This window comes from Diabrotica undecimpunctata, chromosome 5, assembly GCF_040954645.1.
Source record: "Diabrotica undecimpunctata isolate CICGRU chromosome 5, icDiaUnde3, whole genome shotgun sequence".
Lineage (NCBI taxonomy): Eukaryota > Metazoa > Arthropoda > Insecta > Coleoptera > Chrysomelidae > Diabrotica > Diabrotica undecimpunctata.
This window is the reverse complement of record NC_092807.1, coordinates 82,978,338-83,050,426: the sequence shown is the minus strand read 5'-3', so window position 1 is coordinate 83,050,426 and position 72,089 is coordinate 82,978,338. Positions and strand designations below refer to the sequence as shown.

At 33.4% G+C, this 72,089-nt stretch overlaps 1 protein-coding gene across 4 annotated transcripts; it reads left to right on the top strand.

Annotated features, from left to right (window-relative positions):
• The first annotated feature begins 27,202 nt into the window (after positions 1–27,202).
• On the top strand, positions 27,203–67,909 carry LOC140440673 (uncharacterized). 4 transcript variants are annotated; one of them, XR_011950909.1, is made up of 2 exons: positions 27,203–27,396; positions 67,689–67,909. XR_011950909.1 is itself a non-coding variant. In XM_072531031.1 (2 exons), the coding sequence occupies exons 1-2, from the start codon at positions 27,264–27,266 to the stop codon at positions 45,108–45,110; spliced, it is 366 nt and encodes a 121-aa protein (XP_072387132.1). In that variant the 5' UTR covers positions 27,203–27,263; the 3' UTR covers positions 45,111–47,112. The 4 variants fall into 4 exon arrangements, 2 of the variants coding, with proteins under 2 accessions (XP_072387132.1, XP_072387131.1); XM_072531031.1 differs by lacking the exon at positions 67,689–67,909 and adding an exon at positions 44,878–47,112; XM_072531030.1 differs by lacking the exon at positions 67,689–67,909 and adding an exon at positions 41,964–42,766.
• The last annotated feature ends 4,180 nt before the right edge of the window (positions 67,910–72,089 follow it).

The following is a 72,089-nucleotide window of genomic DNA, read 5'->3' as shown; positions in this document are numbered from 1 at the left end:
TTGAAATATTACATTACTTGTACGTTACTCCTTGTTAAATTAATTAATTTCTTAGGTAAGCCTAGTTATGCCATAGTATTCCATAGTTTTATTCTTATTATTATATCATGTGTTTGTTCAAAATCTATAAATAACTAGTTTAATGTTTTTTTTGTATTCTCAACATTTCTCATTAACTGCTTAATTGTCAATAATTGATCAATTCCACACTAATAGTCTCCTATTTGATAGTTCACCTATTCACTCAATCGTTATAGGTTTATTAGAAAAAAATCTGTATATCCTAATAATTAATATATAGCTTATACCGCTATAGTTTGTGCAGTACATTTTATCATCCCTTTTGTGTATGGGTATGCTTTTCAGCAAGTTGGTACTTGCTCATACTTTTAAATTGACAGGTTAGCTGTTTAACTGCCTATACTGAACTTTCTTCTTCATGTTGCAAATATAAATAAAAATTAATAAAAACAACTCTGACATACCGTTGACTGAAATATTGGAGACCCTATATTATTCAATCAATGGAAATACTAAGATCACACGGGGGGAATATTATGGGTTATTTCTGGTTTCGTCATAATTTACACTAGTAAGTAAGTTCGTGTAACCTTCTGGCCTAGTGTTAGGGTTTTCAGGTCGCGCAAGCGCCCCTAACATGACTTAACGACTACTTTCGTAGCCGGGACCGACGGCTTTACGTACCCTCCGAAGCACGGTGGCAGCGCAGTTAAATTAGAAATTGAAAATTTTGTCGGTGCCAGGATTCGAACCCGGGCCCTCCAGCTTGTTAAGCCAGTAACGCAGCCACTGAGCTACGGCTGCCACATAATTTACACTGAAAATACTAACAAGAGAGTGCTCTCACTTCCACATGTTAAAATTGATATATAGTACCAACAGATGCTAGTTATATACCATCAGTACTAATAAAATGGAAACTATTAAATTAATGTCAATTTCATTTAACCAAACGTACTAACCTTAAACATGGTCATTTAAGGAAACACCTCAAAAATATTGACAAAAAAATAAAAATAGCTTAAGCGTTATACAAGTAACAGAGCAGCAAAGCTCACAGCATGAGAATATTGCCTCGTACTTTTATATAGCAATTTGTTCTCACAATTTTATAGTTTTTCGAAAAATTAACTCCGATTAGAAGATTAAAACGTCAAACAAAATGTAAAAACCTATTCATATTTTGTGATACAAAATCTTCAATTTCGATATTGAATATTCTTAATAAATGTATAATCTAATATTTAAGCCTGTTTATGTTTAGTATATGTACAGACTTGGAAAACACTAAACAGACAAATATTTATTCCTTTATGTACTATGTTCTAAAAAAAGTGTACTCAAAACAAATAAATATTATCTACCAAGTGTTTTATTCCAGTTTCATATGAAAGCACCAGATATTAGATATGTATTATAAATTTCGTCATAGGTGCAAATTTGAGATAAAAACCAAATGATAGAGCATATAGTGAAATATAGATATCTTAGAATAGCTGTATCGAGCGAGGATAAGATAAGGTTATTGATGAGGAAAAAAAGACCTATCGCTGAGGAAGTGAAAAAGTAATTGGCAAACGCAAATGAAATATGCATTACAATCTATCATGATACACATATATTCGTACTGCAGAAACAAGACAATTAATAAACACGTTAAGGGAATCTTAATAATAAGCAAAATTTAACTTTTAATACACAGAAGAAATAATGATATGCAGAAGAAACACAAATTAAAAAACGTTATTCACTTATTGTACGCAAAAGAGATAACTCTAGGAAAAATCAAAACGACCGAAAATATATACCAAAATAACACAATAAAAGTAAAAGTAGAAGAAGAACCAACCGACCCTAATAAAGCTGACAATGGGATAAGGCAGGGATATTTCCTGAGTCCTCTATTGTTCAACCTGATTATGGATGAAATAATAAAAAAGTAAGAATTAAAAAAAGATACCAAATGGAAGAAAAACAAATTAAAATTGCTCTGCAAACGACGCAATACTACTCTTTCAAAATGAAGATGATTTACAACGTGTGCTGCACCAATTTCATATAACTGCCAGAAAATTTAACATGTTAATTTCCCCAAAAGAGACAAAATTCATGGTTACAACAGCAAATTTACTAAGATGTTAATTGGAGCTGAAAGGTCAGATAATAGAACAAGTGATGGAGTTTAAATATCTAGCCATCACATTATCTAGCTACGGAAAGCTCGAACCTGAAGTGGAAGATCCAGTGAATAGAGCAAACAGAGCCGCAGGCTGACTAAATGAAACAATATGAAGCAATAAAACTATCGGGAAAGAAACGAAAGGCAGAATTTACAAAACAGTCATCAGACCAATGACATACGCGGCAGAAACAAGACCTGACACAGAGAGGACAAAAAGGATATTAGAAACAGCAGAGATGAAAACACTTAGAAAAATTGATGGTAAGACACTATGGGACAGAGCTAGAAGTACAGATATACGACGTAGATGCAAGATGGAGAAGATCAAGAACTGGTTAAGAAATAGAAGAGTAGAATGGAACGATCATATAAGCCGAATGACAACAAATAGAGTAGTAAAGACGGCAAGAGACGGTCAACCCGTAGGAAGACGATCAGTAGGAAGATCACGAAAACGATGGAACGGCAACTTACTGGAGGCACATTGAAAAATGACAGTCATGTCTATATAAATAGAAGAAGAAGAAGAAGAAGATACACAGGATAAACATTAAAATTGCTGCAAGAAAGATAAAATAAATCAGTCATATTAATGTAGAATAGCAGAGGACAGAGTGTTTAGACAAAATAATGAATCAGTCATATTAATGTAGAATAGTAGAGGACAGAGTATTTGTCATAGCTTTGGACAAGTGCCCAATTAAAAAAAGAACACAGGTCGTTCGAATCACAGTCGTATCTGTGATAAACCCATCACCTGAACAGTGACACCGATATATGTAGTTGAAATTGTTTACACTTATTTTAACTGTTTATTTTGTTATTATCTAGATATGAGTTGCGACCGATATCACAAACTTATTTATTTTTCACAAAGAGGATCTTTAGTACCTTAAATTATTACTATACAAATCTGATTCGAAATATCGTCAAAAAGTAATACACGGCATGTAAAATTTAAATTTTTAATAAAAAGTAAAAGATTAGGCATTACTTATGGGATTCAAAGAACGCGCGTTAAGGAAGATTGAAGTACTAATAAGATCACCGCAATCGGGCATACCCCGGGTAATGATTAATTGGTCCTTTTTAGAACCAGCTATTCTAATAACATATGTCTATAACTGTTAAGGGTATATCTAGAGATCAAGAAACTTTACTTTACTTAAACTTATCAGACATATGAGCTAAACACGAATGTAACTTATCTCTAGTGCAGGAAACACATATAGGGTCTAACCTAGGGTATTTGGTATATAGCTGATCGCTGAAAACCACATCATAGATATAGACATGCTATTTCTGTCGCAAAAGAAGCAAAGAATAACTTAAAGTAAGAAAGGACAAAACCGGTCAGCCGAGAGAACCTTTTAACGATGTTGAGCTTGGATACACCATCTACATATTTAATGAAAAATAATACAACTACCGACATTGAGGATCTGAGCACAAAGCTTATTACGAAACCTGGACCAAAAACACTCTACAATGGCTTATCCGCATGATGAACAACTGTATTCAAATTATGGAGATAGCCAAAATTTAGAGACAAGACAAAGTTGTTACCTTGCTTAAACCTGGCAAAAAAAAAGACGGCTACGAAAAATATCCGGTATCAGGGGTGGTATTTTTCAATCTAAATGCCGCTTACGACACCTTAAATTACAGAATATTTCTCCAAAAACTATATGATATACCCTTAGATAACAAGCTCACTTACATTGTCTGCGTATGTCAACATAAGAGAATATTTTTTGTATCACTCACTGGTAAGAGTAGCAGATGAAGAACGGTCTCGCTTGGGGTAGCATAAAGGCACCTACACTGTATAACATTTACACAAACAAACGATCCATACCGGTAGATACTAGGACTTTTATTATATAGACGAGACACCTATTATTGCACAATAAAAATAAACTATGAATAAATTTTCAGCCAAAACCCCTGAAAAACTCGTGGGTGCTCCTTCAATTTCCTCAACATAGACGTTTTCACAAAACTGAACATCCAATCTTGTCATAAAATCATTGAACTGTAGACTTCCTATAAATTCCTTGAAAATAGTTTGTATCACACCGGGTCAGTCATAAATTATTGTTTAAAACTAAAAGGTAAATTGAGGACCAGAAATAATATTCTTCGCAAGCTTGTCAGCTAAAAACGAGGCGCACATCCTTCCGCCCTTAAAACATAGACGCTTGTACTATATGCTTCTGCTGCCGAATATACCTTTTAGACAAATTAACCATTCTTTCTTTTTGTGCACACTACTACCCATTTTAACACAAAAATATCTATTGTAGCACTTAACCATATTTATTTTGAGATAACCTTCTATCGAGATATCACATGTAGTACACAAATAAGACCAGAACTAAAATATTAAAAAAGCTTTATACAATATACCGCAGAAGATTAAATAAAATAAAAGTAGTTTTTATTAATCAGATGCTTGCATAAAATGTACAAAGACACTCACGTAAACAAAATATATTACGAAATTTCTGTAATTAAAAAAAAAACATCAAGTTCGGCATTGAACTAATAAAATTATATTAAATGAAAAAACAACATCTTTAAAAATACAGAAAAAATAAAATTTTCTATGCAAGCGAACATTCCATTCAATAATAAGCCCAAATCCTTTTGTATCTTCATACCTGTTTTTTAAAGAACCAGTTACATTTTAGTACGTAGTTATACCAGGTAATATGATATCCTCTGTTACACAGTGTTATGCGTATGACATTCCACTGTCTACAAACAGTAGATAAAAATAAGGAGCCCATATAAACCGTTCAGGGTATATGTTGAAAATATACGGTATAATCGCACAGTTGCCAAACTCTCAGAGCTTAGTTAAACCGATAAACGTATGGTTCAAATATACAATGAAGAAGATATGAACGACCCCTATAATATATACACGTGAACTAAGCGATATACATTTATGATACAGGGGTATTTACGGGCTCCAAAAAATTTTTATAAATTATTAAACTCTACATGCTGATGAATCGACTGAACCAATATTACGGAATTGTCAAGTGAGCTCCGTATATCGGTATCCACTTGACCACGGAGCTCAATTGAACCTGAATTTTAACATGGGCGGAGTTCACTTAATGCCGTAGATATATATATATATATATATAGATATATATATATATATATATATATATAGATATATATATATATATATATATATATATATATATATATATATATATATATATATACATATATATATATATATATATATATATATATATATATATATATATATATATATATATATAGATATATATATATATATATATATATATATATATATCTATATATATATATATATATATATATATATATATATATATATATATATATATATATATATATATATATACAGTAGTTAGGTATTATTAACTGACACGTTATTTAAACTAAAGTTTTATTTTGAGATTGCAGTCATTAATAGGGCAGGATAAGTAAAACTCTTTGTTCTTTTATCTAGCTTTCGCAAAATTTATTCGCTTCTTCAGGATATGCTAAAATATGGTGATAATTATTTATCAGTAAATACAATAAAATTAGAATTAAAAAACATTCTATAAAACTAGCAGAAGAACCTACAACATAAGGTTAATCCATTAAATTTTAAAATTTTGAAATACACAAAATATTAAACTCAAACTCAAACCTCAAAATAAAACTTTAGATTATATATATATATATATATATATATATATATATATATATATATATATATATATATATATATATATATATATATATATATATCTATATATATATATATATATATATATATATATATATCTATATATATATATATATATATATATATATATATATATATATATATATATATGTATATATATATATGTCTATCTATATATCTACAGTCAGTGGTCCTACAGTCTGTGCTGCATCTCGCAATTCGATCTCCACCTTTTTCGGTTGGTCCATTCTTCTTCATTGTTGGTTGGTTTTTCTCATTGTTGGCTGGAACATTACTTCTAGCTTAATATAACAGTGATTAAAAATCTCATATCCATCTATTTTATATTTTCTTTATTTAGGTATATTTAGACCACATTATTTGGCTTAATGTATATCATTGTAAGACTGTTTTATAATTACATTGGATCAAACTAAGTCGCCCGTATAATATGTAAGACATCACTATTTGTGGTGGTATATTGAGTCCTTGTGTCGATTTTGTAGTTTTTAAATATCAAAGATGGAATTCAAAGTTAATTTAAATGGAATTGTTATTCCGTAAACGTTCTGTGATGTAGCCCGATAGGGTTTTTTATTAATATACTTTTATAAGGAAAATTTTTTAAATAAAAATTTTTGTGACACATGGTATACAGTCAACTATAGGAATTTAGTTTCTTTGTATATTTAAAAAAATAAATATTCAAGCTGAGAGACAAAGACGGAAAGGCAACAACAGATAAACAGGACCTTCTGAAAATAACTAGAGTTTTATAAATACCTCTATATCAACCAAAGACTACAACACAACAAAAACAGAAGTGTTCTGTTTCCATCTATATAATGCCCAAGCCAACAAAACGCTTTTAGTTTGCTTTAGAAACAGACTACTAATTAACAACTTAACACAAAAATGTCTTAAGGAAACCCTTGATGGAACCTTGGGCTTTAAAAAACATCTACAAAGAAAGGAAATAAAACTAAAACCGCGAAATAATAGAAACGAAAATAATCTATGAGGTACCTATGAAATGCTATGTGTCACCTATGCTTAGTGTCACTAAGATTGCTGTTTATTTTCATTCAGATTGTAACCATCAACTACTTATTCACCATGACAAGATTGAAGCAAATTCTACAGCTTTAAAGGTTACCTTCTCACATCAGAAACATTTCAGCCTTACCAATGCCTGAAAAAGACACTGATACGGCGACTCACTACAGAAAACGCACGAAATACCGATTAGAAACCGCCAGCATTTCTTAGATACTTACATAAATAGAGAAAATCCCTTACTCCTGAGTGTGACTGGTACCTATCGACAGACTATTTGCCATATTGTAGAAGAATGCTCCCTAAGGCGGTATTGTGATGTTTTTAATAAGTTTCTAAGTGCAACCCAAAATGTTTTACATTATGTCGATGTAAAACGATCGATGTACGTTATTAATACTTCATTTTAGGTTTTTTACGCCTTCGTGTTTTAATAATTATTATTTTTTATTCTTATCAGTGGCGGATCCAAAAATTTTTGTCAAGGGGGGTCATGGGTCTTAAGGGCGATTTTGATATAGGATTTAGATTTTTGCACCTTTACGATTGATATGATTTGTACCTCATTTAAGGGAACCATTTTACCAATAATTATTTTAGGCGATATATTAAACCAATGAGAAGTTATTAAAACCCAAATACCTGGGTGCAAAAAAGGGTACAACATTAAGGGGTCTTAAACTGAAACAAAAAAAATAATTTAAACCCACATACTCTATGACAGTAAAATCAAGTGTACAAGAGTATTAAACCAAAGGAAAGTTATTAATGAAAAATCGAGGACTGTCAATTTGAACATGGTGTTTCAAAGACAATTAATTTAAACCCACCTATCCTATAGCTACAAAATCAAGAACAAACCAAGAATAAATAAGTATAAACCAAAGTTAAGTAATTTAAATGCAATAACTTAATGTAAGTGTAAACATTAATGAATGTATTTAACATTTCTAATAAACTCTATCTTATCGTTGGATATCCGATATCAATTTGTACAAACATTCATTTATTCCTTATTGCTATACGGAGTGGAAACATGGACTCTCTGAATTACAAGTATAAGGCGTATAGAAGCCTTTGAAATATATGTTTTTCGAAGAATGCTGAAGATTTCGTGGACAGAACACGTGACCAATAACGAGGAATGAGGACTAATTGAGAACTCCTAAATATTGTAAACAACAGAAAAACGAGTTATCTAGGACATATTTACAAAGAAGAAAAATATAACTTTCTAAGATTTATAATGGAAGAGAAAGTAGAAGGAAAAAGAGGTCCAAGAAGAAAAACATGCTCCTGGCCGAAGAATGTAAGAGACTGGACAGGCATGGACATACATTCGACACCAAGACCAGCTCAAGATAGAGAGCAATTTGCTGTAGTTATAGCCATTTTTCCGTAATGAAGAAGAAACTTTAAGAATAATTATAAACAGAATTTTATTTCAATTAATTTATTCAACAAAAAATGAAATTCAACTGAAAGCGACGGAAATGGATTTTTGGAGAAGAGCTGCAGGAAGATCTAGAAGAGAAAGGATTACCAACGAACACATTAAAAAAATAATGGGAATCAAACAAACAATCACAGATGACCTAACAACAAAACAACTTATCTGGTTCGGAAACGTACAAAGAATGGATGAACAACGAATACCAAAAGAAATATTAAAATATCAACCAAAAGGAAAGAGAAAACGAGGTAGACCGAGAAAAAGTTGGCAAAGTAGACAATAAATAAAGAACTGAGAGAGAGGGCCATAGAAGAAGACCTATGGAACAACCGGACTAAGTGGCGATTGGAAGTCGGAAAACGGCGGAGAACGTTATAAACAGACAAGTAGTAGTAGTATTCAACAAAAAACATAATATAATTAGGATATAGTTATTTCTATAATTAGGCATATTAGACTATAAGTGAGTGAAATATTTTCTTAATCGGTATTGAAATTTTTCTCACGAATTGTCAGTAACAGCCGGCAACGAGTGGTAAGTAAAAGTTTAGTGATTAAAAATACTAAAAGAATAACATAAGTAAGTATTATATAATTTTATAAAAATATTCTTTTCGTCTATCCGATTTAGCAAATCGCTCTATGATTGCATCAACATCTAGAGAAATTTCAGGATGCCCATTGATCAGTGCTAAACCAGTTAACCTTTCCGCAGAAGTTTCATTTCTAAGCCAAGTCTTTAGATGCTTAAGCGTAGAACGCTCTGCTGTTGTTGCACTGACTGGCAGTGTAATTATTATTTACAGAAATATTCTGATATTTGGATACATATGAATATCGCAGTTTTCTACTCGTAAAACTTCTAAAATACAATCAGGAAGTTTTCCATTATTTTGCACGACTCTTTTCCACTTTTGAATCCACAGTGAAAACTCTTGTTCTACTGTGGAATATGCAGTAAGTAGTTGGTTCAATAATATCCTGGTGTCAACAATTTTTTTAATGCAACTTTATCTTCTGGTGTGTTATCAGTTTTAGGTAAAACAAATTGAAGATTAAATAGATTCATAACTTTCAGTGAAAGTCGTTCTTATAAATCAGTTAAAATATTGTCTAAAAGGGGTAAATAAATAGATCTTCGGAAATATTCTTCGCAAGAGTTAACAGATTGGTTTTGACGACAGGTTTGACGAGAAACTATACCAGCCTCTGGCACATAAATGACAAATTAGCAAAATTTGAAAATCGCGTAACTCCGAATTCGTGGAGGTCTTAGTCGAGGTATAACTGTATTTAAAATTGTTGATTTTTTTAAAGAGCAATTTAAAAAGGCTACTGTATAATTTTACACTTACCCCTAGATTAAATGAGTTTGAATCACTTTAACTCTTGACTTCCTGCTTATAGGGTTGATGGGATTTAAATTATATTTTTTTAGGATTATTTGATTGATATTTAATTTTGTTTTGGGGGTGGTCATGACCCCCTTGACCCCCCCCCCCTTGGATCCGCCACTGATTCTTATTCGCATTGTTCTTTTATATGTGTTCTTTTTGTATGCTATGCGCTAATAAATTAACCACAAGAAACTTTTATGACATGAGAAAGCACTCTCATAAATCATGGATCTGAAGTAATTTGACCCATTACAGTGTAGTATTTTCGTTTTACCCAGTATATCATGAAAACCAAAAAAGATTCTTAATCTTTTTTCGTCTTTGAGATTGATAATCTAAACATTTTGAAGTCTGTTTATAATAAACAAATTCCTCTTTTGTTTGATATTGGTTCTGCCTAGATATTTATGCAAGAATTAATCAAGAATATTTCTGTTAATGCTGGTAGAGATAATGATTTTTGAGTAATGATTTTACTTCTCAGGGAGCGGCCGTGATAGTACGATGCAATTGGGCAAGTAACTCCTAAGAAATATGGGAAAAACGATAGTGTGGTGCATTACTACTAGTACATGAGTATAACAGTTAAGCAAAGATAAAATAAAGTGGTAAGTTTTAATTCAGTTGAAAATTAGTCAGTGAAGTCTAGAGCAATATTATGAGGGTTGAAATTAATTTTAAAACTTGTCCGAATGTTGGAGTCAATATCGCTAAATGTCTTCTTTCTGGTCAACTAATAGGCGAGCGGTTTACCCCTCAAAAGACGCTTAGAAACAGAATATACCGACTAAAATTCTTTTTGCATTTCTAATGCACCAAACCTTTTTTATTCGATTCTATATATTTTTCCAAGATGGAATGTATTTTTTTTTACTTTTTACAAGTGGGCCGGCAATTGTTATTAACAAATAACTTATACAAAAAAGCGATTTCGCCGAATTGCTTCGGAATCAATTTTTTTAGGTGTATCTCATCAAAATAAACACTTTTTCTCTCTTGATAATTTTTCGAAAAATGCTTCCTTTTCGAGTTATTTGCATTTTTTGTTGAAAAAATGCCTTAATGAGTGATTTTTGGGATTTTTTCTCTAAAAAACTACTAAATGAATTGCAATTCTACAAATAGCTTAATAATCTTTAAACCGTCGAGTACAAGTTAGAATATTTTTACAAGGATAATTTTTTTCTATCTTGCTAAAAACGTAAACCCAAATATTTCGAATATGCCTTTCGAACAGTCTATCGCTAAGTGTGTACAGCGGTTGCGGCGGTACAGGCGTGCGGCGCGTAGAAATATTTGTTTAAATTTAAAAAATTAATTCAATACAAATATTACGTACAATTTATTAAAAAAAAAAGATATTTCTAATTATTTTTATATATACATAATTATTATAATTAAAACAATTAAAATTAATTTTTTACAATGCTATAATAATGTAATTTTTCTTTTAATATACTACTAGACTATATTATTGAATGTTTTATTACAGTGAAATACATTAAGCAATATATAATTAATTTTCATTGAAAAATATAATAAAATTAAAATATAATATTAATTATACATCGTTTTCATTGTCAATAATTTGAAAATTTTCGTCAACAGCAACAGGATTTCCATCTAATAAGCTGATTTCATTGTCTTCAATACAATCGTCTTTAACATGTTTACAATTCTCTGGTGTACATGCACATACTGCGCAGCATTCTAAATTATAGGAAATACAATTACAATTTTTCGTAGAACATTTTTTGGTACATGAGCAGAAATACTTTGTAACATATCTAAACTAGTTTCTCCTTCAAAATAATTAAAATCGAAACAATTATTTTCCATTGTCCAACCATGGGTTAATGGATCAAAAGATGAAATAATATTGTTTTTTGCTTGAATCCATTCATTTATTTGCCACTTTGCTCTACAGCACCTCAACCACTGTACACGCTTAGCGGGATACTCTCGAAAGGCATATTCGAAATATTTGGGTTTACGTTTTTAGCAAGATAGAGAAAAATTATCCTTGTAAAATATTCTAACTTGTACTCGACGGTTTAAAGATTATTAACCTATTTGTAGAATTGCAATTCATTTAGTAGTTTTTTAGAAAAAAAATCCCAAAAATCACTCATTAAGGCATTTTTTCAACAAAAAAATGCAAATAACTCGAAAAGGAAGCATTTTTCGAAAAATTATCAAGAGAGAAGAAGTGTTTATTTTGATGAGATACACTCAAAAAAATTGATTCCAAAACAATTCGGAGAAATTGCTTTTTTGTATAAGTTATTTGTTAATAACAATTGTCAGCCCACTTGTAAAAATTAAAAAAAAATACATTTCATCTTGGAAAAATATATAGAATCGAATAAAAAAGGTTTGGTGCATTAGAAATGCAAAAAGAATTTTAGTCGGTTGATGCTCTGCTTATAGGGGTAAACCGCTCGCCTATAAAGAAATATACATGTTAACTTTTATTGCTTACATATCTAGTACAGTGCAGTGCAAAATTAAATTTTTCTGATATCCCGTAATAATTTTTGTTTGTAAATACAGCCTAACAGTTTGCATGTCAATGCATTAGTGATCAAAGGTAACTGTTGTACCCTTTTGTTCAGCTAATTAATATGTAATATTTTTTTATAGAGAGTAAGATATAATGCCTATAATATCATGATAGTATGCTATAACTAAGGTAATGACTAAGTTATTTTTACTTAATTTTACTATTTTGTAAATATGGGAAATATGTAATACCGGAAAATGGTTACCAGCGGCCCACTGTAGATAATATTGTAAGAGACTGAGGAAGGCTTACGTCCAGAAGTGGATGCGACTAGTTGCACGATGATGATGGTATATCCTATTTCAGTAATCCAAAATATTCTAACAATTCGATATGCTTAGATTTGATTTTTGTATTATATTCCTGCTTAAAAGTAGGGAAATAGTCTGTTCTATGTAAATCTGATCTATTACTGACCTGCCTGCTCCAAAACTTATTTGGCATTCCGCTATATAGCTGTTTGTCCTAAGTATAATTCAATTTGCCATTAATTGCGTAATTTTTTTGTATACTGTGTCTTGTAGAGCTATACGCCTCTTAGTCCATTCTTTCACTGTAGAATATTGTACAATTTTAGAATTTTAAAGAAATGCACTGATTGACATGAAATTTGAAATGCTTATAGGAAACATGTCAAAGAAAAAAAGTTATATAGTGCCGATGTGCACTCTTAACTCAGGGGTGAGTGCCAACTCTACTTAGGAGTGAAAATCTTTTCTCGGTAAGTTATTCACGCTTGAATATGTTAACTTACTACCTAAAAAATGCATGTTTTTGAGTAGTTTTTTTTTTAATTACTCGCATACAGTACATAACCAAATGCCATAAAATCAAAAAGAAACCTTTCAAAATAATAAATCAAAGGTTTTTTAAAATTTTTATGGCGGCTTTCTAACCCAAGTTACAGCTTGATGAAGGTGGTGGTTTTTTTGAATTAACCTGTAATCTAAATTTTTATTATCAAATAACGTAAAAAGAAGAGGTTTAAAAAAAAAACTCAGAGTGTCTTTAAAAGTACTTAATGAGATTTTAAAATAAGAGGCCATGAGCGATTTGAATGAAAAATCCCCGAGTTATTAACAAAAAGAAAAAGACGATTATCATTAAAAAAAAAGAAAAAGAAATTACGTTATTGGCTTTTACACAAAAATGAAAATTAATGTTATTCCATTTAAAATTAACTTTATTTATGTATCAGCAACGTGTCCTAAAATTTTAACCAGTTTATAATGCCTAGATTTGAGTAGAACTTCAATTAAGTATTGAATTAATTTTTAAAATTTATTAAATATTTTCCATATTTTTTTTGTTAAAAATGTTCTACATTTTTATACGGTAAAAACTAATTGAGATATTGACGTTCCAAGTTTAAAATAAGTGTAAGAAACTCGTTTTTTAAACCTTTGAATCGCTTGCTTTAAAAAACAAAAACTTAAACATTTTTAACTAACCAGGTCTTGTAGTACTTAAAATTTCCTATACTATGTAGGTTGTAGTAAGAGAACCGTTTACGTTTTCCTGTCAATTTTTTCGGAGCGTATAAATATCTCCGATTTCAATTATTTTATTTCGGAGCAGAAAAATACTGACAAACTAGGTTTTTTTCAAATCTACGCATTTTAAACTCGATATATAGATTCCGAGTGTGTACTTGAACGAGGTAACATCGTATCAGTGTTTTGCTCCGAGTTTTAGTGCTTTTTGTGAAACCAAACAACTACTTTTAATACTAGTAAAACCAGACTTTACCGTATATATCGATAGGCCTAATTGCATGTTTTTTTTGGATCGATTAGTTAATTAGCAAATTAATAATTTCTTCAATAACTGGGTCAGCTACCAGTGGCGTAGGCCTACCTAATATGTATTTTTGGAAGAAAATACATAAAACCTAACTAAATTTAACAAATAATTAAATTTTTCGTCTACCTTTGACTACAAGGGTACCAATAACAAATACAGTTCTTACATCAGATCCCCACAGTTCACAACTTTTCAAGATGTCACAAAATATTCAGTATAATTCTACTTCAACTTCCTCATATGCAACTGCAACCAAATCAACTCCTAGATCAACTTTTCCAAAGAGGAATCAAGTCAAAGTACTGCATGCCGATAAAAATCTAAAATTGTTTGATAACGTCAAGGCAGTAAGTGACGCTATTGGTCCCAAACATATCCTATTTGCATCCAGAATATCTGAATAACAGAATTTGTATATATTTAACTAATTCAGAACTCGTCGACAAACTTCGAAAATCTCATCCGATTTTGACCGTAGGAAGCTCTGTGATAAATGTTCGCAGACCAGTCTCCCCCACAAAAAGAATAATAATATCCAATATATCTCCATGTATACCACACGACATTGCAGAAAATGCTATAAAAGAACTTGGGCTCCAACTGGCCTCCCCCGTCTCATTTTTAAGAGCAGGTATCCCCGGCGATGAATATTAGCACAATATAAGCTTTAGAAGGCAAGTATATGTTTTTCATATGTTGTTGTTGCAAACTTCATTAGTTATGCCATTCGAAGTTAATGAAACCAGAACATTTTTGTCCACAGACAAAATGGAATGCTACATATGCAAGAAGTCAGGGCATATTGCTTCAAATTGTCCCAATCCTCCACCCAATTATATAACATCCCAGCCTCAGCCGTTAATATCAACCCAGATAATAGATCCCTTACCACCACAGTCTTCTATACAACCCGCAACATCACCACATATATCTGCTTCAGAACCAAATAATTCCATAATGACTAAAACGCCCACACATAAACGTGGCCACTCTGAAATCGAGAGTTCAAGTGAGCAGACTGATATTCCCGATAACATCTCGGTCGCAAATCCGTCCAAGGACAACATCATGCCTCCACCTAGTAGAGACATTAAGAAACCAAAAAAGAAACCCAGAACAAGTTCACCGTCAGAACGTTACCTTTCCGATTTAACAAAAGACGCTATCAAAGAAGACTTTAAGCAAACCTCAGAATCACTTGTTATTCCTCTAGAAAACTTGATAGGCTTTGTCGAAAACACTTTAGGCTGTAGTAACCCCTACGCTGAAGCTCTTAAGTTTAAAGAAAATGTTTCAGGGCTAATTTCTAACATTCAAGCATTATACCCAACTTGTCAGGAGAGGTCTATCAAAAAGAGGCTAACCCGTCTAACCAAAAAACTGATAAAGGCCTTAGGCACTGATCCAGAAGAACCCGAAAGTACGCCCAGTCCAAATCTTTCCGCCGATTCTAATGAAGATAACTACAATTCTGACAGCTCACAACCATCCCAATCCTCTCAATTCAGCTCCTATTAATACTAAAACCATGTTAAGTCTAATTGAATGGAACAGCGATGGCTTTTACCCCAGACTAGAATATTTACAAAAACTCATATCGGACTACTCGCCCAAGTTTATCTGTCTTCATGAAACCAATTTCACCAAAGATCACAACTCCTACCTAAAAAATTACACTAGCTACAACTTCCTAAGACCTACACACCTACGAGCAAGTGGCGGCTCATCTATTTTTGTTTCCAACGATATCTTCCATCAAGAGTTTGACTTACACACAAGCCAAGAAGCGATTGCGATAACCGCATGGTGTCCCAACAAGATAGTTATTTGTTCTAGATACATCCCTCCAAACTACAACTTATTTAGTTCAGAACTAAGCGACCTCATAAATCAACTGCCAAACCCTTTCATCTTAGTTGGGGACTTAAACGCTCACAGCACAACATGGTGTTCCCAGCGCACCTTTGGGAGAGGTAAACATATCGAAGATATCATAAACAACTCTAACATTAAACTCTTGAATACAGGGAGCTCCACATATTTCCACATCCAGTCTGGAACTTCTTGTTGCATAGACCTAAGTTTTGCGATCCTGAAACCGCTTCTCTGCTTCAGTGGCAAACACTAGATAGCTTATATGATAGCAATCACTACCCCATTTTAATCTAAAGTCATATACTCGAAAATGCGGAAATCATAAATAAATGGAAAATTGCACAGTCAAATTGGAGGTTATTCAGTGATACTCTTGAAGACCTTTCAAACCAAATTATTTTCAAGGAAAACATCGAAGATGGAGTAGAGCAATTTACAAATTGCATTCTAACTGCAACCAACCAATATATAGGTAAATGCACGATAAATTCCTCAAGAAAGGCCGTCCCATGGTTGAACGACTCCTGTAAACTCGCAATAAAAGAATACAAAAAGGCCCTTAATAGATATCGCAAAACTTGTAGCATCGAAGATCTTATTCATTTTAAGAAAATGCGTGCAAAATCCAAACGAATTCTGAAGAAAAGCAAAAAAGAATCCTGGAAAAAATTCGTTAACACCATAACTTCAGATACCCCTCCCGCCCAAGTGTGGACAAAAATTAAACAAATGAGAGGTTTAAAAAGATATCGCAAAATATCCGCAATAACAGATGGAGATAATGTTATTACAAATGATAACCAAATAACCGAAACGCTAGCCAAATACTTTCAAAATAAAACTAAGTCTGAACTCTCCATTTCATACCCCACCAGCTTTTGTGGTGACTCTATTAAGTTTTTAGGATATGTTGTAGATTCTCAAAGTCTTCGTACTGATCCTGATAAGATGTCAGCAATTCGGGATTTTCCTGTGCCTAAAAATACCACTCAGGTCCGTCGATTGTTAGGAATGGTTGGTTATTATAAGAAGTTTGTTAAGTCTTATTCGACCTTGTTGTCTCCTATCACAGATTTACTTCAAAATCGGAAAAAGGGACAAAATATTGTGTAGACTCCTGAGGCTAATGAAGCTTTCATTAAAATCAAGGAGGCTCTCACAAATTCTCCTGTTATGGTAGCCCCAGATTTTACTAAGCCTTTTTATCTGATGACAGATTGTTCTAACACTGCATCTGGAGGTGTACTCTATCAAATGGTAGATGGAGATGCGTCAAACTCTACGTAGCTATATCGCTAAATGCAAAATCTGTGCTACATGCAAACCGACAAATCTTCCCCAACCAGGTTTAATGGGTAGTTATCGACGGATTGATTTTCCATTTCAACTTATATCTTTAGATCTCATTGGTCCTTATCCTAGGTCTTATAAAGGTTCTCAGTATGCCTTAGTAGTTGTTGATTATTTTACAAAATTTCCTTTGGTTCATACTATGTCTAAGGCAACTACTTCATCCATTATCAAGTATCTTGAGATAGAGGTTTTCTTAATTTATGGTATTCCACAGATCGTGTCTTGCGATAATGGACCACAGTTCACAGCTAAGGCTTTTCGCGACCTCATGTCTAAATATAATGTCCAAAAGATCTGGTACAATGCGAACTATTATCCACAAGTCAATCATACCGAAAGAGTTAATAAATCAATCGTGACTGCTTTAAGGTCATATTCCTTTCCTGATCAAAGAGCTTGGGATACTCATATCCACTCTATAGTACAGGCTATCAGGACTTCTTCTCACGAAATAACCAAATGTCCTCCATCTTGTTTGATGTTTGGTCGTCATGTTCCTCTTTCTGGTGATTATTTTGGTACAATTTCAGAAAATGCCAATAACTTTCCCACTATATCAGATAAATTACACCGTTTAGAAGATATTCAGCATCTTCCTGATATTTATGTGGATGTTCGCAAACGTTTGAAAGCATCTTTTGCTAGAAATAAATGCCATTATGACTTGAGAAAGCGAGAGTTATCCTTCAGAATTGGAGATTCTGTGTTGAAAAGAAACTTTGTCAAATCTGATAAAGTGAACTTTCAATCGGCCAAGTTATGTCAGAAGTACATACCTTGCACAGTTATTAAGGTCATTTCTCCTTTAATTTATGAGTTGCAGGAAACTTCCACTGGCAGGAAACTAGGAAGGTTTCATATCAAAGACTTACTGGAGGACAAGACAGTAGGTCCACATAACTTGTCAGATAATTTGGATTCTTCATCTTCAAATGAAGATTAACTGGTCCCTTATCAATGCTGTACCAGTTTGGTTGTTTAAGATCGGTTTATCTATTTTGTTTACCTGGCAAAACAATAAGATGTGCTATTTTGCCTTCTATTTTTTTTTATCTTATCTTAATGTTGGTTATTATCTTAGTTTATGGACTTTTTAATTTTGTTGTTTGTTTTCTTTTAAAAGTCCAACTGCATATCATAGGAGTACAGGATGGATATATGGAAATTTCCCCATCTTGAGTTCTGAGCTGAATATATATTTACAGGGACAATGCGGAAAACATTCCAAATATTTTCTTTAATAGTGTCGTATGGTTTTGTGGACCATGGCCATAAAGCTTATGCATTCATATTCACTTACTGTGTCGGTGTTTTAGCGTGGGTTCAGGATTGATCACCCTGGATGTGTGCCCTCACTTGGCTCAGAAATATATCAATACATATTAGTTGTTTCATGAATGTCTCTTAGGTTGAAATTAGAATGTGTCATTTATAATTGGATCGTTCTGATATTCAGCAGTAAGTAAGTCTGTTTAACTTGGTTTGTTATCTCCTATGTTGTTATCTTCTGGTGGTTGGTAGATGTGAGTTTATCTTTACCTTGAGTGTATCTTTATCTTTACCTTAATTGAGTTTATCTCGTACCTTTACCTTAATTGGTTTATCTCATACCTTTACCTTAAGTTAGTTATCTTTACCTTTACCTGGATAAGTTTATTTCTTATCTATATCTTATGAATATATATATATATATATATATATATATATATATATATATATATATATATATATATATCTTATCTTTATCTTGATTATGGAGTCCTAAAAATCTGTCCTTTACTGTTCTTGTCGTGAGTAAAGAATTGGACCACGTCAATAGTACAGTTTGGGTATTACAGTTAGGATCTCTTTTATCTTTCCTTCTACCAAGTGTATAGCTGGTAGAAGTGAGTTTTGTACATACCCTATACCATGAGTATAGTGGGCTTGCTAGTATCTAGGCTTGCTAATGCCTTTACCGATTGTGTGTTTTCCCTACCGCTGCTAAAGCAAGTAGATGTATTGAATTATCTTTTACCTTGAATTTTCGAATATGTTGCTGATATCCAGAACCATATCATATAGATGTTTAGGTTTGTAGTAATATAGTTTCAACTAGTCCTAATAAATTAAGCCCTCATTAAACTCTTGAGTGATTAATAGAATCTGTTCGCTCTAGTGCCAACGTTGGGTAAACTTGATAGGACTTTGTTTGAGTTTATGTTGTGAATGGTTCTTGGTCGTATCTTTTAGAGGTTGTTAACACACCTCAGTAGTGTAGTTTATTTATAGTTTTACTAATACTTGGAAATATAGAATTTAAGTATTGTTGAAGGTTAATTTACTCTATATAAGGTTGAATTGAATTATATTGAATATATTGGTATTGAGATTGATATTGCTATAAGGTTATTGAATTATATTTAGAAAGTACCTAAGTGATTGGGTTATATGTTTTTTTTTTACTTTTCTTAATACTTTGTCTAAATAAATTAAATTATTTTAATTTTTTTTTGGTAAATTACGCATTATTAATAGATCACATGCTGTCTGTCTACTGTACGTCTGTCAGTGTCATTACTTTTATCCCATCTCCTGAGTAAACAGTGTGGCTGATAAGCTCAAAATCCTTGTGGTTGACACCACAACGTCTCGGCTTCATCATATTCATCGTCTGGTTTGTCTTTAAGGCTAGATTGTCCTAGACAATAAAAAAAAAGGAAACTTCTGGTAAGTGGAAAGTTTTCCTTTTTTTTCTGGAGTTGAGGGAGGATGTAGCAGTCACAACTGCTAACATATAATTAATTAATATAATTTATTATTAAAATCCTAAAACCCCTCAGAATCCCGTTTATGAAACGTTTATGGGCAATAGACGAGACGATGCGCAAACTAAAGTGATCAAGAGGTGCTCGGCTAAAGGCAGTTTTGGCCAACAACTCACACAGAGAGGTGTATCTCTCCAAGCCTTAACCGGCATTTTTTTTTTGTCTTAAAATCGGGTAGAAAATCTGGGATTGGATTTAATGTTTTCCCCGAACATCAAGGGAGAAATTGGAACAAATGATAAAAATCTTGATTGGAAAAAACCGGCTTCCAAATCTGCAGAAATGAATATTTAAAACCCGGCTTCCAAATCTACTGAAATAATTATTTAAAACCCAGGTGGGCAATTAAATCATTTAGTTTTATAGGCCTATCATTTTATTGATATTTTCATTGTCTTTTGAAATATTAAAAGTGTAAAATCCGAGTTTTCTCATATGTATCATGTGGCCTTGAGCCTAGATCATAAATTTATCGGACACCTAATTAGTTTTTTCTGTTTTTTTGTATACCTACTCGGTATAAAAACTTTCATGCCTAATTTACTAGATATTCTTTAAATGCGCAGACGCAATAAATAGACAGGATGACAGTCAGCTGATAAAATAAAATGTTTGTTTATTGTCGTAATTCGATGTAAGAGTATGTGTTGACAGTCATCTTTGGGTGCCTTGATGTTTCTCCAAATGTTATTTTTTGTAGATTTCACCCGATTAGGATAACGTTTAATATTAGAAGTAATTTAACCAAACACCTACTTCAACCCATTGATAACCAGGAACCGATTGTCTCCAGAACCACAGCGTTTTTCGTCATTCGTTTTTTTTCGGAGTCTCAAGGACCGTCAGAGTCTTAAGGGGATCTAACCAGGACAGCTGTAGTGTTGTGACAGACATTAACAACAAGTTTCTCAGGGTTAAGGTTTTTCTTGTAATTTACAACTTTGTATATGCATATACCAAGGTTAGTACTTATTACAGGTTTTGTATCAGCTATAAAAAGTTAGGTAAATAGTTATTAATTAATTAAACTAGATTCGTTGATAGGAAAGGGGTTCATGATTTTTGTATAGCGGGTTTTAAAAGGGAAGTGAAGAAATTTATGTAATTATATTTTCTATATATGGACATAGGTGAGTTTTGTTAGTTGTTAATATTATAAATATATTTGCTATAAGTAGTTTTGCTTTTATTTCAGTTCCTGCTTACAGTTATAATATAGCTTCTCTAGAAGACATCACACTCACCCTCCTCTACTTCACCTAAATGGCTCTCCTCTTCAAGTGGTTCATAAACACAAATTATTAGGAGCAATAATCGATAAAAGACTTACATGGAGAGATATGATGATGATGATGATGATAGTGTGTTTGGCATGGAAACCAGTCCTTTTGCCACAGATTTTTAAATGATTTATGTTATGTTTATCAATTAAAAACTTGATTGTACTAAATTTATATTATATATCCGGATGCATATAAGTGATTACATATGAGTTCGTATATAGATTTCTGATTCAATGACAGTAGGTGGGTTATGTTTACTGGAAGTTGCACATTACTTTTAACTAGGTTTTCATAAAACGTAGATGAGAGTGCTTTATTTTTAATACATCCAAACAGGATGTGATTAACATCACACTGGGAAATATTATCGCATAAACACTTTCCTGATTCTATAATGTTTAATCTAGCCAGGTGAGCAGGAACAGCACCGTGACCAGTTTTTAATCTTGTGATAGTTGCTGCTGATCGTTTAGATATATTATAATGGAATATGTGTGGTAATTCTGTTAGGGATGGTAACGTAGGATGGATCTTGTAATAATGATTATTTGAAGTATTCGCCAATATTTTCCATCTGTCTTGCCAGTTAAAATTTATTTTTTTAGTATAAAAATTGATTAGGTCTGATACTGTGTAAATATGTTCTTGTATACCTGAATGAGTAGAATCCTTAGCGAGCTCGTCTACTATTTCATTACCTTTTATCCCGGAGTGACTTTTTGCCCAAATAAATGTTATATCTTTGTTTCTCATTGTTTGTTTAATGTCACATATCAGCTCACATGTTTTATGGTTTAACTCAGTATTATTAAGTCCACTAAGAATTGACTTAGAGTCTGAGATGATCACAGCATCTTGCAAATTTGCGTGCTCTAGCCAATCCAGAGCTTTCCTAATAGCTACCGCTTCTGCAGTGTAAATAGAGCAATGTGGAGGAAGCTTTATTTTAAGTGATTTGTTTTTGGAAGGAATATACACTGCAGACCCTACTTTCCCATCGTTCAGTTTAGAACCATCTGTGTAAATTATAGTTTCATTAGTATATTCACTCAATATGGAGTTCAACAGCTTGTTATTTATTTGATGTGAATCTGAATATTTCGGAAATATAATATTTAATTTTTTTAAGATTGTATTAAATTCTAATTTATAAGATGGTTTAATATAATTTGTTGAAAGTGTAACCGGTAAATCATTGGTTTCCAGAAAGGCATCTGCTAATGGTGGTGAATGTTTTATTCTCCAATAATTGTTTACTAGATTTTGAATGGATAACTCATACAGCATACTTAGTAGGCCACTTGTTCTAGCCCTTAATTTTAATACATATTTTGTTGCTAATAAATTTCTACGATATTCTAATGGCATTTCATTACTTTCAGCAAGTAACAGGGGGCATGGTGTTGATTTCATAGCACCCAAAGTTAATCTCAAACTTTTAAACTGAATACGATCTATTTTTAGTAAATGTGTTTTGCTTGCTGATCCGTATAACACACATCCGTAATCCAAAATTGATCGCACGTAGGTCCTGTAAAACATCAATGCAACTTTGGGATCAGCACCCCATTTTCTGCAAGTGACACATTTAAGAAGATTAATGCCTTTCTCACATCTTTTTTTTACATATTGGACATATGGAGAGATATAGAATACAAAAACAAACTGCCTAAATAGAATTAACATCTTAAAAACTCTAGCTCATCATCAATGGGGGGCAGAAGAGAAAGTCCTCTTAAGAATTTATAGAACATTGATCCGCTCTAGGTTGTATTACGGAAGCATTCTCTACATATCTGCTTCCGATACTCACCTTAAAAGTCTGAATACAATTCACTTCTTTACGCATTAGCCTTGGCGAATTTAAATCAAGTCCTTCTGAAAGTCTTTATATCGAGTCTTCAGAACCTCCACTTTTTAAAAGACGGCAACGTTTACTTCTGTCTTACTTCTCTAGAATTTCTACTAATCCAAAAAACTCTGTAATTAAACTAATTAATACTCCCCACCCAAATAATAGTCACCCTCGAGCACATTCTCTCTCACAAATTTTAAAAACTTTGCTAAAAGACACAGATCTAAGACTCACAACTCCGTTTACTACGTCCAGAATTCCCTCGTGGACCAAAGAGCTACCTACTGTCCTTACCAGCTTGAACCGATACAAAAAAGAAGAAACGCCCAGAACTCTCTTGGTATAAGCATTTGAGGAACTTATACAGACACAGCGTTATGACAAAATTCTCTACACAGATGCCTGCAAAGAAGAACAGGCCGTCGCTTCTGCTATCAGTACCTCAAATACACCAGTAGCATCATATCGGCTTTCTCCCAAATGCAGTATACACACAGACGAACTGTATGGAATACTCAAGGCATTAGACTCGCCCATTGCTAATGAGAAATCATTAGCAATATGCACCGATTCTCTCTTCGCCATTGACTCAATCAGAAATATACACTCCATGCATTCCATTGTACAGTGCATCCACAGTATCTGCCAACAGCAGTCAAAAAATGGTGTTTCAGTAACTGTCATCTGCATACCATCCCATGTTGGTATCAATGGAAATGAGAACTCTGATCATGCAGCAAAACTGGTCTGCTCCTTAGAAAATATGCAAAACATACAACTTCACCAAGACCTAAAGGCCAGTATCAAGAACAACGTACTAAGCACTTGGCAAACACACTGGAATGTGCAAAATACAAAACTACGCACAATTCAACCAACTGTTATCTCCATCACAATGCCTCAAATGAGCAAAAAAGACAATATTATTATCAGAAGGCTCAGAATAGGTCACACTTGTCTTACTCATGGATATCTGATGTCGTCTGAAAACCATCCTTAACAGTCCAGCACATATTACTATAATGCGTCCACTATAAACCTCAAAGAGACAACTACAACTTTCTAAATAATTTAAGTGATCTACTTGGTTCTACAAACATGTACAGTGCCATAATTCGTTTCCTAAAAGACTGTCACCTTTACTACTTAGTATAATTATATTAAGATGTCGTTAATGTATCATTGTATATAAACAGATTGTATATGTATGTAAACATAAACATATTGTAATAAACTTGTTGTACCAGTGTCAATGGCCCATAGTTGCCGAGACCCTATAATTTAAAATAAAAAACTCGATAAATACTTTGACTGAGTTTTCAAGCATCGAAAATGAGTATCTACGCATTTTTCAGATTTTAAATCGCTTATAACTCGAAAACTTTCACATCTAAAGACTATTTTTGTTAACAGTAATAAAAAAAAAATGTTTTTCAGAACAAAAAAAAGTAATTTTTAGAATTTAACAAAATTGTTTCAACAATTTTTTCCCTAAAATTTCGCCCGGCAACCTTGAGATTCGTTCAAATGGGACATTTTCGAACAGGAATCCGCAAATAAACCGAATTATAAACATTTTTCCTACGGGAGTGGCCTCACAACATGGAATAAAAATTTTAGGACACGTTGTTCATATAAAATACAAATAATTCTACGTTGAATAAGAATAATTTTAATTTTTGTGGAAAAGCCAAAAACTTAATTTCTTCTTTTTTTCCTTTTAAATGATATAATCGTGTTTTTTTGTTAATAATTCGGGTGTCTTCCATCCGAATCACTTGTCCTTAGCTCATTTTAAAGATACCATCCAGTAATTTTAGAATATTCTGAACATTTTTTTTAAATGCTCTTCTTTTTTTCGTTATTTGATGATAAATGGTTCAACTGCAGGTTAATTCAATAAATCCCTTCATCAGGATGTAACCGCGATAAAAATTAAAAAAATAACATAATTTGATTTATTGATTTGAAAGGTGGTTTCTTTTTATTTCGAATGGCGTTTTGGTTAAAATGTACTGTTTGCGAGTAATTTTTAAAACACCACCCAAAACCATATATTTTTTATGCACGAAAACAACAATTTTAAACGAAAATAACTTGAAAAATATTGACTTTTTTTGCTATAAATTGAATTCTCTATTGTTTTAGGAGGTTATTTAGAGTTACATATCTTCATTCCCGAGAAGGGGTGGCACTCACCGCTAGGGTAACATGATTAACATGTTTCCTATGCACATTTCAAATTGCATGTCAATGGATGCGGTTCTTTAAAATCCTTAGCAAAAATGGTGAAAGAATGGACTACGCAACTCTTACATTCTGTAATATGGCATTTCTTATAAATTGGGCATAGAATAGTTTCTTTCCGGTATTGTGAAACTTGTACTGCAGCTTATAACACTAATAATTGTTACAACTTTATTTTTTTTTTCTTCAACTTTTCTTATTATTCTTAAATATTTGTTTTTTTTTTCATTTGAATGGCTTGTTTTTTTTTCTTGTTTCGGTTGTATTTGTAGATTCTTCTGCCATAAATTTAACAACATTTTAAAATATCTGATTTAACTTTCGAGTTTATCATAGGCTTCTACCAATTGCCACTCCATATTTGTGTGTGTGTGTGTGTGTGTGTGTGTGTGTGTGTGTGTGTGTGTGTGTGTGTGTGTGTGTGTGTGTGTGTGTGTGTGTGTGTGTGTGTGTGTGTGTGTGTGTGTGTGTGTGTGTGTGTGTGTGTGTGTAAAATTGAAAAACATATATTCAAAAATTATGTTATTGCATGTAAATAACTTTTAAATGTACAAAACTACTCAATACATTAGCGTCCGTTAAAACAACTATGTTATTATATTACCACAGAAAGCATCGAATCGTATTCAGGCATTTTAAATATCATTAATAGGCCCGATCGGAACTGGCCGACCTAGCTCACATAAGATCCCTGTACTGTACAAAAAGCGTTTGAAGTTGCAGCTTGCTGGACAACGATTTATATTGTCGTGTTTATGCTTGCTGTTTAGGCACCAGACGATCGGGCCAACGCCGACCATTATTGTCACTTATAGCGTAATTATCGAATTGTAATATAAATTTTCTTTTAAATTATGATAAAAAAATATATATAATAAACATAATCTATAATTGTAACACACTTTTAAACAAACAACACAATTGCCAACAAGTGTACGGTTGCCCAAATAAATTTAAAAAAAAATCGTAAAATTCGAAAAAAAAAAAGATTCCCACTCTCACATAAAAAAAATGTATTACACACACTGGCGGCTACAGAATTTATTTTTGGGGAGGTCATGGATCTTGAGGGTGATAACTTTTCTCTGATGCAAGGTCACTTTTAGTTTTACCACCAATAGGATGAGTGGGTTTTCAAATATATTTAGGGGTGGGGGTCATGATTCCGTGACCCCTCCCTCTGGATCCGCTACTGATTACACATAGTTATATGTAATTTGCTGGCTTGGTCTACCCAAAATTTTACCACACCAGCCGCCACTGAATTTTATACTTTAATATCTTCTTTTTTCTAGTAGTCTTTACTATCTAATAAAAGTGTAAATACTTTTTGTCATCATTTGCTTTGAATAGCTACTTTTTTTGCTACATTGGACCGAATAGAGCTTAAATGAAAAGTGTACCATGTTAATTCTGTGTATGTTGCCAGAATTCATGATGAGCCAGATTGCATTTACACACGTAATTGTGGCACCATGGGCGTGGTCGTAGAGTAGCGCCCTCTGAGATGACTTTGCGCTGTTGCCTAATTTTAGTTAAAATAAAAATAGTTTTAGTTTGCATTTGAAAATAAAGTGTATAAGTGTATGGTAGGTGCCACAATTTAGTGCAAAAATTTTCTTATACACGATGGCGATGTCGACAAGACGTAAAAGGATACTATCTTTAGTGAATATTTCTAATGAAACAAACCTATTATTTCTTCCGAAATATGAGACTACTCATGGTACTTCTGTAACAGAACAGCAAATCGCAATAGCAGGTAAGTTCTACAGTATCTTGAAAAAATAAATTTTACAAAAATAAATTTTTATTTGAAAATCAAATCGATAGTTGTTAATTTTTTTTGAATTACGCTTATTATTTTTACAATTACTTTATCTTAATTAACATATTATAAGTTACATACTTAACTTTACTATTTTTATTTACAATTATACAAAGTCTATAACAATTAATTTGTTTAAAATATATTTGTAATGTTTTTTAGTCAAGAAAAGTAATTATTGTAAAATAATAAGCATAATTCAAAACAAATTAACACGGATTAATTTGATTTTCAAATAAAAAATATTATAAAATTTATTTTTAAAAGATATTATTTATCTTTGTATTATTTATTTATAATACATAAATATTTAAGTTACCTATCTTTTCATAACCTTTTCTATTACTAATAATAAGAAAGCAAAATTTTGCAAAATAAATATTTATTTTAAATCGTTTAAACAAATTCCTCGACTAAATAGTTAATTCATAAATTAACTTGAACTGAAACATCAATTTTTGTTGAGTAGAACCAGATATATTGCGACTTTTATTTTGACTTTATGAATTCAGTTTTTGAAATAATAAAATCGAGAAATAAACAAAATGCTAACTCGGATTCGAAGCGCCGTTAGACATTGAATTGTTTTAAATTCGTGTAAAAATGCCGACATTTCGAGTAACTAACTTCCTATATGTTGTTGCGTCTGAGTTATTTTAAGTTTGCATAAGCTTAAAATAACAGTACTTTTGTAAACCAATTTTAAAACATTTAACAATAATTTTTTATTTAATAAATGATTTAATTTGAAAAAGTAAACCTTTTTCTTCAATTTGTGCTTTCAAAATTTATGTACACCTAATACTTTACGCACAATAACATTGTAGATAAAAGCTATCTCGGAAAAACAATTTTAATTTTGCAATAACTATTGAGTAAAACTTCTTGACATTTTAAAGTTTTTTGGGAATTTTTAAAAACCTTATTAATTATTTTCAAAAAAACGTCTTTTGAAACTGTTTTTGCAATAATTAAGCAACAAATTAACAAAAATGACTTTACAAACTTTAATTGTAAAGGATTTTCTGCGCTTTTTCACAAAAATTGTGACACTTTTCCATACAATTTTCCGGTCTTCACCTTTAGTATTTAAAATCAATCAGTGATCTTACATTGTTTATAAGTAAAAAATGACGTTTAATATTTTGCATATTTTGTTTATTACATATTTTTACCAACTAATTTATCAAAAGCAGTTGTTAGAACTGCATATAAGTTGTTATTAATAATCCATTTTTTTTTAAATAGATTATTATCTTCAATAATTCAATATTATGTACAAACCCAGTATCGTGCCCTGAATGTTGATAGAACTCCTAGCTGCTAAATCAAGTCAGATATATGTAGAAATTACTCTTTAAAATTATATTTCGACCATTTCGGAGACCTTTTTCAAAGTACAAATCCAACTAAGCGATTAATTTCATATTTTATATGTATCTGTGACAGTTCGTCTGTTTTTAATGATACTATGAAATTTGCACTCAACTGAGGTCAATGGTAGCGTTTATCCAACGTAAAATGGTGCAGCGATTTTATGCTAAATAAATCATTAATCAACATGTTATCGAATTTGACAGCCACATAAAAACTGCTACCAAATTAATAAAGAAACTCCACAACTACTGTTATTTAGTATAAAATAGGTTTGCTGAACACTCTCAATGATTCTTCCATTTCATCTGTATTTTAAACTTTTCACACTGGTCTGTTGATATTAGTTTCAGATATGTTGCGCTTTTCATTCTCATGTAGGTACAGTGTAGGAACCTCACTTCACAATCCATTATAATTTATAGTTTCCGAAAGGGGAACATTTATAGATTGCAAAGCACTCACTCTCTATTGATATACATTTTTTAAAAATTAACTAAGTTTCGACTTTAAACTATGACCTTGATATTAGGTCATCAGTTGTAGTCATGATATTCTCCTTTCTTGTCCGAACGATAACGTCAAATCTCTCACGAACAATAAAGCCTCCTAGTGACACTTTCTATAATTATCCATTTTTCAATATTAATTAAATATTTTTTGCTACTTCACAGATTTAGTATGAAATAAAGTTAGATTGATAAAAATCTTTCGTAAATACAAAACCATGACTATGTGTATCGGGGCATTACTTTCAGATATATCGTGGATCGGTTGTAAATATTTTTCGGTTTTCCTTTGTAAACATATTTGATATGCTTTCATAATTACTTTTTACACTAAAGTCTAAACAATTAGGGCACGACCTATAATCAGAATTTTAAAAATGATGCTGAATTTTGAGTTGACCGTCACCCAAGCAGATTAGCCTAAAAATTCAGGACGACTCTCTTTTGAGTTCTTTAGCATTTTGCTACTTCAGTCGTCTCTTGATGTAATTTAAAAATGTCGACCCATGTAGATAACTAATTTATCAAACTGTTACGGATGAAATGTTACTCTGTGTTAACCAATATATATTTTTTAAATCTTTAAATATTGGTGCTTAAATCGAATATAAACTAAAGCGATATCTTACAAAATTTATAAATTTTAACTGTTTTCAAAAATTGATTCGGATCCGTGTCGTGAGCACATAGCTAAGCGATTTCAAATCGTAAGTCCATTTTATAGACCAGGGAAGTAAAGATTTTTCCAAGACACTCTTTGATACAGGTATCTAACAACTGCTTTTGATAAATTTGGTGATATCAATATGTAATAAACAAAATATGCAAAATATTAATTTTCATCATCATCATCAGTCATTTTTTACTTATAAACAATGTAAGATCGCTATTTGAATTTAATTACTAAACGTAAAACCGATAAATTATATGAAAAAGTGACACATTTTTTCTGAAAAAGCATATAATGCTTTAAAATGAGAGTTTATTTTTTGCTAAATTATTGCAAAAATAACTTCAAAACTGATTTTCTTAAAATTATTAATACCTTTTCTAAAAACGGATAAAAAACTTTAGTTGTACATGAGATTAGGCACAATATTACAAGTATGTAGATATAAAAATTTCAAGAAGATTTATTTAATAGTTATTACAAAATCTTACAATGTTTATATATTGTTTATAAGTTAAAAAATAAAGTTCAATCTTTTGCATATTGTCATCACCAAATTTATAAAAAACAGTTGTTAGATACCTGTATACCTCAGTGTCACGAAAAATGCTTTTTATTTGCTAATATCCCTGGAAGGTCTATTATGAATTAAAAATAACTGAAATCAAGTTGAGTTTTAGTAAATACAATAGAATTATACAATAATACAATTTCACAGAATGGTTTCCAGGTAAGAAGTATTCAAATTGAAATATATATATTACTTATTGCATTAATTACCTAATAGTAAAGAAGGGTCGAGATAGTTTGCGGTACTCTATTGTCAAAAGGATTTATTTTAGTACCTGAAAATTTGGAGAAACAATTTAGTATTATTCAAATTAGACGGGAAAAAAGGACTGCTCAAAACATATTATCTGTTTAGTATAAAGAATTTATATTAGGTACATTTTAGGATATAAATATTTTAAGAATATTAAAATAAGACGGAAATTCCAGATAGGTCAGAACAGGTTATATTCTATAGTAAAATGAATTCATATTAACTGAGGCTTTCAAAAATTTAAAGATATTTAAAGATACTAAAGATTATATAATGATATAAAGAAAATTTTAATCTTAGTTTTTATTTTAATTTTATGTCAACATTACAATTGAAAGTTAGCTATACGCTATTAGTAAACATTAAAGAATATTAAAAAAAAAATAGGTATTTGAAACAATCACTTAAGCAGATAAGTAGCTGTTTTTTTTGGATAATCCACACACTCATGCATTATTTTTAGGACAGAATAATATACTCTGAATCTTTTCCTTTACGTTTCGTCTTTCTCTGATTTACTAACAATTTTTGTACGTAAATGTTCGTGTGCAGTATTCCGTCGTTCTTTGCTGTTATTGTTATGAATTGATTTACGAATTACTTCTAACCGGAAAACCGGAAAGAGACGGTTTGGTCCCAGAATATGTATTGTACAAAAAAAAGGCATTAAGCGATTAATTAATAAGAAGGTGGATCCCTAGTTTCTTATACCATCTCAAAGTTTTTCTGCAATATAATTAATATTAAAACCTTTGATAATGTCGATCGATAACGGCCATATACAATACTTATTATATTTGAATATTGGTAATGGTTTGGACGATCCCATTCTCTTTTCGTTCTAGATTCAGTCCTTGTATGTGTAAACTCAGTGGATATATACAAAACATCTTTTTTATCATGTCATTAACCATTCATTTATTCATTGATTCATTAAGCATTACAATCGATAGGGATTATAGGTAACGCCATTACGTTCAAAATCCTATTCTTTAGTGAGGTGGATTATTCTTTTATGCATTTATAGCTACTAGAGGAAAATGCAATACTTGGGTCATGTGCTGAGAGGCGAAAGATATGAATTACTTCAAGTTATACTGGAAGGAAAAGTACAGGGCAAAAGATCAGTAGGAAGACGCCAGAACTCGTGGCCGAAAGACCTGAGGAGATGGTTCGACCGCTCATCCGCAGAGATCTTTCGCGCAGCAGTTTCCAAAACTACAATTGCCATTTGGATCGCCAATCTTCGAAAGGAGATGGCGCAATGAAAAGAAGAATTTATAGCTAGCTGTTTGCCTTTCTTCTATTTCCATTTCATTTCTTCCTCTCTTTGCACTGAACTTTCGAGTATTTAACTTTTTGAGTATTTTACTTGACAGGTCTTATTAAAGTCTTATACAGGTTCATCTCTGTTCTCTTACTGAGACTCTTGCTTTTCAGCAGATTTTTATTAATTCCATTTGTTTTCTTTCCTTTGTTCCCTCTTTTCAGATTTTCCTTGTTGTTACTCTCAAGTAGCTAAAGGTCGAACAATTTCAAATTTATGGTTTTATGCTATAAGACGTTTCTGAGTTGTTGTGCCTTCTTTTCCTATCGTCATGTATTTTGTTTTGTGTTGGTTTTTCTCTAGCCCTATTACTTTTGCTTTCTTATCTAATTTTTTAACTGCTCTCATAAGTGCCATCTTTGTCTTTGCTAGGATGACTATATCATCTGCACTCGCTATTACTTGAAGTTGATCTGTAATAATGTTTTTGTATATGTCCTTCTTATTATTGCTTCTTATATTAGGTTAAACAGTGTTGATGAGATAGAGTCGCCTTGGTTCAAGCCTTTGTTTACTTTGATCTCCTTAGAAGTTGTTCCGTTGAAACTTATCTTTACTGTGGTGTTCTTTAGACTCATTGTTAGCATAGGTCTTAATTTTTCTGGGATTCCAAGATGCTCTCGCTCTTCCATCATTTTCGTCCGATTAATTGTACTATCAATTTTGAAATCTATGAATATTACGTGCATTTCTCTGTTGCATTCTCTCGAATTTTTAATTATTTGCTCCACTGTATAGATGAAATTGATGATGCTGATCTCCCCGGTCTGAACCCGTTCTGATATCCTAATATTCGTTCAGCGCATAATTTAAATCTTTAGTATGTTTGCTATAATTTTATATGTAAAATTTAATAAGGTTATTGTCTGTAATTGTCGCACTCCTCCTGATGTTCTTTTTTATAAATAGGCACTATAACACCTTTGTTCCAACTATCTGGTAGTATGTTCATATTTTTGTTGTATTAGCTTGTTTTTTTTGTTAAGTAATTCTCTTCCCCAATATTTTATTAATTCCACTTCTATTTCATCTTCTCCTGCTGCTTTTTCATTTCGGAGATTTTTATTTTTCTTTTTGTAATTCTTTATCTGTGGGAATTTCTGCTTCGTCGTTATCTTGTATTATTTGTTTTACTTCTTACTCCAGTGTTTCCGCCGCAGCGAGTATAATTTTTCCGTAATATTCTTCCCCTATTTGGCTGATTTGTTTATCTCCAAATGTCTTCTTTTTGGTTTTTTAGACCTCTTGTTTTAATGCTAAGCATATTTTTTGTTGGTCTGACTTTTTGCAAAATTGTTTTATTTTATGATTTTTTCTGTCCTCTTCAATATCCTGTAGCTTTTCATTAAGGCAGTTATTTTTCTTGTTTTCATTTATTGCGTTGGCTTTGCTCTCTGTTATTTTCTTCCCTGTTTTGTTTTAAAGGGTTGTGGATAATCCATGTTATTATGATAGAGTTTTCTAGTGTTCTCTCTTTTACGCAGTCTTAATCGTACCAGTCTTTATTTATTTTTGATGTTTGTTTTTTCCTATTATGTCATTTGTTGTTTCATTTATTTTGCTTTTTAATTCTTGCCATCTTTCTTTTATGTTTCTGGGTTGTATAAGGTTGTATATATTTTCATTCTTCTTTTTAGCTTCCATTTATAAGAGTTTATTTTAGCTTTATGTTTTTTTATCTGAGCGTGCTCATTTTTATTATTACTGGAAAGTGGTCCGTGTCTGCATTTGCCACTCCGTAAGATCTCATGTCCAGTGTTTTTTTGTATTTGTACTAACTCTTTGGTTGTTAGAACGAATCGATTTGATTTTCACTGTCTGTTGGGTGTCTCTAGATTGCCATGTGTTTTCTTGGAAGCTCAGATTTTGTCGATAGGAAAGTCATATTTAGTGTTGCTGTGAGTTGACAAATTCTGTAGTCGTTGCCATTGTCATTTGTTTTTTCGTATAAAGACTTTTTCCCGTTTCAGACTATATCTTTCAACTATCCTTCTTTCCCCAGTTGTGCGTTTGTTTCTCCCAGTAATAACAGAATGTTTTTTTTGTATTTCGTCGCATTATTTATTTAGGTTTTCATAGAATTCCTATTTATCTGTTGAATCCATAGACACGGATAATTTGGCAGCCAAAAGTAATAGAAATGATTGTTAGGACGTTTGGCCTAGATTCCGTATAAAAGGACAAAGAAAGGAGTTTTAACTAGTGAGTAGTGAAAAAAGAACACTCAAGAACACAAGCAAGAGTTAAAACAATTGAATTTTAACTGAGTATCGAAAACAATATTGCAAAGTCATAAAGTATGAAACGTAACAATAAAATTAAATTATTTGTATTAATTTTTTTATTTTTTTTTTCAAGTAGTATTTGTTTTTAAAAGCTAATTTAACTTGGGCTACACAGTTTAAATTTTTAAGATCATTCACTTAGAAGTATCACAGGAACATTGATTAAGTGATTTGTTTATACGTGTAATTGTATTGAACAAAGAATTTTATTCTTTTACTTCTATTCCTGTTAATTTTGAATTGTAGCCAAAGCCAAAGGTACTTCTAATTCAAAAAATATGATTGGTAATTTGGCGTAATTAAAATTATCCAGATATCTTAATTAAACAATTTAATATTTTTTTATTTGTCTAAAATTCTATTGAAATATATATATATATATATATATATATATATATATATATATTTAAATAGAATTTAAGACAAATAAAAAAATATTAAATTGTTTAATTAAGATATCTGGATAATTTTAATTATGCCGAATTACCAATTATATATATATATATATATATATATATATATATATATATATATATATATATATATATATATATGAATATTACTGAGTTCTCGGGAAGAACCGCGTTGAGAATTTAAAACTCGACGTTTCGGCACCCATTTTGGAGCCATTATCAAGAGGGATACGGTTCGGTTCGAGTTCGGGGTCTCAATCTGCCTACTCCCCTCACTCGAGACGTACCAGTATCGTGTTCTATATTGCAAGAACTGTCTCTCGGCACTGAGGTCTCAATCTGCCTACTCCCCAGTGTCGAGTGACAACCGGTCTTACCCTGTGTGGCTGCTTTTATACTCGCTGTATGCGCGGGAACGGTATGCGCTGACGTGGTCTGAACTGACGTGGCCTGAGCGGTGTGGGCGGGAGGTCGCTGAAGAAGGGGTCGCCATGTTGCCGGCAATCGTTTCGCGTCATCGCGCGTGTTCAAGCTGTGAGGCCGTTTTTCGATTTCGATAGCTTCACGAATGATTCTCGCTTTTAATGAGCGGATGGGAGCGATGGTTTTTGCTTTTTCGAAATCTATTTTGTGGCCTGTCTGAATATGATGTTGGGCTAGGGCTGAAGTGGTATCGGAATGTTTGACTGATAGAGAATGTTCGTAAATACGGTTATGGATTCGTCGGTTTGTCTGTCCTACGTATGTACGTGGGCAACTGGAACAAGGTATCTCGTAGACACCATGGTCTTCATTGGGGATTTGGTCTTTTACGGATCTAACGAGATTGGACAATTTGGAGTGAGTGGTGAAGATGGTTTTGATATTAAGAGGGATAAGAGTTCTACTGATCTTGTCAGTGACACCTTTAATAAAAGGTAGAAAGATTTTGGGTTGATCCGGCGGCAAGGTTTCTTTTTTGGATGGAATGGGGTTTAGAAGTTTTTGAATGCTTCTATTGATTTGGGTTTTGTGGTAGCCGTTTTGTAGGAGTGTTTGTCTTATTGAATTGATTTCGGATGACCTGTGATTGTTGTCGCTAAGTCTTATGGAACGGGAAATAAGAGTGTTGATGACTGAATTAAGTTGGGCGGGGTGATGATGTGACTGGGCATTGAGATAGCGGTTTGTATGAGTGGGTTTCCGGTACACGGAATAGGAAAAACTGTGAGGTGGATTTTTCTGAATAAGAACATCAAGGAATGGCAAAGACGCTTCAGACTCAACTTCCATCGTGAATTGAATGCTGGGATGTATTCCATTCAGGTGGGAGAGGAAGAGATCCAATGTGTCTTCACCATGGGGCCAAATGACAAAGGTGTCATCAACGTACCGTAACCAGCAGGTGGGTTTGAGATTTGACGAGGACAAGGCTACTGTTTCGAAATGTTCCATGTATATATCTGCTATTACGGGAGAGAGGGGCGATCCCATTGGGGCACCTTTGATTTGACGATAGAAATGATTTTGGAACGTGAAATATGTATTAGACATGCAGTGTTTTATAAGAGATAATGTGTCTTGGGGAATTTGATGTTTAGAGTCCAAGATGGAAATGGTTTCATCGATGGGAATGTTGGTGAATAAAGAAACAATTCATTTCATTGATCTTCTGAAAAACTTTTCTATTTCGCCCTCAGACATACTAGTCAGTTTTGACATTGTTTCTTTATTCACCAACATTCCCATCGATGAAACCATTTCCATCTTGGACTCTAAACATCAAATTCCCCAAGACACATTATCTCTTATAAAACACTGCATGTCTAATACATATTTCACGTTCCAAAATCATTTCTATCGTCAAATCAAAGGTGCCCCAATGGGATCGCCCCTCTCTCCCGTAATAGCAGATATATACATGGAACATTTCGAAACAGTAGCCTTGTCCTCGTCAAATCTCAAACCCACCTGCTGGTTACGGTACGTTGATGACACCTTTGTCATTTGGCCCCATGGTGAAGACACATTGGATCTCTTCCTCTCCCACCTGAATGGAATACATCCCAGCATTCAATTCACGATGGAAGTTGAGTCTGAAGCGTCTTTGCCATTCCTTGATGTTCTTATTCAGAAAAATCCACCTCACAGTTTTTCCTATTCCGTGTACCGGAAACCCACTCATACAAACCGCTATCTCAATGCCCAGTCACATCATCACCCCGCCCAACTTAATTCAGTCATCAACACTCTTATTTCCCGTTCCATAAGACTTAGCGACAACAATCACAGGTCATCCGAAATCAATTCAATAAGACAAACACTCCTACAAAACGGCTACCACAAAACCCAAATCAATAGAAGCATTCAAAAACTTCTAAACCCCATTCCATCCAAAAAAGAAACCTTGCCGCCGGATCAACCCAAAATCTTTCTACCTTTTATTAAAGGTGTCACTGACAAGATCAGTAGAACTCTTATCCCTCTTAATATCAAAACCATCTTCACCACTCACTCCAAATTGTCCAATCTCGTTAGATCCGTAAAAGACCAAATCCCCAATGAAGACCATGGTGTCTACGAGATACCTTGTTCCAGTTGCCCACGTACATACGTAGGACAGACAAACCGACGAATCCATAACCGTATTTACGAACATTCTCTATCAGTCAAACATTCCGATACCACTTCAGCCCTAGCCCAACATCATATTCAGACAGGCCACAAAATAGATTTCGAAAAAGCAAAAACCATCGCTCCCATCCGCTCATTAAAAGCGAGAATCATTCGTGAAGCTATCGAAATCGAAAAACGGTCTCACAGCTTGAACACGCGCGATGACGCGAAACGATTGCCGGCAACATGGCGACCCCTTCTTCAGCGACCTCCCGCCCACACCGCTCAGGCCACGTCAGTTCAGACCACGTCAGCGCATACCGTTCCCGCGCATACAGCGAGTATAAAAGCAGCCACACAGGGTAAGACCGGTTGTCACTCGACACTGGGGAGTAGGCAGATTGAGACCTCAGTGCCGAGAGACAGTTCTTGCAATATAGAACACGATACTGGTACGTCTCGAGTGAGGGGAGTAGGCAGATTGAGACCCCGAACTCGAACCGAACCGTATCCCTCTTGATAATGGCTCCAAAATGGGTGCCGAAACGTCGAGTTTTAAATTCTCAACGCGGTTCTTCCCGAGAACTCAGTAATTTTCATTTATCTGACCGCGGAAACCTATCCGAACATATATATATATATATATATATATATATATATATATATATATATATATATATATATATATATATATATATATATATATATATATATATATATAAATAAAAGAACTATATAAGAACTATGTATATATATATTTCTTTTTTTTGTTATTTTCAATCACGTTTCCACTCTCCTTTTGGCAAGCTAAGAAGGTTTCTCTTTGGGCGAAAAAAGAGGACATTATGATAAGTGATGATCAAGATAAGACCTCAGGGAGTGAATATATTCCATCTTCGTCAAACTCGCAGTATCTGAAAACGAGAGATTTCGAAAACGTAAAAACAACAACAAACCAAATGAAAACAACACATTTGAAGAAAATTATGGTGGAAAAATTAAATCTAAGTGGATAAAACAAGCAGCGAGCAAGCAGATACAGCAAAATATAGCAAGGCACCTGATAAAAAGTTTATTATGGATACATTCTTCGAAAGTGTACAAGGTACACATTCTAAAGTACGTAATTTGAAAGAAATAAATGAAAAGGAAAATGAGGATATAAATGGATTGGATAATTCCAATACGGCGAACTATATTAAAAGCAAAAAGTATGGTGAAATAGAAATAGGTAGGAAATAAAAATGTATAAAAACGAATAACGGAATACCTGATGAAAAGTGAGTTATGGATACATTTTTGGATAGCTTACATGATGTGCATTCTGAACAGCAGAATGAAAACGTAGTTGGGAAAGACAAAAAAAGAATAAGCGAAGAAACTGTGAAAAGTACGGAAGCGAGTGATAAATCTATACTGCTATATAGAAAAGAAACTACGGCCAAAGATACATGTATAAAGGTAGTTACAGCATCAAATAAAGACGGGAAAAGGATTAGAGATAAGACTCACGTCTGATTTATTTGTGATAAATCAGTGATCCATATGGGTAGACACTTTGAAACTTTACATTCAGAGACTAACAAAGTAGCAAAATGCTTAGCATATCCAAAGAACTCAAAAGAGCGTCGTGCCGGATTCCTCGAGCTTATCCGCGTGGGTGATTTCTATCATATTTGCAATGTATTAGCTACCAAAACTGGAGAATTATACTCATGCGACGGCCAACTAAAAATGAAGCAAAATTCGTTAAACATTCTGAATATGGGCCGTGCCCTAATTGTTTAGGCTTCTATCTGAAAAAACATCTATGGCACCATATCAAATATGTTTGCACAAAAAAACTGAACTGCGAAAAATATTCAGAACCGAACCATGTTATATCTGAAAGTAATGCCTTGATACATAATATTCACGGTTTCGGATTTACGAAGGATTTTTGTTAATCTATAGTGAATAGCTTTAATCCAGGTCAATCATTAACTGACTTTCTTGTTCCTGAGAAATTTGACATAATCGTTCAAGCTACAAAAGAGGTCAGCATCACTACAGTTGATGACGAAACAGCGAGGCCAGAATTTAAAATTCCGAGTTTGGCGCTCAAAATTGAGTATAGTTTACAGAAATGTATATCATTAGAGAGAGGCAGTGCTTTACGACCTGGAAATGTGAAGCGAAATAAATCCTCGTCCTCCTTACGCAGCGTATGAAATTAGAATGGAATGTTCGTTTATCGTCAGGTGTGGTTGCTACACTAAACAAGAGAAAGATGAATGCAGCACAATTGCTGCCAATAACTAATGATTTGCTCAAGCTTAACAAATATATAGATACTTATATTTTGACAGCTAAAGATGAAATTTAAAGTGAGGAGAGAAATCACTGTTTCATTGTATCATTGTTTTTAACAAACGACGCTCCGGAGAAGAGGCACGGATCCAGATGAGCGATTATATCAATAGACCAAGTTAAGAAGATCAAAGTACAGATGATATAAAGGAATAATTGACACCAATTGAGCGCAAGTTGGCCGATACTCTAACTGTCGTTGAAGTAGAAGAAAAAAAGGAAGAAAAGTTCCAGCAATTTTGATGCCCATAATAAAGGAGTATATCGATTTGCTGATTCGACACCGGTTGGTTTCTTCGCAAAACAAATACATGTTTGCAAGATCAAATCCATCATTGAGACACTTCAGAGGTCGTGACTGCTTGAATAAGACATGTGAGGGGGTAGAACTTGAAAACGCGTCACTGATCAGTGGAACAAAGCTAAGGAAGTATGTAGCGACGGTTTGTCAGTTGTTCAACATGTCAGAGAATGAATATGATTGGCTGACAAAACATTTAGGACAATACATAAGACTACCTAGGGAATTTTACTGATTACATGAGAGTGCAGTAGAATTAACTAAAGTCAGCAGGCTACTGATTGCTGTAGATAAATGTGAAGTCAGTCATAAAGGTTAAAGTTCATAAATGGCTATACAAAATAAAATGTTGCTGAAAATAAATATTTGGCTAAATTTAATGAAAATTAGTTTGTTATCAGGATTTTTAATAATATTACTTTGTAAAATATTTTTGTTTTACAATAACTTAAATTTCAAGTTAATCGCATCCATGAAAATTTTGACTTTAAATATCTTGAACATATGTATTTGCAAACTGTCATTAACATTTTACTTTTCATTTTTATACTTGATTGTTTTTTTAATTAAAGTTTGCAATTTTGGAATTTTTGTCCAACAGTTTTACCATTAGCAAAATTATTGGATAGCAGACATTTAGAATACATAACGGTTAAGTACTCGAAGTCTAACCAATATATCAAAGTCTAGATTGCAAAGAACAGCTTTTATTCTATAAAAACATACACCTGGCTTTCTTAAATTTAAGACGAATTTCTCTACGTTTCGATTTCGTCCGCTGTAATCTCCAAGAAAATCTCGAAATCAAATACTTAAATTTTTCCATTCTGTCTTCCTTTTACTTACATTCAAAGACACGATTTTTAAGTAGGTTATGTATAAGATTGTTGCTGGGTTCATGATGGCCATGTGTTCTAGGTGTTGTCTTCCTCTCACACCGGTTCTTGGTCTCTGTTAACCCTGGACTGTATTTGTTTCTTTAGACTCATGTCTCATAACCATTTTTATCATACTAAAGACGCCTCAATTACGAGTCTTTATTGTAGTTGTTTCCTCTTACCTTCTGAATCCTCATGCCGTTGACCATATTCTTGATCTATCCACACTTGCGGCTGATTTCTCAATCCTAGGAAAAAAAGGTGCCACTTAACCACTCAACTCATCCGCCCGAAGGCGTTGGTCAGTATGCGGGAGATTCCTTAATACCGGTAATCACTGGGTTCGACAATATTCCTTTGAATATTATATAATTAACTATTTTTGAATATAGATCATCAAATTTATTAAAGACATTATTAATTTTCCATATTTGCATGAGTCAAATGCCTTCTCGTAGTCTTCCTTTGCCATTCAGAGTGTTGTAATGATAACTACATTACAGATAACTACCACTACACTATTTATGCGTATTCCTTGTACTAGTACTCACTAGTTCTAACACAAAATATGATTTAAAACTTATTAATATTAGTATAAAATAGCGCTGATTTTAATACTGCAAGTAGTAGGTATATAAGTTAAAATTAGCAGTGACGAAGCACTGTTTTTTTTAAATCAATTGAAAAAAAAATTTGAATATAATTTTGTATATTAGAAAATTCTTTCACCTCTTGCTCGTTCACTGAATCTTCTATTCGAAAAAAATTAAATGAAACAATAGGCTCATGTTATAAGAAACAGGTGGCGTAAAATTTGACAGTAGGAAAGACCTCCTGCCGAGTAGGAATTTGCCGTAAAGGGTTTTTATAAAGACAAACTTATACTATTATACTTTTAAAAACTAGTGTTCTTGAAACGAAAATGTATTATTTAATTGATAGCCAATTCAAAATTTTAGTACAAAATATTTTTGCAGATAAAAACGGCACTGACGAAACATGTCAGAAACAACTAGCACGTGTCACGTGTCACTCGACTGTTATGAACTTGAACTCGTCTTTGAACTATCCGTCGACATACCATTATAGCATAAGGAACCGTACTAATAAGAACAATAGGGATCTGGTACCTGAGGAGGAAGACGGTACGGACTATTCGCCTGACCCTTTTGAAGATTCAGGTAGTGCGTATTCCCCTAGTTCAGATGGGAGTAATTTTAGTTTGGAAGTTTCTAAAGAAAATGAGACAAGTCCTATTACGGATGACCATAATAAAGAAGACACACCGTTAACAAAGCATATAGTCGCTCAAAATAAAAAAGACGATGTAGAATTATGCTCAGTGTCAGTAGCTAAGACGAGAAAAGAGAGAGAAAATAATGAAAAAACGAATTCGAGATAAAGGACACTCATACTAAAATAATATGTAACAACTTTTCTAGACATGTTGAAAAACATCATGAAAATGAAACGGAGGTTGCTAGAATCTTAGCTAAACCCAAAAAATTCGCCAACTTATTAAGATATGGAGACTTTTACCATAATTGCGACGTCCTATCTTTGAAAGAAGGGGAACTTATTTTAACTAGGAGACATACTACCAAGGAAAAAGCATTTATATCATACTCGGATTATGGTCCCTGTCCTGAATGATTAGGGTTTCTTCTCAAGAGAGAGCTCTGGTATCACTTAAGATATACATGTCCTTCAAAGTCGAAGAACGACAAAGATTCTGAAAGAGCTTCTGGAAAAGGTCCTATAGTAGAAAGTGCAGCACTATTAAATGGTATTTAAGAACATAATTTCACACCTCGATTCTTAGACATCGTGAACCATTTTTGAAATGATGCAATTTCCAGTAGATGTAAAGAGGGCGACACAATCATGCTTTATGGAGCATTCCTGTATGAAAAATATAGCTGCACGCAATCGGAACTTATAAGGCAGTCTATGAGACAGCTGGGGAGATTAGCGCTAGAAATGAAAAGGAAAGAAGAAAGTTTTCAAAATTTAAATGAAGTCTTTGTTCCGCAGAAGTTCGACTTGATTGTTAATGCAATCAAGGTAAGTCTGTTAAACACTCTATAGACTTATGTTTTTAGAATTGTTCTGATCTAATTAAGAATAAATTTAATTTAATCTATATAATCACTAAACATATTTTTTTATAGGAAATTCGTATAGTTACTAGTGATCCAACAAAAAGGCAATAATATCAAATCACATCTCTAGCTCTCAAAATAGGATATGCCATAAAAAAGTATGCATCGATTGAAAGAGGACAATGCCTAAGACGAGGAGTCTTGTCTCCCTTACATAAGCTAGAATCATAATATTCAACAAAAGGCGTTCTGGGGAAGCAGCAAAAATGACTCTTAGCCAATAGTCATCAAGACCCAACTGGAAAAATTTGGGAACAGAGGAACTGAAAAATTCATTGACTTCCTAGAAAAAAAAATCGCATCTTCGTTAATCATGGTAAAAATCATTGTCAAACGTGGGAGAATAGTGCCTATTCTACTTACCAGTAAAATAAAAAAACAATTGATTTGATCATATCCCAACGTGTACAATATGGAGTCCTTAGTGAAAATTCATATGTTTTTGCCATTTCAAAAACAACAGGAAGTCACACGAGGGGACATGATTGTCTCAAAAAGTGGTGTGAAGAAGCAGACCTTAATGCACCGGATTTAGTGACCAGCACTAAACTAAGGAAATATGTAGCAACTGTGTGCCAAATATTCAATCTAAATGAAAATGAAAACGATTGGCTAGCTCGCCACCTGGGTCATGATGTTCGCGTTCATAGGGAATTTTACCGTCTGCAAGAAAACGCAGTCGAGCTTACAAAAGTAAGTCGCTTACTCCTAGCGGTGGACCAAGGTGAAGCTCATAAATTTGCAGGAAAGGCACTGAAGGATATAAATCTTACAGGTATTCGTAAGTTCTTAGTTGAAATTTTAGAACGCACTTAATAGGTACCTTCTTGTATTATATAATTTTTTTTAAGATATGGATGGCATAGAAGACAAAGAGGCTGATTGCATAGAAGTAAATAATAGTGACGCTGGGGAAGATGAACAGAATGGAAATATTGCTTTGTCTGAAATAACAGGTAATGACCGACATGTAACTATTTTTTTAATTATAAAATCGAACAATATTTAGAACTGACAATTTGGGTGACTTTTCAATGCGTTGATTACTAAAACTTATCGTTACTAAAAGTCTAAATTCTTTAATGAGCAGATTCAGTGAACAATATACTTTCAAAAATTCATGCAGAATTTGAATTTATTATAAAACACAATTCTTTAGATTTTCCTTTTCTATTGAATCATCAAATTATTTTTCAAATCGCATATTACAAATGGCATCAAATGGAATCGCAACAAATGGCATCTTCAGATTTGCTAGTTACGCGCAATCTTTTATCGATATTTTCCATGATCATTTTGCATAAAAATGGTTCTGCTTCATTGATGCAACATTAGAATTCTTTTTTTAATCAAAGTGATTTTAGTAACGTATACAATTTAACGGTGCTGCATAGCAATTAAATTACTACCTGAAGCATTTCTAGGTGGTGTACTCTTTCGGTCATCAAAGTTGACCCCCTAACCAGCCTGTGGGGTTTTTAAGTTGATAATATGGCGATAAGCGGTTTTAAAGGCACATCACAATAATTTTATTGCTGCATGAGACATTTCCTGGTACTCTACACTCTCGTCTCAGTGTACAGAACTGGTTTCCGATAGTGTACGCATATTCAAATTTCATAAACTCTGTGAAAACAGACACCAGCGCGCAGTATTTAACTGAAGACGAAGTCTTATAATTCTTTTTCAACTATTCACAGTTTAATAGTACTATTTTATTTATTTGTAGATGGGGGATCTGGAGCAGTGTACAGAAACAATCCAAAAAAGAAATGTGTTAGCTTCAAGCGCAGGCCATGGACCACCGAAGAAAAGGAAATAATCCTAAAGGAGTTCAAATCACTTATAAAGAGGGGTTTCCTGCCAGGAATAGAGCAATGTACCAAGTTATTAGAGGAGCAAGTAGTATTCACAGGAAGAAAATGGACCAATGTGAAATTTTTTGTTAAAAACTATTTATAAAAATTAAGAAAAATGACGAATACATTTTCTGATTAGGCGGCGTTCAAGTATTACGTAATGCAATGTTTTTCAAGATTTTTGGCCCCCCTCCCTCCATGTAACGCGCCGTCACGTTCTTCTGTGCCCATGAGTATTGTTTTAATCGCATTTTCGGTAATATTAAATAAAACAAGAGATTTCGAACTCGTCATAACTAACTTTTACTACTAATATTACAATATTTTAGGTTTTCCCTACTTGGTTCCGCGTTACATTTATTTTTTGCTGCATCCCTTTATTGTTCTTCGCATGCAATCTTCTATTTTAACTTTTTTGAATAATAAACTCATAAATTAACATATCTATTTCTACAATTGGCAATACAATTAGAAACGGAAACGTAACTGAAGTAAAACATTGTATCTTCTTTCGGTGCCATATTAGGTATAACTAACATTGGCAATTACATTGGCGAATTGTTCACGGTCTTTACCTAATCGAAATAGTTTTTCGGTACTCCATTTTCCTATCTGATCGCAAATGTTCTTGAGCCATGACATTTTCCTTTCAATTTTCTCGCTGACCTTAATTTGACTGTTTATGATAAGCTGAAGGATTCTGTACCCGTCTTCTCGAAGACCATGCAGTAGGCATGAAATATTTCTTTCATTCCAGGTCCAGGGTGTTCGGGGCATTCTTCTCTACAATCACATCTCAAATGCCTCTAGGCGATTAATCGTATCAGCCTTCAGAGTCCAGGTCGCGATGGTATCTAACAACACTAACAAAATATATCATTTTATTAATATTTGACGTAATTTTGAGTTTAAGCTGTGGTCACAGAAGAATAATCTCATTTTTCGAAACTTTTGAAACAAAATAGATGCTTCCATTCTGCATTTGATCTCTTGACTTGGGTCTAGTTGATCTGTATTGGAGCATACCAGATATTTAAAGTGAGTAACTGTCTCAATGTTTTGTATAACTATTTGTAGGGAAGCATTGTCGTAAGGTTGGCGATTGAAATCATAAATTTTCATCAGCGTATCTAAGATTATTATTCAGTTCACCACTGATTTTTACGCCCAAAATCTTTATTTTGAGAAGCCTGTTTTGAAAATTGTACCCGAATAGATATAGTAGTAGTATTATACCCGAATAGAATAGTATAACAGCGGGATAGAATACATTCTATCTGTCGCCTCTTTGAATGTAAAATTCGTTGGTTAATGTACCATCGGCTTGTACGACTACTTTCAATATACGTTTTCTATGATATGTAGATCTCTATCATCAATGGGTTTGATTCTTAATGTGTTCAAAAGTGTTCCGGGCTTACTTTATTACCATCAATGCCTTTGGTTCTTAATATGTTCAAAAGTGTTCCAGGCTTATTATATTAAATGCCTTTTCGTAATCGATGAAAGCCACATAAATATTTTACGTTGGTCATGGTATTTTTGGAAAAGTACATTTAAGCCAAGAAAGCCTCACGAGCACGCAGCGCATTCCTAAATCCAATCTGAGTTACATCTAGCTCCCATTTGTAATGAAAAATGCGAAGAAAAAATGTTTTCAATGTGTGGCTCATCAGACCGTCAGTGTAGCTAATCTGCATTCGTCGTATCTTTTTGCCTCTATTTCTTCGAAATTGCTAAAAACAAACTTCAGTCAATCCTCAGGTATTTTACCAGTAGTATAATATACATCCATAAGAGCACCAGAGCACTGATGTAGTCGTCTTGTATCATTTTTAAGAGTTCAGCTAGAATGTTGTCTGGTCCAGTTGCTTTCTTGGTTTTGACTGATTTTATTGCATGAAGAAATTCAGATTTCTTCAATTTAATCCTTCGATTCTTTAAACCTTCGACTTGAAATTTCAGGTCCTTTTTGATTTACTTTACTTTGTATGTTTGGCCTGTCACCTTAAAACAATTCAGTTATATAGTTACTCTATGTTTCAAATATTTCTCGTTCATCAATGATATCTTTTCCTGCATTAGCTACTACAGTATTAGTGTTTTTCTTATTATACAGACCAGCAACTTCACGAACATTGTTGTGCTGCAAATTGAACATGTCATACTTCTTTTCTAATGTTTTCATTTCTGAACATCTATCCTCCATCCACTTTTCATAACCGCTCGTATTATTTGTTTTATTTCTCCTTGTTTTCTTCTGTCTGACTAGTCCTTGTATTTTGTTCTTTGTTCCATTAGGTCTAGTAATTATTCCGTCATGCATTAAATCTATTAGTTACACTATATTCTTCTATTATCTTGGTCATATGCTCACGAAATAAATTCTCTTAACATTTTTGGTTGTTCCCATTTCTTTCACGTAATTGTTTACTATTTTATCATTTTCTTTATATTTTACTTTTGTTAACGTCTGAAATAGTAAAATTCTTTAGCTGATGTTTATTCTCTATTCGTTTTAGTCTGACTCTTGCATCGGCGATTAAAGGGTTGTGATCAGATCCAATATCTGCTCCTGAGTATCACATATTCTGTTCTTAATGTCGCATTGTAGTGATAGTCAAAAGAAATCGTAAGGCACCTGCTTAAATTATTTCAAAAACCTTATTAGAAGTCGTGAAAACTTACATGATCCTTTGTCTAACTGACTAGACAGAAAAACAGTTATAATATGCGTCTCGAGCGGCAGCAGCAGCATTCGTACGCACATTTAATCACTTGCCAGAACTATTACGATTTACAGACGTGAGTGCTATACCATGCCAGATTAGGGTCTGCTGGATCCTGCAAACTCTCTTTAGGCTTTCTATGTTCCACTGAAACAGCTTAATTTTCAATTTTCACATTTTATTTTGATTATATTGTAGAATGAATTCAATTTAACAACACTGACCACAGCAACGTGTTTCTGTATATTATAATAACAATATTGTACAAGATATTGGAGGGATTCCCCTTAAAGATGCACGAAACCAATTGCCAACTGGGGAGATTTCTCCATAGTTTTTTTTATTTAAGTAAAAAAACAATGTTACGTAACGCGTTGTTCGAATCCCCCTTCCGCTCCTGTAACGCACCGTTTTACAAGACTCCCTTCCCCCTTAATAGCGGTTGTTTAGACTGATTTCAACTAAATTAAAATTAAAACAAAAATTAAAATACCTGTTTTTATGAAATCAAAACCAGGTGAAGTTTTCTAAAATTTAATATTCTTCTTTATGTACCGTTTTCTACCGAAGGTTGGCGACCAACAAACGAGAGGTTTATCTGTTTTGTGCCACATGTATTATGTTTAAAGTTCAATAAAGTAACATTATCGGAAAACTTAGTTTGTTTTATTTTCCATAATTGTGGTTAATTTGACACCACGTTTTATTGTTGTTTTTGTTGTTTTAATTGTGTTATTTAAAATACATGCTTCTAGTATACTATTAGGATAAAAAACATTGAAAGCTTTAAACAGTTATAAAGTGTTTCCACAGTAATTGTTTCCAAAAACAATTATCTCTCTAAATTATGTTGTGCTGTTGATGATGTTGTTGTGCTGTTGATGTTGTAGACTTTTTTTAATTTTAAGTTGGATAAGAATGAAAACTTTTGTGCGACGGGCCGTCTAAAAAATACGACGCATTCTTCTCCAGCACCATATCTCAAAGGCATCGATTTCTTGGCGTTTATGTGTACGAAGAGTCCAAGTTTCTGCCCCATATAAAAATATTTAGAATACATGTACAGTCACAAGTCTTATTTTGATTTTTTGAGAGATAGATCTGTTTCCAAACTTAACTTAGGCGCCTCCTCGCATTTTCTTGCCATATGCGCATTTTGCGTCTTCGAGTTGTTGCTTTGCAGTTACCATTATCAGTTATACTAGATCCGAGATAGTTAAAACTCTCTACTATCCTGTAAGTGGTTGTTCAGCTGAATAGTCTTGAATTTGTCAACAATATCTTTTTCTTGTCTATATTAATTTGGAACCAACTTTATTGCTTTCTCATTCAGCTCTTTCCAGTAGGTCTATCGTTTCTTGTTCATTTGCTGCTGTAAGGATAATATCTTCTATAAATCCTGAATTGGAGACTTTTCTATCAGCCACCGTTACTCCATCAGACTATCCTTTTAAAGCTGTCCTCAAGACATGTTCACCAAAAAGATTGAATGAGTATACGCATCCTTGTCTTTCCTCTCTCTGTTCTGAATTGACTTGAGAATTTCTGATCTAGTCGTACTGATATCATATTGGACTGGTATAGAAGTGTCATCAGAAGTATAGGTGTACCCATCTCTATTATCAGCATGGTATCATAGATACTTGAAACTGTGTCCACTTTTCAATGAGTTGTCTTAGGTGCAGGATTTGCTCAAGTGTACCTTTTCCATTTACAAATTTTGCTTGTTCTTAAAGTATTTGATGATGTAGGAATGTTTTTAACCTATTTTTGATTATATGCAACAATATCTTACTGGCATATGTTAATATTGACAATTTACTGTAGTTCTCACATCTGGTTGTGGATTCTGTTTTTGTGTAGCGGAATATAAATAGAGGTAGATCAGTCAGATAAGGATTTTTTGGAATTTCAAACAACGACACAAATAGAATGAATGATATTCAATCCTTTGTCACCTAATGACTGCAGCATTTCCCCTTGTACTGTGTCAATGCCTGTGAATTTATTTCTCTTTAGCGACTTAATTACATCTTTTGATTTCTAGAGCAAGACAGTAGGTTCTCTGGGGTAGTCGGATTGCCATAGGTTTACCGCTGGATCCTCAATGTTTCTATATAAATCGTAACAGGAATTTCGCCACGTTTTCAATATTTCGTCTATATCGGTCTTTAGATTACCGTCTTTATCTATTACAGACCATTTCTGAAGTTTAAATTCTCTATTAAGGAGTTTAACCTTTTGAAATAAATCACTCGATAAATCTATTCCGACAACCATTTTCTTTTATTTCTCTGTATATTTGGGAAATCTGCCTGGTCTTTGCGGCATTGACCTTTTATTTCTTTTTACAATGTTCTGTATACATCAATCGTTCCAAATCTAGTTTTAGGCTCTTTTCTGCTTTGAATCACAGTCCAAGTGTAGTCAGTAATTCTTGACTTGCGGTTTGTGTAAATTGGTGTCAGTACAATCACTGTCTACTTGATCTAAAGAAAGGTTTTCTAGGATTTGCTAGAATTAATTGATTTTTGTAGGGTTAAGCAATTTGATTCTTCTTAGGGGTATTTTTTAAACACTTTAAAACAAAATCTGTTTAAAACAAAAGTTTAACACTAGGAGATGATGGCCACAGTCTACGCCTGCGTATGTTTTGCAGTTAGTGGTCTATAATTTCCATCTGAATCTTATTAGGATGTAATCTGTTTGATTTCTTGTTTCTCATTTGGGCTGCGCCATGTGTACAATCTACGTGGATATTGCTGATAAAATGGATTTTGATCACAAGATGGTGCTCTTGAATGGTTTCATTGAATGGTTTCATTAGTCAACCCTACTTTGGGGTTAAAATCTCCTTTTACTGTACCCTTTATTCAAATTCTGAAAAAATATGCTCCTGTTGTAAGAAACAGGTGGCACAATACTAGGAAATAGGTATTATTAATATATATTATTACTAGGAAATACAAGGAATTTTCCGAAAGGCAAACTATAATTTTTTTATGGTAGTTATGTAAAATTTTACCAAAACAACAACCAATATAAAATGGTAGGAATGTAAAACCTTACCAGAAATTTTACTAATTTTTTATTCTCTGACTTATACTGCAAATGTTTTCTAATGAAACACACATTTTTTACAATTTGATCATGATTTTATTTCACGTTTGCTCTAATGTCATTGTAAAATTGTAAAAGAGTTCCCAGTCCACCCTACAGTATTTCCAGACAATTTTATAATATATGCATATGCCTCTTGAAAATCTATATATGTATAAACTGTGTAGAAGTGTTACAAGTGAAATTGTGATTATTTTGGGTAATATTGGTTAGACTGGTTGGCTTAAGAGAGTGGTTTCGCTGTACCACTAACGAATTAATCAAAACAGCAGTAAATAAAATTAGAATCGCCCTAATGATATCCAATCTCCGATAAGAGAGGGACTCAAAGAAGAAGGTTGGACTGGTTTTATATGTGTCGAATTTTTTATCTACTTTTTTTATAGACACATTGTCTGAATGTCTTCGATGTTTACTCCTAGTGTTCACGCCCAATATATTCTTATTTTTAATTTTTATTAAATTTTATTATTTTAATCGGCAACCTTGTCGTGTAGGGCATTTTTAGGGCAAAACCAGTCACATAAACAAGTCGCACAACGAGTTACAGCTAGCAAGTTCACGACCGCAGCTCAAAGGGACATTCAACAATGAGACTTCGATGAAACAAGATCGGTGATAGCGAATACAGGACTGACGCCCACCGTTCACGTATACCTTAATTTATTGTATTAATATATCAGTTCAATAAAGTAACCTGTTTTACACGAAGTTTTTCGATTATAACCAGCGGCACATTTATTGTTTAATCTCTTTTGAGGGCGGCATGTACTTCTTCTTCGACTTAGCGACTTATCCCGGAATATTTTACTACCCTATTTTCTCTCATTCGACGGATATGATTGTTACATGTTCTTTTTCTTTCTTACACCTACTCATTAATTTTGTTTGATCTGTATAGATTTCTAATCTCTTTAATCTTTGTTCTGTCTAATAGTGTCTTTTATGGTTATTTTTTTTTATTATTATTTTTCTTAGATTTATTATTTCATTTATCTCCAAATAACTTCTTGTCGTGCCTGTTTCTGTATTCCAGAACCACGCTCTAAAATATTTGTTCCATTTCTTTTGAGAACTGTTTCTATTGCTGTGTTTTCCTATAACTGATTCGTTGTAAACTCTCTTATATTCTTCAAAAGTCTCCTTCGTTCTTTCATATGTATATTTCATCTAATAAGCGTTCTATTTTCTTGGCAATTCATTCATGAAATAAATTAAAGAAGATTCCTATTCGAAAAGCCAACGAGTCAACACTTTGACTTCTTCTAATAGTATTTCTAATAAAAAACTTGTCAGTTAGTTGTGAGTTGTTATCCAGTAATTAATGGAAGTGAATAGTTTTTTGTAAAACAACTTGGTATGTACTTTTGTATGAAACATTATAATTAATACAAAGACACTAATAGGCCAGACATTGCGCCTAATTTTTATTAAATATTTTGGCAACCAGAATATTTAAAAATGCTTCTTCAACCCACCGCTCCAAGCTACGCAGCTGTTACCACATCAAATAAAACAAAACCTACACCGGTTACCACATCATATCCTAGCATAAAGCAAGCGATAGTATTAAATGCTCTTCCGGATACAACTCTCTTCGATTACATTAAGGCGATCGGTGAAATCGTAACTATCGTAACTCGTATTACCCACGCTTTCCACATATCCAACCATTGAGTTAGAATCTATAGAGAGAGCATCACGTGACTAAAAACGACCTCACTTCGGCCATATCGTTAAGATTGTTTTGACACTTTTGACAGATCGTATATGTTTGTTTACGTTTGTTGTTTTTCGAATATTTTTAGTTTTATAATACTTTTATAGAAACTGTAATAATATATTGTGATAGTGCGTAATAATGGTTTCTTTTTCTCAACGTAGTTGCAGTAACAGAAGCAATGTTAATAAAAAATCTTCAGGAATAACGTTCTACAGGTTAGTATACAAATATGTAAACAAAGTTATGGCCCGTACTTCAGAGAATAAATTAATAGTATTTGACTGCATTAATTTATCTTTATGTATAACATATCGTGTTTTTAGTGTTTACCGCGGGATAAATAAATCATAGTTTATTAAAAATGTATTGCACTTTTTAGATTATGATTAAATCTTCTGAATAACTAGTAATGTTCTTATAGTACTTTTAATATTATTGAGTCCGGCCATGATCCCACCGCCATATTGGTATCATCGTTAGCCACGCCTACCTTCGCCGTTTTTAATACACACGTTAATATTCTCATAGCTTTTCCATATATTCTAACTCGATATATTTAACCAACGCATTTGCATCTTTCTTGCTTCTATTTTTGACGTCGATATTCTTCTCAAAAACAATCCCACCGTTTCCGTTAAAAATGAAATCGTCCCCATCCGCAGACTCATTTCTACAACTGAAATATTGTTAATATCTAATGTATTCCCCTCGATTCCAAATCAACTTATCGAGCAGGCATTAAAAAACGAACTTGGTCTGCAACTAGCCTCACCTGTATCTCAGATTCGTACTGGCTCACCCAAAGATTATTCCCATATATTAAGTTTTCGACGGTCCATCTACGTAATACCAGACAAAGAAAATTTCGAAATACAAACCTCCGTATTAATACATTTTGAAAACACTTCCTTCCGAATCTTCGTTACATCAGACAAACTAGAATTTTTTCTTTGCCAAAAACCGGACATACGGCTGAAACCTGCCAAAAACCCGCCGGATACCACTACCCACCCCCGTTTCGCCCACGTACCTAATGAATCCACCAATAATAGCCCCACCGCATCTTCCGGCACCTCTCACACTTCTGCCCTAAATTCTTACTCCGACAATTTATCTAACATCACACCCTTACCTTTAGATCAACCTCAACCTACACCTTCTACTATCGCCCTCCACAAAAGAGCCCATCCAACTGACTCTCCCCCTGTAATTGCCATTTCAGATCCCACTACTCACAGTCCAATCGATCCACATTCCATCCATGACGACTCCTTTCGTACCCCCAAATCAGCCCCTAAAAAAAAATCGAAAACCAAAGATACAAAACCATCAGCCACTATGAGCCCGTCTACCCGCTCAATCATAGAAAATCTTATAGCAGCAAACCCATCATCCTTTTCAATTAACTCGCTACAACTAATTGCTTTCTTGGAAAATTCTTTCGGCTGCCATGACCCCTTAGCTGATGCATACCAATTTTCTTCGAACATTAACGCCCTTCTTTATAACCTCAAACAAATCTACCATAATATCTCTGATAGATCACTTAAAAATCGTATAACGCGCATACATAAAAAAATTAAAAGGCTACGATGAATCTAAATGATGTTTTTGACACAGTTAGTCTTGCATCTGTTAGCTCTAACGACAGTGACCCCTCCTTAGACAAAACCGACCTGCCTTAATTTATAACTTTCATATTCACTATAATTCAATGGAATTGCGACGGATATTATCCGCGCTTAGAACGGCTGTAGCTACTGATATCTCTCCACCACCCCACCTTCATTTGCTTACAGGAAACTAACTTCACGTCAACTAATCTCCATACACTCACAGATTTTAAAGAGTATCATTACATCAGACCTGTCTACTCCAGAGCTAGTGGAGATGCATATATATTTGCTTCTAAAGACCATTACTCCACTCTTCTTCCCCTGACTACCAATCTCGAAGCTGTCGCCATCACTACTTGCTGCCCTAGCAAACTTACCATATGCTCTATATACATCCCTCCTGACTAAATTCTAAAGAAAGAAGAACTCCTTGATGTAGTATACCAGCCCCCCAACCCTATATAATTGTAAGAGACTTCAACGCCCACAACACTATGTGGGACTCCTCGCGTACATTTGGACGTGGTAAAGTTCTTGAAAATAGTCTTGATTGCACTAGCTCATGTGTCCTCAATACGGGACCATACACCCACTTTAACATTGCTTCGGGTGCTTTTTCTGCCATCGGTCTAAGCATATGTGATCCCAAATCGGCCCCCAACTTATCATGGCAAACAGCGGACGACCTTCACGACAGCAACTATATCCCTATAATTATATGTGACAACACCTATGACCAAGTTTCAGTAAGAAGTTATTGGCGCTTCAACAAGGCTAATTGGCCAGAGTTCTCCAAAAAATCTGAATCCCTTATCTGCGAATTACCTAACTCTAATAATATTGATGATTACATAAAACAATTCTCAGATGCCATAATTAAAGCAGCATTAACTCATATTGACAAAACGATAATTAGCTCCCGACATAAAGTTGTACCTTGGTGGAACTCTCAAAACAATACCGCAAACATAAAAGTCCTGAAAATCTAATTAAGTATAAAAAGCTGAAAGCCAAAGCCAAATACGTTGTCAAGCAGAGCAAGAAAATATACTGGCATAACTATGTATCGTCTTTAAATGATAACACAAATCCCTCTCAAATGTGGATAAAAATCGACAAGTTCAGGGACAAAAACTAACACCAAAATTACCCATTTAATCTCTAACATCACTTCTTCTAGCAACAGCCAAATTATTTGCAATACCCTGGCTAATACATTTGAGGAACAATTTCACAACAAACTCCCTTATTTCATCCTCTATATAAGAACTGCTCTCCTACAACCTCACTTTACAGCACTTACAAGATATCGACAATATTATTTCTCCTTTCTCACTTTCTGAACTTACATATGCTTTATCTTTATGCAAAAATACTTCCGCCGGCCCTGATGATATCCCTTATATTTTTCTTAAAAACCTACCCAACAGCTGCCTCACTTTTCTGTTAGACATATATAATTCTATCTGGTCTTCTCAAATATTTCCTACTCAATGGAACACATCCGTAATTATATCTGTCCTAAAACATAACCAAACACCAATTTTTCCTTAGTCCTATAGACCGATTTCTCTCACTTGCACCATGTGCAAATTAATGGAGAAGATGATAAACAGGCGTCTTTTATGGTTTATTGAAAAACACCAAATTCTACCTAAAGAACAATCTGGTTTTCACTGACATCGTTTCACAAACGATAACCTGGTCCTCCTTCATACCCACATCGCCGAAGCTATTAATAACAGTCAAGAAGTGATGCATTTTTAATATTGAAGCTAATTTCGATAAAATATCTAGACAATTTATTCTCGATGAACTATTATTATACGGCCTCAATGGAAATATTTTTAAATTCGTCAAGCACTTTCTTAGCTCTAGATTTTTCAGAGTCTCTGTAAATGGTTGCCTATCATTACCCCACATTCAACAAGACGGAGTCCCTCAGGGCTCTGTATTAAGTCCTACATTGTTTATTTTATCGATTAACCATATCTGCCACAGTCTTTCTTTCCCAGTCAAATTTACTACATATGCTGATGACTTGTAATTTATTGCCATGGTGTTGCGACCATTACTACTTGCAAACTTCTCCAAACATCGGTGGACTTATTACAAAATAGATTGACTGCCATCGGCCTTTCCCTCTCATCCACAAAATCACAACTCATTAAATTCACCAGAAAAACACTCTCCACTGCCCCTAAAATCTTAGTGAATAACCACCCTCTCCCAGTCGTCGATCACCGCAAAATTCTAGGACTAATATTCGACTCCCGACTTTCTTGGACACAACATATTCAGGAAACTAGAGCAGAGTGCCTGAAAGTTTAAATATTATCAAAATACATTCCCACTACCAATGGGGCGCTAGCGAATGTACACTATTAAAAGTATATAGGTCTCTTATTCGCTCTAAACTCGATTACGGCAGCTTTATATATATATATATATATATATATAGACATCTTTAAGGAATATGACCGTTTAATTTAATATAAAAAAATGTTGCACTCGTAAGTGAAAGGGATATTTTCGGTCAAATTTGGAGATAAAAAAAGAAAAGAGTTGTGCTGCTTTATCTTTTTATTAAATACGTTTCGCCCACTGTTCAATGGGCATCATCAGTTCGTCAAAAAGAATGGTATTAGCGATACATCTAATATAAAAAACAATTAAGTAAACGATCTTACCTTTAAAAGATCTGTAGCATTAAGATATTAGTATGGTGAAGACACATCAAATATTAATTTACTAAATTTTTTTGCTGATTTATTTAGTAGATTATTATTTGATGTGTCTTCACCATACTAATATCTTAATGCTACAGATCTTTTAAAGGTAAGATCGTTTACTTAATTGTTTTTTATATTAGATGTATCGCTAATACCACTCGTTTAGACGAACTGATGATGCCCATTGAACAGTGGGCGAAACGTATTCAATAAAAAGATAAAGTAGCACAACCCTTTCCTTTTTTATCTCCAAATTTGACCGAAAATATCCCTTTCACTTACGAGTGCACATTTATATATATATATATATATATATATATATATATATATATATATATATATATATATATATATATATATATATATATATATATATTGTTATGATGTATTGTTTGTGAATGATGAGCAATGAGTGTTTTTTACTAATATATATATATATATATATATATATATAGGGTTTTTATCGCGGTTCTCAAAGAATTAGTTTGTAAGTACTTTTTTAAATTATCTTCATTATATCTATTATGAAACACACATATATATCTAAACTAGCCAATGTAAATTTAAAATAAACTATCTTTAAATTGAAATTCTTATGAAACTAATTAAATTCTATAGACAATGTAAAATTTAAACAAACTATCTACAAACTTGAAATTGTTATGACACTAACTAAATAATATTAACAAAATTTTGTACCTTTCTGTCACTGAATGCCTAAATGAACTGTTTTCCACTATATAGATTATAATCACTACTCAATGTCTTCTTCTCAGCTTCGGTTATCCTTGTTTTTGTGAAATTACTTTTTCCAATTATCAGCTTCCACCAATTTAATATATTTTTCTTCACCATCATTTATAAACCACCAAGCAAACCAGCAAACAGCATTTATATTTATTCTTCTTTTCAATATACCAATATCCAATCACCAAATATATTATATATTTATATTTATTCTTCTTTTCAGTATACCAATATCCAGTCACTAAATATATTATATAAATTTAATTTTCAATTAATACTTCTTGCATTATCCAATCACCATTTATGCATAACATAATTTTTAATCTTCAATAATATTTTCTTTATAGTGTTTCTTAATCTTCATTTAACACACTATATTGAACAATTGGACCTTCTGACTATCTTGAACTTACTGAAATGTAACTGATTGACTGACTCTAACTAACTTTCATACTAAAACTGGACATCTTGAATCCAAATCACCGAGTATTTATACCTTTTCAATCTTCCAGAACCATCTGGTACGAAATCATGTTCGATTTGTTTTATCTCCTACATGTCTGAATTTTCTGGAACAGTCCATTTCGCAAAAAAAGCCATCTCCGGTGATCTAGAGAATTCCTTACTTTTCTATCGAGAATTTTGTTGACATTTAGGCTTTTCAGATCAGAATATACACTTAAATTAGTAACTAACACTCTAATTTAATAAACTACACATTTTAAACAACATATTATTATAACCACACTTTATATTCGCAACCATTATTTAAACGTCATTTCATTGTATAGTTGGTTGCCTATGCACATGGCTCACTTAAATATATCTACAATATTATAATTATTAAAATACAACTTTTTACAATTATTATATGCTAATTTCTTAAAAATGCCCTCACATAAATATATTTTTATAAAATTCTCTAGTATATAACTTATTAAAATAACCAAATACTTTTTATATCTAATAGTATCTAGTAGTGTAACTTATAAATTATTTTCTATAAACACCAATCATATCAATATATATAGATATATATATATATATATATATATATATATATATATATATATATATATATATATATATATATATATATATGTCAGCATCCAAATCATCCTTACAAACCCTTAATTCAGTACATAATACTGCCATCCGGCAATCCAGCTGAGAGCCTCTACCGCGAAACCAACGAACCCCCTCTTTGGCTTAGGCGCCAATATCTCCTCCTTTCTTATGCTGCCTCTACTTCAGCTAACCTTTCTAATTCAGTACACATACTGCTGACATTACCCAACTATACTAGTACTCACGCTCCTGCCCCACGCATACACACTATCGCCCTCCTACTTCCAACTTTAATACCACATATAAATTTATCCCTAACTAACCGTCTCCCGATCCGGCAGAATTCTCCTTGGACCAAAACTTTACCGAAATTTAATGTGTCACTTACAAAGTTTAGTAAGGCAGAAACAAACCAGGATTTGATTAGGAAATATTTACTAGAAATTCTTAATTTTAAGAAATTCGATCTAGTCCTCTACACTGACCCATCAAAGAGCGAAACGGGGTCGTGCGGTTATTACTACGGAAACAGTCGTTAGTTCATGTCAAATACTTGCCACATGCAGCGTTCACACTAGTGAACTGTATGCTATTTACCAAGCCTTCAAACTCTACACAGTACCCAATCAACATATTGCCATCTGTACAGACTCCCTTGCCTCTATCCAGTCCATCAATAATCTATTTACTAATCACCCTCTTGTAGAAAAAATCCATAACACTTACCAAAATCTTATCATCCACGACATTCATATCACTATTATATGGATTCCCTCCCACATCGGGATTACGGGTAACGACAACGCCGATCGCTTTGCCAAAGAAGCTGCTATATCCAATTGTACACTACGTAATATACAAATCGCTAGTGACCTAAAAACTAGTATAAAGAAACTCGTACGAAATTACTGGCAGAATTATTGGAACCAATCCAGTACATTTTTACACCAAATAGATCAGACGATTGAGCGGTTCGTTATTCCTGATATAACAAGATGGTTGTTACTAGAAGATTGCGTATCGGTCACACCAGATTTACACATGGTCACCTAATGAATTCTACACCTAAGCCAATCTGTTACTATTGCCAATCTCCACTAAGCGTTCTACACATCCTTGTGGACTGCCCTCATTCTAATAAACGACGCCAAGAACTGGGCATGAACGACGACATCACAGATATATTATCGAAACAGAGCCAAGTCATCACAGCTATACAGTTCCTGAAGCTAGAAAACTTACTAAATAAGATATAACTGTAGTATATTATAATATGTAATTGTACCTTATTATATAATTGTATCCACGGTGCCTCGTGCTACTGGCCGAAGCTGTCACAAGCACGTTAAATTAAATAAAAAAAAATAAATAAATAAAGGAACTTATTACTACGTTCAATATAAAGATATAAGGAAAAATAATTCGCAAATCAGTTAAAACTATAAATCGACTAAAATAACATGAATTAACAACTTAAAATATATGAGCTGAGTAATTGGTTAGCGACTAGGGCATAAAATAAAACACACATAACCCAAAAGCTATATGGTCTTAAAAGGTCTGTATGTCATTAAATCCATGAAAATAAACAAACGTTTCGGCCAATCAAATATTGACCCATTTTCAGATTTATCTACTCGTTGCGGCCTTCTTCTTTTCACGAAAAAGAAACATTTCCATATTTTCACTGGCTTACTTAAAATTAATTTCATCATTACTTTCAAAATAGTGCTTAACCAATTTATACCTCTGCAAGTATATGATTTTTCGCATTTTCTATAGAAAAACATTTTCGTACTCCTTCGCTACTTAAAATGTTCAGAGATTCATATTCATATAAGAGGGAAAATAAGGGGTGACACCACAAGCATGACTGGAGCAGTTTAAATGGTTGTGGTACTGCGATGGGAAAGGCAACGGGAAAACCACCCCATTATATTTTCCACAAATCTAAATGGCAGACGAGAAAAAGAAAATGGCCCTCAGTCCGAGGCACCCCTTAAATGGGGAGAGGGTGCGAAGAATCCCCCCGTCAACTACCCAAGAAAGTGCACAGAGAATACAAATATACGACCGAATAGTACGCATTGCCACCTGGAACGTACGCAGCTTATTTATTTAAAGATGGAAAAGCCACCGGTCCAGACAATATGAATGTCGAAATACTTAAACTAATTGCAGATAACGAAAGTAAAAGCCTAGATTTAATAACAGCACTATTCAATAAGATATATGACACAGGTAAAATACCAACAGACTGGCTAAAATCAACATTCGTAGCATTACCAAAAAAATCGAATTCCTCACAATGCGATGATTATCGAATATTAAGCTTGATGTCTCATGTCCTTAAAACTTTTCTCAGAATTATCCATACACGAATTTACAAGAAGTGCGAGTTCCAGATGAGCGACACTCAATTCGGATTTCGAAACGGATTGGGAACACGAGAGGCTCTTTTTGCTTTAAATGTGTTAACGCAACGATGCAGAGACATGAATGTAGATGTATATGCATGTTTTATTGACTATCGAAAAGCATTTGACTGCGTTAACCATCAGAAGATGATCGAAATTCTGAGAACAACTGGAGTTGACGAACAAGACTTGCGAATTATCTCAGAACTATACTGGCACCAAACGGCAACAATTGAAATAGAGCACACAACATCCGAACACATACAAATCCGACGAGGAGTGAGACAGGGTTGCGTCTTATCACCGCTACTCTTTAATTTGTATTCGGAGTCTATATTCAGAGAAGCATTAGACGAGGTCCAAGGCGGAATTAAGATTAACGGAATCAGAATAGATAACATCAGATATGCTGATGATACCGTCTTAATAGCAAGCAACGCACAAGAACTACAAAATATAATAAATGCGGTAGTTCACCACAGCGAAATGTTTGGTTTACATCTAAACGTTTCCAAAACTAAAACTTTGGTATTTTCAAAGACACCAATAAACGTACAGGTGTATGCCAAGGGTCAAATAATAGAACAGGTAAATTCCATAAAATATTTGGGAACAAATATCAATAGTCAGTGTAATCCAAAAAAAGAAATCCTATCAAGAATCGAACAAGCAAGGAAAACATTCATGAGCATTAAAACATTTTTTACAAGATCAGACCTACTTCTTTGGCGGCCCTTCGCCGCGTTTGCGCCACTGTTTCGACTATTCTTTGATTTCCGGTGTGTAAAAATGCACCCAGGTTTTATCAACGGTTATAAATCGGCAAAAAAAATTCTTCGGATCGTGCCGTATCATCGCCAAAAGCGACTCCGAAGTGGTCACACGTTTCTGCATTTGATCGATTATCAGCAAACGCGGCACCCATCGCGCGGATAGCTTTTTCATGTGCAAATGATGGTGAATGATATTGTGTACGTATGCGTAGAAAATGGTTAGGACCTCTATTAAGTCACGGAGCTTAATTCGACGATCTGTCATAATCATGTCATGGCCTTTCTTGATCATTTCCGGCGTGGTGACTTCATTTGGCCTCCCGGGACTCTCGTTATCAAAAACACTCGTACATCCACGAACAAATTCAGCTTTCCAAAATTTTACTGTTGCTGACGAATGAGCAACCTCACCATAAACTTCGTCCAGGTCGGTGTGGTTTTGTGGAGGAACTTAATCACCGAACGATTCTCGACTTTTTCCATTTCTCCAAAAATACAAAATTTGGTTGCTTTTGACGACTGTAAAAACCAAACTAATTATTTTTAAAACTTAAAATTTTGACAGACGTCATGCTATGAATGGCAAATGTCAACACCGAAACCAATTCGGTATCAAGTAGCGCCATCCATCAAAGGCTAGTTTAATATCAATCTATCCTCGTATTTGAGAGGTTTTCAATAGATAACTCATACAGTTGGCTAAGTAGATTATTATTAGATAATCTTAGCTTTAGAATATATTTAATTGTTATAATTTCTCGACGATTTTGAAGAGAAATTTCATTACTTTCAGCAAGTAGAACAGGGCAAGGAGTAGACATCATGGTGCCCAAGCATATTCTTAGACATTTAAACTGAATGCGGTCTACAGTTAATAAGTGTGTGTTACTGGGGCACCATACAGAATGCAACCATAGTCTCTCTACAATAGATTGCACGTAGACTCTATAAAACATCAGTGCAACTTCAGGGTCAGCACACCATCTACGATTAGTGACACATTTAAGGATTTTCACACCTACTTTTTATATATTCAACATGTTTTGACCATAAAAGTTTGGAATCAAGAAGAATACCAAGATATTTGTATTCTTTGATAATATGTATATCATATCCAGACAGCTTCAGTTTGTCAGGCGTACGAATGTATTGTATTTTTTTGTTAGGTACAAATATTTTAGGATTAATTTTCTTGATAATATTTTCTCTCAAGGCTGGAATTTTATTGATTATTTACATTCTATTTTTTCTTTATAAGCCATAAACTCGTACCTGTAGGGATTAGGGATTATAGGTTAGGATGAGGTGTTTGTAGCATTGGTCAATCTTGGGAAAGTTGGTGGGTTTTTGAACGCAGTAGGAGAGATAGCTCTACGCTTGTTTCTTGTTTTCTTTTAAAGTAGGTACATAGGATTGATTTTGATTTGTATTTTCAAGGACGTAAGGGGTTAAGGCCGGGAAATTTTGTATAGTATTGAGGATATCGAATCTATTATGTGTAGTTGCCTTGGAGTATGATGGATTGTTAGCTATGGTTTCTGCCTCTTTAAAGGTAGTGTTTTCTAAAGCCATGATTGATTTGATTTTGTATTGGTGTTTAAATACAGGACACTGTTTGGAGTGTGAGTTATGTTCAGTGGAGTTGCAATGTACACACAATAGGGAGTTAGTGCATGTTTCATTATTATCAAGAGTTTGACTACATTTTTTACAGCGATTTGATGTTGATTTACATTGCCGAGCAGTATGACCGAACCGAAAGTAATTAAAACACTGAACAACCGGATATATATATTATTCAACATTCAACCTAACCAAGTCTAAATTAACAGTCTTAGGAACGCTATTTCCTTTAAATGTCAAAATTACCATCTGACGAGAAACATTAATTGTTTCATTATTCGAATCAATTATTTTCCGTTTTAACCTTTTTACTTCGACAACATTTTTATCTGAAACAATATTTTCTAAAATATACTTTTCATCTAAAAACGTTTCAACTTCCCCAATAATTCCCTTCTTTTGAAAATGATGAATATACGCTACAAGTTTATTATCCTTAATAAGCTCATGTTCAATTAGAGAATTTGCGCAAGTATAAGTTTTAAAAATGACTTTTACCTTATTTCTGCCAACAGGTTTTAAACACGATGTATTTAAAATTTAAACATGTAATGTTTAAATTTTAAATACATCGTGTTTAAAACTTCACTAGTGTATAGGTACTCTGTTTTCGCGAGATTAATATCTAGGCCAGCCTTGGTATATTCTTCTTGTAGTTTCTTCATCGTGTAGCTGAGGTCGTCTTGGTCTTGTGCAATCACTACTTGATCGTCTGCAAAGCTTAACGTATATAGGTATTCGTTCCGTACCGGTACTCCCATGCCTTCACACTTTCTTTTCCATGTAGTCAACGCTTTTTCTAAGTATATTTTGAATATGGTTGAAGATGTGGAACAACCCTGCAGGAGCCCTTATGTTGTGGTGCAGTCTCGTATGATTCTTGTTTTCATTTTAATGGACACTTTATTTTCTTTATACAGAGCTTTTGTAGCTTCTTTGAGTTCCATCTGTATTTCTAATTTGTACATTGCCTCCCATAGGTCTGACCTTGGTACAGAGTCATACGCCTTTCTCAGGTCCACAAATACCAAATGTGTATTTCTATTTTTTGATTTTTTCTTTACCTACAGTTGTTTCAGTGTGGTTATGTGGTCTATGCATGATCTTCCTGCCGTGAAGCCTGCCTGATCCTCCCCGATTTTGCCTTTTATCGCTTGCTCTATCTTTTCTCGCAGTATCTTCCCATATAATCTTCCTATGGATAATATTACGCTTATTCCTCTGTAGTTTTCGCATCGTTTTCTATCTACTTTCTTAAATATAGATGTCATATATGATCGCATCCTATGATCCAAAGCAAATTATATTACCTTGCAGCCTTGTTTACGTGTTAGCTCCTTGTCTTTTTTTTTTCTAAAAAGGTGTACATTGAAATCCCCTGTAAAAAAAGTATTAAAAAAGAATTAAGAATTATTGTGTATTCCAATATGGACACTGGTATATTCTTATAAGAAGTATACTCACTTAAATAGTCTATAACAGCGTTTCCCAAATGGTGGGTCGCGACCCGGTACAATGCCATGTAAGCAAAATGCCGGATCGCCTGTTCGTTTCACATCTTGCTTTTTCAGGTCGCGCTCTGACTGATGCCACTGCTTTTATTTTACCCTCCCAGTACCACATCCACAAAATTACAAATTTCCACCCGCTGCTTCTTTTATTTCATTCAATGTCAAGCTTAGTTGTCAGGCCTGAGAGCGCGTATTTTTCGTGCTTATTGATTACGTTGAATTTGACGATGGATAAATTTGTTATAAAATAATTACAAGTTCTAAGACTTATAGACCTAATAATATAATAATAAGACTTATAGACTAATAGACCGTCGAGTGATCTGCAGCCGGGTACAAGTTCTAAGAGCGACAATAATAATAGGCTGTCGAGTAATGTCCATCCAGAGGCAAGTACAAGTGGTAATTACAAACGGCCGCTAAATTTTGAAGTTTACTAACAGTTCGGTTGTATAAAGGGTACTTATGACAAACCATTATGTGTTATTTGTTATGTTGCACTTTCGAATGAGTCCATGAAACCTATAAAATTGAAGCGGCACTTGGAATTGAAGAATCAGGAATACAGTGGTAAGCCAATAGCTTTTTTTATAAGTAAAAGGAGAAAATTAATAACTACAACAAGACTATGCCTTTGAATTTTTCTCAGAACGCTTAATTTGAAAACCTTGTGCTGGATGCTCATGAAATACCAAAATTATTTGCTGAAACCGGTATACACAATTGCCGACAAATTAATAGTTGCAGCAATGAAAATAGTAGCATCTCAGATATGTGATAAAAAGCAGGAAAAGCAAGTAAATTCGCTGGCTCTATCAAATAACACATTAAAGCGTAAAATTGTGAAGATGGCAAATAATATTGAAGAAACTATTATGTTACTTAAAGGAGTGTAACTATTTTTCCTTGCAAGTTGATGAAAGTACAAACATATCAGATAATGCTAATCTAATGTGTTTTGTCTGAAAATACTTAATCTGATTGACAGCTACAGTAATGACAATGGAATTGAATGAAATAAATGTATGGAGTGTGAAAGTAAGTAGCGATGGAGCACGGTCAATGACAGGCGCTCATACTGGAGTTTTTCCGAGGATCAAAGCCGTAGCACCAGAATGTGTTTAAGTGCATTGTAGCATCCACAGAGAGGCATTAGCTGTCAAAAAAAAATACAACTGCTTTTAACCAAATCTATGCAAGAGTGTGTAAAATTTATAAACTTCATAAAACCTCACCCACTGAACTCAAGAGTATTCTCCGCTTTGTGCAAAGAAATAAGGAGTGAACGTGAACATATTTTTTTACACTGCGAAGTGTGTTTACCATTAAAAGGGAATGTTTTAAAAAGACTTATTGAATTGAAGGAAGAAATTTCAATATTCTTAGAACAACATCCATCAACAACGGCTAGAGATGCAATATTTCAATTTAAAGACAGTTTTCATGACGTTAATTGGTTAATTAGGGTAGCCTATCTTTGTGATATTTTCGACTTCTTAAACAATTTAAATATGATACTACAAGGTAGCAATGTAACTGTATTTAAAGTATAAGAGAAGGTGGAATCTGGAACAAAAAAACTTAATTTGTGAACACGTCGCGCGGAAGCAGACAATTACAAAGCTAAGAGAACTACAAAAAAAAAATAACGTGAATTCATTGTCGGATCAAAATTCAGCGGCTTTTACCTGCTATGACTGGAGGCAAATCTGAAGGAATATTTTCTCCCAATCTTCAGCAACAAAGCATGGATAAGGAATTCATTTACAATGGACGTAGAATCCGAGACAGGAATTCTAGATTTAGATAATTAGTCAGTAATTGAACTATCGTGTAATAGAGCACTCAAATACATATTTGATAAAATACCACTGATAGATTTTTGGCCGTCATGCCGCCAGGAGTACCCAGTTTTAGCAGGAAAAGCAATAAAGTTTCTAATTCCTTTTGTTAGGACCTATACGTGTGAGGCAGGGTTTTCAACACTGGTTTTTCTAAAAAATTAAATATAGAAATCATTTCGAAGTCGAACTGGACCTGAGGATAAAATTGACATCTTTTCCTCCAAACGTGAAGTTTTTAGTTAACCAGAAACAACTGCATACTTCTCATGAATAAAGTATTTGATTTTTATTTTATTAAATGTTTTTTTATGCTAATGATTCCTTATTAAAATATATAAAACTATAACAAATATTTAAATATGTTTTCTTGTACACTGAGGTATGCAAAAAAAATTAGTGGGTCACGAAGTATAAGCACAAAAATAACCGGACCACAGAAAAATAAGTTTGGGAAACGCTAGTCTGTACCCATAAGCACACTAACTTTGGTTTTTGTATATCTTTCTTAAACAAATTGTTTTATTTGAACAGTTCTTATAGATTATCTTGTAAATAAAACAATAAAATGTAATTTTAAACATTACTCAACTCAACTCAAATCATATTTACTCATTTAATTTCTACAATATTGACTTCTTGAATATTTTTTTTATATGTTAGCAAAACAAATCAAGTAATTGTTGGTAAGAAAGCTAACATTATTTTGTAACCCAAATACATTAAAAAAGTAGTTTCTATTCATTCAAAATGGCTGGTTGATTTGTCACTCTTGTTTTAGTGAGGATGCTGCCAAACACCTACGCAACCCGTTCCAGCCACAGTCCGCGTCATCGGTATACGGTATCGGCATTGTGTTTAACAGCATGTCATTGCACATGTCTGCGTTCGCAATTACCAGTGCAGAGAATAAATACACTTTTTTGTCTTAAGTTTAATGATGTCGACATAACTAATGAAGACATTTTTACTGAAGCATAAATCATATTTCACTTCTTGATGTCAGCGTTCTTTTGACTTAATTAAGGAAATGTTATAGGTATAGCTTTTGAGTAAATACGACGTAATAAATGGATCGAAATAAAAGAATATACTAAAATGGCTAAGAAATTTCAATGTACTAAAAACAAAAGAATTAATTTCCTGTGATTATTTTGTAATTAGAAATCTTCGCCGAAAGATAGAAGCGAATATTAACTTATACAAAATTTACGTTGACTATATCCTATGTCCTTCTAAATCTGTTAATTTTTTTGAGATCATGCTACCTCTCCTATTCCTTTTATTGGTAATTTAACAATACCTGTTGTTTAGATTAAAATTTAAATGATTGTTGGTAAAATGAGAACACGAATTGAGAAAATTGAGAACACTAAATTGTTATGTGTGGTCTCTATTACTATATGGCTGAGACCTGGATATTAAAACAGTATGACGTCAACAAATTAAATTAATTCGAAATGTGGATGTACTGCCGAATGCTAAGAATAAGCTGGACCAGCAGAACTACGAATAAAGAAGTACTGAGAGCAATGAACACACGCCCTTCTTGTCAATACTATCAAAATTAGAAAGACGTCATATCTAGGACACATAATGCGCCATAGGGAATTCGAGAAAGGTAAAAGGGGCACAAGACGAAAGAAAAAATCTTGACTACCAAACATTAGAGATTGGACCCACACAAGAGGAAATGAATTAATTTATCAAGCCCAGAACAGAGAGAAATTTGCCATATTGATCGCCAACCTCAACAGAGAAGGCACTTAGGAAGAGGAGGTGGATAAAATCAATCACTTATTACCTGAACATATTGTTTACCATGTACCAGAACATATTATTGTAGCACAGCAAAGGTCATTAAATTTCTTATTTCTAAGATAAGGAAGTTGTTGTTGGGTTGATATTAAATTGCTTTGAGGAATGATTGGAAATTGGAAATATATATATATATATATATATATATATATATATATATATATATATATATATATATATTGTTTCCTTATGTCATAGTATCATCTTAAATTTGGACGTCTTCTTGGTCTCTTGACGTCTCTTGTATACCATAGTGTAATTCTAGTGGACCACCTATTCTCAGTTCTTCATGATAAATGTCCCGCCCACTGCCATTTTAAAGATTTACTTCTGTGGATTACATCAATAACCTTGGTTTTCTGTCTGCTCCATTCTATTCTTTTTCGATCTCTTTTTGTTATATGTACCTAGCATTCATTACTCCATTGACCTTTGAGTGACTTTGAGTTTCGATGTTAACTCTTTCTTTAGTGTCCAAGTTTCGCAGCCGTATGTCATGATTGGTAGTATATACTGATCGAATGATTTTTTCTTTAGATGGATTGGCATCTTCGATTTGAATATAACGGCATTTCTACCAAAAGATGTTTAAGCTAGATTCATTCTTCTGTTGATTTCTGGAAGTAAGGAGCCAGATTTGTATATTAATTGTCCTAGGTATATAACTTTAGTTACCAGCTGAAGTCCGTTTGAAGAGGTTTACTCTCCGGACACTGGAACTCACTTAAGCATGGGTGTATGTTACCTGAAGTAAAATTTAATTAAAATATTAAACATCATATAATATTATTAACATCATGTACAATCTTTGGTAACACATTACATTTTAAAGGGTTTTTACCCAAATATTTTGGTGGCTCAGGCATGGTAACCTGTATTTTAACCTGATGATGGAACAGTTGTTCCGAAAACGTTCGTGCTTTTAATGTTGCCATTTTAAGGGTTTTTATAAAATAAAATATACCCACATACAAAGACTAACCTCTTTTGTTTTCATAAATTTTTAACTTAGCTTTTACTTGTCTGTATATATTTGCTAAAGTTTTTATGTAGGGTTTTTCAATGACTTGGTTGGTCAAAGCTTTTATTACTGCCTTGGTATATATATAATCGAAAGCCTTCTCGAAATCTATGAAGGTTAATGCTAGCGGTATTTCATTTTCTTTGATTCTACTCATTAGTTCTTGAAGTCTATGAATATGATCTGTGGTATCCATAGATCCACTTCTTAAGCTAGCTTGTCCTCTCGGTTGTACAGCATCTACAGCGTTTGTTAATCTGTTGTTGATAATCTTTGTGAATATCTTGTATACGATTGGTAGTAGACTTGTAGGTCTGTAGTTTTTGATATTCCCTTTGCTACCTTTTTTATGAATGAGAATTATGTTTGTTGTATTCCAGTCATCTGGAATGCATCTCAATCTTAAGCAGTTTGTAAATAGGCCGTCTAAAATTTTTCGGGTTTTATTGCCAGCATATTTAAGCAGTTCCACTGTTATACCACCTATTTTAGCTGCTTTACTGCTCTTCATTTTTGCAATTGTCAATTCTACTTCTTCCGGAAGGACTTCTGGTACACCTACTTGGTAACTGATTACTTTTTCAAGTGTGTCAGGGGCTTTGTATAGTTCGCTGTAGAATTCAGTTACGAGTTGTTTTATTTCATTTCTGTCTGTAACTCTGGTGTTTTTGTTTGTTAGTTACAGTTATAGTATTTCCAGTTTTCGATTGCATTTTCCACCAGTCTTTCATTGTATTTCAAGCATATTCCACTATTCCTCTATATGATTAAGGTCTAGTGAGCAAGTAGGCCGCTCCAGAAGTGTGATGTCTTCTGCTTTAAGGAAGTCTGTAGCCACTCTGCAACAAAACTTCTCTGAAATTTTGTATTTGTATTCGGAAGGTCTGAGAAAATATTTTTTTTTCTATTTTTTGGATAAAATTTTTTTATGATGTATCATTAAACAACGCAACTCTTAGTTTTTACCATTTTATCGCTAACCGATATGTTTTAATGGACATATTAGTAACTTGATCATTTTAAGCCTGGTCGTTAACTGATCAATGACCACTAGATCCGTTATCTCACCTGGCATCAACCGATAAATTCGGTTCAACACATTCAGTAAACAACACAAAGTAGGGATGAGAACGAAGCCGGTCTCCTGCCTCTCTCACACAATAAGCTTCTTTCTTTCCATAAACTCTAAACAGTTTTCGGCCATTAATATTTTTTGAGCTTCGAGCGTAAAAGTGACCTTTACAATTATCATTTTACCTTCTTAGCCTTCTATGTAGCGGCACAAAATCATGTATGGACATATGAACAGAAGGCAACAGCGCTCATATTAGTATTTCAAGGTAAGGCTATCGAAAGCTACCAAAAAATCTAAAACGATACACTATAGTATTGGCTCTAGAACTAAGATACGGCAGCCAATATTTAAAGCAAGTATACCTGAGTCAACTAAAAGTTCGTAATCAAGGTTACAACGAATCTGCGCAAGAATACACAGCGGGAGTAAAAAAGTTGGCACGACTCACTCGCGTAATCCGAAGCCCGGGAAGAGTTCTTACACCAATTTACCGTACAATGTTTTCGTAATGTCCTACGTGATGTAGATCTCCAGCAGACATTAAAACTAGAAAGAGGACACTCCCAAATATTAAAGGACGCTATTGTTGCAGCATTAGAGTATGAAGCGGTAAAAATATATCTAGTAATCAACACAAAGTCCATTAAGTAAGAGGGGTTGCCGAAGTGGAAAAAGGCTATCTAAATACGTTGCCCCAGGATCTAAATACGTAAAAAACCAGTAAAATGGCCTCCTAACAGCGAAAAGATCGTGGTCGCACAAATTATTGCATCTGGTGGCTTGCGAGTCATGTTCCTGTAACTAGAAGAGCAGGACCATGAGGGTGTTATTGTGGCCATATGTTTGGCAGATGGGGTTAAGAAGACCATTGCACTAAGGGTGACCAACTTAAACGACAACAAAATCCCCTTTAAAAAGGGCCAACTACTTGGAATATGCAAGCGAGTTGTAAGAGTGAACAGAAAAGAACAAAAAGTACCAACATCCAGCAGTACACACCAACTCTCTACTAAACTGTTGAAAAATCTAAAGAAGTCATATGGCCATCTATGAGAAGATTAATACTAAAAAGCAGAAGAGTTTATTAAAAATGAAAATGACATTTTTTGAAAGGCAAAATAGCTCGCCGCACCGTCTTAGTCCAACATCTCATGAACACTGACAACTCCAACCCCATATTGCAGGCACCCATAAGATGTCTCCCATTTGCAAAACAAAAAGAAGCTTAGAAGATATGCTAAAGGAGAATATCGTTGAAAAGTCGAGTA

Excerpts from the sequence above, each read along its gene's own strand:
- LOC140440673 (XM_072531030.1), top strand. The coding sequence starts at position 27,264 with ATGGCGATGTCGACAAGACGTAAAAGGATACTATCTTTAGTGAATATT. Across the intron at positions 27,397-41,963 it reads ACAGCAAATCGCAATAGCAG|ATAAAAACGGCACTGACGAA; the intron begins GTAAGTTCTACA and ends ATATTTTTGCAG.